Source organism: Carica papaya, chromosome 4 (genome assembly GCF_054855325.1).
Source record: "Carica papaya isolate Zhongbai chromosome 4, ASM5485532v1, whole genome shotgun sequence".
Taxonomy (NCBI): domain Eukaryota; kingdom Viridiplantae; phylum Streptophyta; class Magnoliopsida; order Brassicales; family Caricaceae; genus Carica; species Carica papaya.
Genome location: NC_142312.1, coordinates 3,740,543 through 3,795,049, shown reverse-complemented (window position 1 = coordinate 3,795,049; position 54,507 = coordinate 3,740,543). Strand labels below are relative to the sequence as shown.

The window sequence follows — 54,507 nt, the reverse complement described above, 5'->3', positions numbered from 1 at the left end:
TTGGGGCAATGTCGGTCCATTCAAATTGAGCTCAATCTGATGTTGAAATTTATATTTGGTTAACATATAAAGTAACAACAAGATTCTCATTTAATTCTCTTTAAATTAGTTATTTATCTTATGATTATGTCATAAATTTTTTATTTATAATTTAGTTTTAAATTTATACAATTTTGTCAATTGGCAATTAACTATAAAAATTTTCAAATTAAATGATGCAATTTTCATTATTTTGTTCGTACTCAATTTGCATGCGTAAATACGTATTTGTTCGTGTAAAATAAAAAAAAAATATCAACATACAAATCAATTCTTTTTTTTACCAAAAAAAATGTTATGTGGAGTTTTTTAATTTATTTATGACTGCTACAATTAAAAAAATATATAATTTATATAAAATATTTATTTTATTTAAAAATATAATAAATTCATTAAAATTTAATTCAATTTAATAACCGCAACTCAAATAATATATTAGTGATATAAGTCATCAATTATATTAAATCAATTATGTTAATAACATGTTCATTTGAATTTTTTTTTTGTTTGCAAATTGAACTGTAAGTAAATATTTGCGAGGTATAAACTATTTAAATTTGGTTATGATTTGAAGATGTTGGAAATGTCAAAAATTCTAAAACTTGCATAAATATAATTTTAAGTATTATTTCTATGGATTGACACATAGATATAGCAAATACAAAAGAGAAAGTTCTTAGTATATCCATTTTAATTTTTTGAAATTTAACTAAAATTTCAAATATAGCATATTAATATATATAGCAATTATGTTATTAGGGTCATACACTCATAACATATTTACATATATTAGTTTAATTGTAAGGGTTTATAATTAGGAAAATAAAAATATCAAATTATATTAACCATAAACGAAAGTAATTTAAAATTTAGGGTTTACATTTATTATACAGTAAATCAAGATATCTAATGTGGTTACGATAATGTATTTTTATAGAAGTTCAAAATAATAGAATAAATAATTAAAATAAAGCGAAATAAAATCTTAGAGGGTTAACTTGTAGCGCCCGGGGAAATTGAAGAAGAAGAAAAAAAAAAAAAGAGGTCACGTCAGCAGCCACGTCAGCAGCCACGTCAGCAGACCCAGTCAGCAGTCCCGGCCAATCGGGACCTGCCACGTGGCAAGACCACGTCGATCTGGGACGGGTCACGTTGGCAATCCGCGTATGCGCGATCGGACGGTCCAGATTAAATCAAAATGGACGGCTGAGATCAAAAGGCAAAAGGGTATAAATAAGACCCCCACACCAGACCACAAAACCCTAACCGCCTGCCCTTGCCAGAGAAGACGAACCAGAAGCCGGCTGCCGCCACCCGCTGCCGCACCGGAGAGATTTCCGACCGCCGATCGAGGTAAATTTCATACCCCCAACTCGTTTTTCCACGTTGATTTTTCCTGTGGCCAAATCGGAACCAAAATTCCGGCCAAACTGCCGGAAAACACGGCCGAAACCCAGCGCCGCCGTCGCGCCCCTCCTCGATTTTTGCCTCCGATGAGGCCCTTCCCGACCTCCATTTAATACAATTTTTATATCACTGTAATTACCATTCTTTTCTCTACAAGTTGATCGGAGCCGAATCACCAAAACACGAACTTCACCGGAGAGCCGCCGCACCCGAGAGCACCGTCGCCAGTAAGCTTCGGTTTTCCGTAATTTTTTGGCCCCCCGAGGGCCCTAGAGTTGTTTAATCGCAAGGATCGATGCAAGTGTGGCCGAATTCGACCGGAAACGGTCGAAAACGGCCAAACCAAGGCGAATCGCCGCCGAAGCACGGCGGAGCCGCCGTGCCAGAATTGCAATATTGGCCAAAAAGGGGCCCTGAGCCTAATTTGGGATTTTTTGGAACACGTGCAGGTACCAGTAGTGCGTTTCAGTTCCCCGGAAAAAATTCAGGAAAAATTAGGGACAGCCTGTAGGCGCACTGTGAAGCCGTGTTCGGACCCCGAAACGAGTAAGGACCCCTCACCCTATTTCCTATCACGGTATTAAAGTTTAACAAATGATAAAACGGTATTTCATGAATCAACGAATGTGTGAAATTGCTTAAGGTCGCTAATAGAGTCCGAGTCTAGTGTGTTATCGGTTAACTGTTATTAGGCCTGTTTTACAGTTTTAAATGCAGTATGAGGTTTGATGTTTTCATTTTATAGTTTCGTGTGCATATTTTACTGTTTTACTGATTATGGATTGAATAATTGGGATATTGATGCTGTATGTTGTCTGTTTGGCATAAATTACCATTTTGCTTATTTATATGTGGATTGATGATGCTGACTGAGGGAAAAGAGAATGAAAGATTATGTAAATGGGTAATTGTATAATGTGATCAGCCTGACTAGATATCCTAAGAGATGGTGGACGGACCGGGTCCGTAGGGAACCCTACCGGGATTGTGGTCTCCCATACCGGACGGGGTATGGAGATCTTATGTGTTTTGGCACTCATACCGGACGGGGTATGGGGACGGCCCGTTTCACCCTCATACCGGACGGGGTAATGAGGTTTATAGTTTTGGCCCCCATACCGGACGGGGTATGGGGACGGCCCTGGAATCTGATTTCAAGTGTTAAGGGTTAACGGATAGCGAGACCCCTATGGATCCCCATGGATACTAGTGGGCTGGTAAATGAGGAAAATATGTTGTGTAACGATTGAATTACAAAAGGCTTGATAAGTACTATATTATACAGTTCATATATGATTTCATGATGATGATATTGTTATTGCTTTCGTATACTGTTTTATGAATTTCACCGAGCTAAGTGGATGGTGAAGGATTTATTATTGATAAAAGAATTTGTTGTAAATTATGCTCCATTGGTCTTTTTGTGTTTTCTACCCACCTTTACGTCCGTGACGGTGAGATATCGTGATGTCTTTACTGGGCTAGTGTAGCTCATTCCTTATTTAATCATTTCATATCAGGAAGACATCGTTCCCGAACCGGTTCCGCAGGAGGACGACGAAGAGGACGCCTAAAGACTCCATAGTCATATTCGTAGCTTTTACTTTCAAGTTTCTCCTTTAGGTAGTTTGATCTTTTATATTTTGTGAGCACGTTTTTTGTTTTAGTGTAAGGGATGTTAATCCAATTTTTGACTTCGCTTCCGCATTTGATATTTTTAATTTTTAAATTTCCGGGGCCGTTACATAACTTTTGTTGGACAACTCTGATGGGGTTTGGGAAGTAACTTTTATTCGCAACCCTCATGTTGTTCAGAATCTGGATTTGGTCATTCTGATCTGAAATAGTTAAATAAAAAAAATAAACTACATTACCCCAGTAAGAATATCACACTTAACATCGATATGAAAAACTAAATGTTGGTAAAAAATCACTAAACAACCAAATAAACCTTTGTTTATTTTTCAATACGTTCATTTAATTTAAAAAAATATTATTTCATATTTATTTTTATGAGTTTCCAAAATCGTTATATGAAGACAATAATTCGAATAGTATGTTGATTACATATTCAAATGACTAATAACAACAAACTTACCTATCTACCAGTACATTTGTGAGTCTATAGAGATATCTCCCTATGTGTGAACCTAATATATAATTTATTGATTAACTGGTTGTCTTGATACTCTATCCGGTAATGGGCGTCAAACATACTATTGTCTCAATACTCCATCTGATATGATGGTGAATTATATCTCCTGACCCCTTCCGATATAGGACTTCTCAGCCCTGTTCAACTGAGGTAATGTCCACGGTAGAGTTTTTTCTATGTACCGAATTTGTACAATCTTTCTCAGGGAATTCGATAAGTCTTTCATACATAGATTCACATCATTAACTAATCACAAATCACATATTCACATCTCATTTTTTTACCAATCAACAGTAAGATATATAAATAAACAACCTATAAATCAAGAAAATACGATTAGGATATTTATTTCAATCAATAGAAAAATAAGAGAAACAATTAGGCAATTAATACAAAGAGGGTAATAAATCTATAAATAAAAGTGCACACGGCAAACCAACAAATATATCCTACCAATAGATAAACAATATCGACAAAATAGGTAACTTTATACTGATCAGTTATCGGCTCTTCTGGTGATCTGTAATTGATTTAAGAGTTTTCTAATTTTCACAAAACACAACATTATTGATTATTAAACTTCAGTTTACCATAATGGAAAGAAATGGCGAGGGATTCTTACTCCAGATCGATGTCTGAAATACCGTACTTTTCATTACGCCTCCTGATGATTCTCGAGTTTTCTGGATTTTTCCTGCAGAAATTAAAAATATGCATCACGTATCAAAAAATACCATAAAAAGGACAAAATAAGCATTTTTAAACTTTTTCGACTAATTTAGGGTTTCGTCACGACGACGACACCGTGCTTTGACGATGGTAGTTTCTCTTAGTTTGGCTGTTTTCGGTCGATTTTGGCCGATTTTGTATCAAAAGGTGCAAAAAAGAAAGTTAGGGGGTATTTGTTGGCCAGAAAAAAGAAAATTTGAAACCTTACCGACGGAAAGGTCTCCGAGTGCGGCGGCTTCGTCGTTCCTCCTTTGTGGTCGGGATGTTTATTCAACTAACTTGTACCCAAAGAAAACAAGGATCACGATGGTCAGAAAATCGAGGGAAACAGGAAACGAAAAACGTGAAGGGGCTTATTTGAGGAGATTTTAGGTTTCAACCGTGGTCGCTTGACCGAGCTTCGCTCGTATTTTTTGACTCACCTGTCGGCATTTCGGCTCCGATATGGGCATAGGGAGGTTCGAGATTAAATTTCGAGCGAAGAAATTGAAAATCTTACCTTTTTGGCATTGTGGGTGGCTCTAGTGCGGCAGCGACGGTGGCTTGTCTTTTTTTCCAGCGTCTGGTTCACTTTCCAGCTGCCCTTCTTTTTCTTTTCCAATCACCCTTCTATCGACAAAGGTTTTGGTTCCCTGCGAATAGGAATTTAAATATTTTTTTTCATTAAATTTGGGTTGTCCGTTCGAGGCGATGTGACTCATCCGCAGTCGTTGGATCTCTCTTATTTGATAAATTAATTTGAATCGCACGATCTAATCAAATTCAGTTGTTCGATCGTGTCTGAAGAGGAAACACATCTAGGTCGTCTGTGTGCGCGGGATGCGATCTGGATCGTTAGATTCGCTAACACGTGAATCGCTTGCGTGGCCTCTTGTGTGAAACCAGTGTTAGCGTGTCCGCCACGCAGCGCATTCTGACTAGTTGTTGCTCTTGATGTGCTCGTCCCACGTGTTCGTATTTCATCCTTTTACGATTTGACCTTCTATTTTTAAATTTTTCTTTCAAACACACTCCCCTTTATTTACAGTTTCATCTTATTTTTTTAAAATTGATTTCAAACTCATCCCAAAATCCATCTTTTTCAAAATTTACATAAAAATAGCAATAAAATTATTTTTAATATTTTTTTTATTAACATTAAATTATTTCGAACTCGAGTGTTACATTAATAGATAATATGATAAAAGAATTAGTTTTAAGAAAATAAAACTTGAATTGCATGAACTGAAAAATTAATATTGGCCAAAAAAACAAAAATTAATTTTACAATTAAACCGGCCAAAAACAAATAACATATGACCAAAATAAATAACAAACTATTAATTATTAGTTAATTAAATAATTAATACTTCAATTTATCATTATTGATTGTATTCTTATTAATATGTTATTATCACGTAGTTAATAAAATATATATTTAAAAAAATAAATAAATAAACCGGACTCGTTATTTATGGACTTTAAAATTTGTGTAATGACACAATTATCGTACTAAATGGACCAAGCTTACCATGTACTTGTCAAATGTATATTCTCGGTAAATACAAGTTAAATAAACGAGTGGTGGGATAAAATTATGGCCGAGGTAAAAAAAATAAAAATTTAAAAATACAGGTTTAATAGATATTAATAAAAAAAATAATAATGTAATTTACAAAATAAAATAATTAAAAGAAATAAACTGGATTGCCACAAAATCCGATTTTTTTTAATATGCTAACTCATACCTAATAAATTCATTATTTTATTTAAAAACAAAAAATTAAGATAGAATTTTAACATGTTATACTTATCACAATTAAAAAATATAATTGTATCAAAGTATTTATAAAAAAAAACATAATAAATTTGTTGAAATTAAATTTAACTTAATAATATTAGTTATATTAATACATCAATGAATTAAATTATTAATTTACTTAATTTAAATATTATAAGTTGTTCGTTATTAATTCGTAATATATTATCATTAAAATAGTAAATTCTACGCTCTTAATGATATTTTAAATCATTATTTTTAAATAGAATACAATAATATATTAAATAATTTAATTAATGCATAGTTAAATTAATTTTTTTTTGAGTGAAAATTCATACATATTAACTATTTGATGCATAAATAGTAATCACAATATAATATAATATAATAACAAAAACATATAAATATAGTTTAACTCAGATTCATTAAAGTTTATGTTAAAATAAATTTATTATAAAAATACATAACTTCAATTTTGATGATGAATGCAATTGAATTTAGTATGCTAATTTTATTTAGTTTTTTTAAAATATATTTTTAATAGAATTATAATTTAAGTAAAACTCTTTACTAAATTTATAAGAAATTGTGATTTCAAATCAAGTTGTATTATAATCTCTCATTATCTGTGTATATGCATAATAAAATTCATGAATATATAAATTTATACTCCAAAAAAATTAATTAATTGATGGAAGATGTACAATAAGCCAAAATTGATGTATATAATAATAAAAAAAAATAATGCTATTCTATAAATTAATAAATTTGATTAATTTACTTTTTTTCCACTACTTATATAATCTACAAACTAATGGAGAAATGTTAATGCCATAACGCTTACTCAGAAAGCTATGCATACATATTATACATATAAAGAAGTACATATATAGATATGTACATACATATATGTATATATATAAGCGTGCATATATGAGAAGTGGAGGTAGAAATTAAGGAGAAAAATCGTTGTCAAGGCAGTAACAGAAGAGAAGAGGTGATGGATGACGAACAACTATCGGATCAAGAAATGGAGGACGGTCTAACCACCGCTTGTCAACTTCAACTAACAAAATTTCAGTGAAGTGGACGCGAAGAAACTCATCTTATCCCCATGATTTTGTTTTATTACACCTATTAACGAAGCTCCGCCAAATTACTCACTAACGAACCTCATCGATATATTTTTCCCTTATACTTGCAATATATACATATATATATATATAAATGCGTGCATACCGTCATAGTTTGCAGAGAGCTTTGAATTAAAAGCTGGAGATCCGCATTTCATCGTGTTTCGATCGTCGTTTCTGGTAGAAATTAGAAAGTTTAAGTGCGAGGAATTTACAGTAGGTGAAATGATGAAGAGAGAAGATGATGAAGGTGGGGTGCGAAAGGTGGGACGGGCGGAGATCGACACGAGAGCACCGTTCCGGTCGGTTAAAGAAGCTGTGGCGTTGTTCGGGGAGAAAGTTTTGGTCGGAGAGATTTATGCTCCGTGCAAGCTCAAAGCGGTTGTTTCTCATCTAACTTCATACATATATGTATACATATATATATATATATATATATCCATATATAATCCTTTCTGGTACTTTTTCTGTGTGTGCTTTCTTCGCTCGTTATCTCCCACTAATATTTGAACCAGAAACTTTAAAATTATGAGGTTTTATTTTAAGAAAAATCTGAATTTATAGTGCTCGGAAGACTGTTTTCCAGTCATTTTTCTCCTTCATTGTCATTTGATTAGTAAAATACGACAAATGTTACTTTCAGTTAATTGTCAGCATTAACTTTTTAGCTATATATATATACACGTGTGTGTTAAAAATTATTTTAATTTATAAATAAAATTCATACATTTAATATAAATATTAATAATAACATAATATTTTTACAATAATAAACATAAATAAATATTCAAACTCATAATATATAAAAATAGTATTTTTATTGCATATGGGTGATTAATTTTACTTGATGGTTAATTAGATTGGAGGTGGAGCGAATGAGAAGCAACATGTTCAAACTAAAATAGGAGCATTAACGGCGGAGCTTCAAGAAACAAAGCAAAGTCTTGAAAAAGCGAGAGAAGAAAGCAGCTTATTATCATTTTGCATCAAGACCCTCAACGAAGAACTCGAGCAAACAAAGAAAGAGCTCCGGCAATTGAAAGGAAAAAATGGTAATGACCACGATCAATTTTATAAACAACCATTTATCCGTGAAGAACTTAAATTTGTCGAGAATACGACGAAACTGGAGATGATAGAAGAAGATGAAGACACAGAGAGTAATGAATTTCAAAAAAAAAGGTACGTGACATTTGCTAGTCCTCCTTCGCTTACTCGAATTATGGTTGGCAAATCAGAGGAATTAAAATCTTTCCATCATGTTAAGAAACCAAAGAAGGTGAGACCATTGGTGCCATTAATAGGTTGGCTTTTCTCCAGAAACAAGGGAAAACAAGAAGCTAATTAATTACTCTACCAAGTTGGCTAAGTGTTTTAGCACTCTACGTGCATGTATCTTATGATCAAGGTAACAACACTTTGTTGAATAATCAGATTTTATTGTTTTAAACTTTTTTTTTTTATATATATATTTTCTATTTTATTTGTCTCAATTTTGTAATTTGAATTTGAAAAATGAATGTGACTCTATAATTTGAATTTTTTGTACCAAACTATTTGATGTACATGTTAAAATTCAACGAAAAAATAAAAATAAAAATAAATTTAAAATAGATAAGAAAAAAATTTATATTAATGTATAAATAGATTATAATAAAAACTATATATACAAATTCTTACTGATATTTAATCGTCATCTTAACTAATAAATATAATTTTATATACATTTTATTAATTTTATAAATAATAAATAATTTAAATTAAATAATAATTTTAATAAAAAGATAAATATATATCAGTGTACGCGTGTTGGACACTCATTGGATAGGAGGATCAACACAAAAACCGACATTAACAAAAGACAACAAAAGTTTGCAAACCGACAGTGAATCAAGTTCAAAGCATGGTGAAGGGATTGACTACCATGAACTGTTGTAAACAAGCTTCGTGATCTCTGTCACGTACCATCCCTTTAATATTTTTAATTTTTAAAATTATTTTCGATAAAAAAGAACAAAATAAAATTATATACCACATAAAAATATAGAATTCCTTTTCAAGTGCATTAAAAATAATATTTTATTTAATTTTTATATTAAGAAGAGTCGGCTGAATTGATTAATATTGTCATTGTGAAACATGGAGTTGAAAAGCATTAAAAACATGACCAAGCACATGTAACCATGTGAAAACCTTACCAGTGAAGACAAAATACTAGACATGCATGCTTCGCTCGCTCATCTTCCCTTCTGCCTGGTCAGAATCAGCCATTGATATAAATCCACACACATTCATACATACATACATACATACATACACACATATACATATAAATATACGTGTGCATAAACATATACACACAACCATGCAAGTATTTCAGTTATTTGTCTTTCTCCGTATGTATATGTACATACACATATTATACGTATAAATATTAACCCAATAAACCTCTTGTTTAAAGAAAAATAATCTAGTGTGTGTATACATATATTGTGATTAGTGTTGACTTAAAAACTACTGATTCTTTCTCCAGCACTTCCAGCAAATTCTCTGACACGCCGTGATTATTAAACTAGCCAATTCCTTGGCTGCCCATGAAAACTACATATAAATATATATATATTAATATATTAATTATACGTATTTATACGTCTACATATAAAAATATATATGTGAGTATATAAAAGTTGTCTCCTACTATAGCCTATATAGATTCGCGTATATATGGAGAACAAGAGACACAAGAACCAAACCTAAACGCAGAAGAGAAGAAGAGATCACGGCACCCAGAAGACCAAGATTATGAAGACCAGCATACTATGTATGCCTCGGCTTAGAGCAGCCGCCGCCACCACCAGAGCCGCCAACAAAAGCAGTCGCGGCGGCGTCTCACCCATCAGCGCCCTCCTGGAACGTTTCCGCGAAGCCGTTTTCAGGTTAATCATGTTGTCGGCTCTGTCCAAGGCCACGCAAGGAGCCGGATCGCCCGTAAATGTCGCACCATCGCGTTCGTATAGTCATCCGGCTGACCCGCACCATAGCGAGGCAGTGGCTGACTGCATCGAGTTCATCAAGAAAAAGGCGGTGACCGATCGGGAGTACTACTCCGGCCGCGGTGACTGTTCTTGTAGCAATTCCAGTAGTCTTGACGACAACGAGCTGGCCGTAATACCAGTTCCAGTAATGTGACAATTTATACATATATATTAATTATCTGCTATATATATATATATATATATATATATACATATATCGTTGTGTGCGCTAGGTGGAATATGTATGGATCCGGATCCGGACCCGGACCCGAATCTGTTAATGCCTTACTTCAGCAAATTATATGAATGTTTTTTTTTGTGTGAGTAATTAAGGGTGTTTAAGAAGTGAAATTGAGTTTGTAAAATGCATAAATATCATTTATTTAAATTTTTATTGTAAAATGTATGTACAAAATTATATAATTATGTATATATATATAGTTTGAGGAAGTCACAGAATTATATCAGGGGCCTTGTTTTCGTGCAGAGACTAAGCGAAGAAGCTGGGTTTACTCCTAATTGATTATTATTATAATTATTTTATAATTAACTAAAAGATTAATTTAAAACCTATTTAAGGAAAATAATATAAAGAAAAAGGATGAAAATAAATGACGATAATCTTTTTTTAGATAAAGTTATTAAAAAATAAAATAATTAATTTGCCATCTTTAAAAAATGGCCAATAAAACTGAACCCAAAAATAATCACTCATGAAGCCCAGCCCGAAACCTCTCCACGTAACCTTCCCGCCGTTGGAAGCCGTTAGGGTTGATCGAGATTACCACCGATCGGAGAAATTTTCAGTGTCCAGATCTGCAATTAGAGTGCAACAAGATGGTTGGTATGTATCACTGGGTTTCGATATTGACCGTTGATTCATGTTTGGAGTGGTCTAGTTGTCTATTTACGTCGGATTTTCTCTTGGGCGGTGTTTAGGAACGCAATCGGAGAAAGAAGAGAAAGTTTCATTGGAGCTCACTGAAGAAATCCTTCAAAGCATGGAAGTCGGCATGGTTTTTAGAGATTATGTAATTTCTGCTTTCTTCAATAATTTTTATTGAAAAATGCTTGAAACATGTTTGCTTTCTTCTCAATTAGTCAAAGTTTAGGTGGATTTTATTTTTCATTATCTAAATTTTTTATTACAATTACTTTTTTTTTCATGTTGCGATTTTGGTTTTACAGAATTGTAGGATCAGTTCGATGGATTTCCATAGAACGTCAAGTTATCTGGTCACTGCTAGTGATGATGACTCCATTCGTCTATATGATGTTTCCAGCGCGACGTACGTTTCCTGTTTTATTAGTTGAATATGATTCTGTTCTAGTTTTCCACTGCTAGAAACTTGGTGCTCAACTTGCTCTTTTTTTTGGGCATTGCTTTATCGGGAAATATTCCTATGTTTAGCTAGCCGATTTCTGTATTTTGTTTGCCTTTCAATTCTATTACAAATTCATTGCCCACTGGCTGGTCTCAAAACATTTATTCAGGGAAATTGGATGCTCATAACTTAAGATAGGCTTGGCTCAAATGTGAATAAGAAAAACAATAGGTTGGGACATCTTTTTGCGAATTTGGAGTATTTCTGGCAATGGTATAGAAGCGGCTGACTGAAATTCTCAAGAGACAAAATCACCGGGTGTTAGTCTTGGTAGTTTTATCCCAGGTTTAACTTTGTGGGCTATTAGTCCTGCTTTCCTTAACCCAAAAAATTGTGAAAGGGACAATTTCCTTTATAGATTGGGCTGTTGGCTCATGTTCTGAGATTTGTTGAATCTGTATTCTCCATGACTAGCCCTTTAGATGTAACTGTTTCATAATCTTTTATATTTCCTTATTTCCAGGTGTTTGAAGACAATAAATAGCAAAAAGTATGGGGTTGAGCTTGTTTGCTTTACCTCCCACCCTACAACAGTTATATACTCGTCAAAAAATGGTTGGGATGGTATGTTCTCTTTCTAAAACTTGTGTTGCACTGATTAGTGAAAACCATTTATTACAAATTGTTTCTTTTTCTTCCAGAGTCTCTTCGGCTTCTCTCTTTGCATGATAACAAATACTTGCGATATTTTAGGGGTCATCATGACAGGTTTGGAAGATGATGCTAGATTGAGTTTTCTGTGCGTTTATCTAGAAGTTACTGCTTTTGCCAAACTGATTGTAGCATGTAAATATTTCCGTTACCCTTTTTGTTTGTTCTAGAGTGGTTTCGCTTAGCTTGTGTTCTCGCAAAGAATGCTTTATCTCTGGTTCTCTTGATAGAACTGTTCTGCTTTGGGATCAAAGGGCAGAAAAATGTCAGGTGATTCCTTGTCAATATAGGCTAATTTCATGCATGTTTTCTTTTAAACCACATTTCTTGATACTGTGGTATTAGGGTCTTTTACATGTCCAAGGAAGACCTGCTACAGCATATGATGATCAAGGACTAGTCTTTGCAATTGCATTTGGTGGATGCATAAGAATGTTTGATGCTCGCATGTATGAAAAGGTTTGTGAAAGATGTTGGAAATGTTAAGAGCTTTAGCTGTTTGTATTTTTCTTTTATGTTTGTTCATATTGAATTTTACCGCTGACTTGGAAGCTTGGACCATTTTAGGGCCCTTTTGAAATTTTTTCTGTGGGAAATGATTTTTCTGGTGCGAATGTCGTGAAGTTCAGTAGTGATGGAAGACTTATGCTTCTAACAACTACAAATGGGCGCATTCATGTACTTGATTCATTTCGTGGAACACTGGTTAGTTACTGCCTTCTCCTCCTTTTCGTTTCTTTATCTTCCCCCTTCACTTCCAGTCCAGCTTCACATAAATTGCAAAGTGTCAATGCTCAGGATCATTCTTTTTGATGTCTTTCCATGGTCCTTGTGGTTACAGTTGTCCACATACAATGTGAAGCCGGTTTCTAGCAATTCTACGTTAGATGCTTCTTTCAGCCCTGAGGGCATGTTTGTTATATCAGGTACTGTAATTTCCTTTTCACGCAAATAACTTCCTCTCTGATTATGTATGATTAGAACGTTGGGAAGAATACCTATTTTACATCTCTGATTAGAACATTAAGGAAATATTTGTGTGTCTCTAAAGAATGCCATTTAGATTCTTTGTTTTTAATCTTTTTGCAGGCACAGGTGACGGTAGTGTCTATGCATGGAACGTTCGGAGTGGAAAAGAAGTATGACAAGCATCACTTATTGATTATCATGCATTGTGCTATCTCACACACGTGTAGACATACACACATATATATCATGATTCCTTTCTAATATTTATGTTGGTCATTATATTATTGTTCAGAGTTCCATGTCTACAACCGTGAGAGCAATTGGTAATCTTCTTTTTATTGTTTCGTCCAGGTTGCAACTTGGATGGGCCCCAAAACAGAGCCTCCTGTCATAAGATGGGCTCCCGGAAGTCTAATGTTTGTAACTGGCTCTTCTGAACTGTCTTTTTTCGTTCCGGACTTGTCTAAATTGGCAGCATATGCTGGAAGGAAATAGGATTTCCATAGCTAGCAACTCTGAAGCACGAAAGTTTAGAAGGTGCTCCTTTTGTGTGGTATAGGAAGACTTAGTCCGCATATTAAGTTGTTTAAGTTATTCCATTCGCTTTTGAGAGAGCTTGCAGATGTTCGGGTTGCGAACCTTCCTACCATATAACATCAAAATCCCTCTACCATGTAACATCGGAATGACTTGGTAGAGAATGACCGGTAGCTCGGATAAAAAATACTAAGTTTCCACAACCTGATCTTTGGGTCAGTTCTTGCAGGCTATAAGTTTTGCCTGCCTTGTCCTTGGAAAAAAATTAGGGTAACTGACTATCAAGTTCATTGTACTTGTACAGTCAGGAGGTTAATTACTGTAGTTTAGTCTCTGTGATACAAAGAATAATGTATATTCCATGTATATATCACATCATCCAAAAAGACTTTCTTTAATTGTCATTTTATTTCAATTATATACTCTTATTTATATCCTGTAATTATTTATTTATATTCTATAAAATTAAAATTAGAAACAAACTGAGTATTGAAAATTAAAAGGCAAGAATTAAATAACAATGTGATATGAATTGAATCAAATGCAACATTACTAAGATGATTTTATTAAAGAAAGTAAAATGTGTTTTGAGGCCTACACTTGTTTAGTTAGACAGCATTAAATACATTTAAAAAATATTTATTAATAAGAGAGTGCAATTCATTCACATTTCTTATATTCGTAAAAACTTAATTTAACAAAATTTAGTGATAATTTGAGCAATCTGTAATTAATTTATATTGTAAATTTTAAAAATATTATTAAAATAATAATTGACTAAATATATATATATATATATGCGATGAGTGTAGAATGGGCAGAAACGAAGTGAAAATAAAAAAGGAAAAGAAACCAACTAGGAAAAAGAAGCCTTTGCTTACATTTTCACAAAAGAAGGAGCAAGCGTGATGATGCCCACATTTTGCTGCTATAGGACATAACGTACTTGAACCCTCAAAAAGCTTTCAAGATCTTCTTCGATCTACAACACCCATCTAGATATATATATATATATATATAATATGATACGTTTATTACTTTTTTCTAGAGTATTTACTTCTATTTTGATCTTCAATAAAAAGGTGGAGAAGTTCAAAATAGGAAACACAAAATAAACTACTTTGACCAATTAACCCAAAATCTTAAACGAGTTTTATATTGTAATCTGTCCCTGATGCTTAAGTTTTACTATGTTAAAACGTGATTAATTAGTTTTAATATTATATTAGCTAATTGATTGAAGTGATTATTTTAAAATTTTAACATGAGAATGAGATAGATATACCTTATTCATTGATCCACTGCTCCCTCGCCCAGTTGCAGAAAACGACAATAGTGTTGATGCAGAGGCAGAAGGTGAGAAAATATGTCAAACCCAAATGAAGGAAGGTCGGGCATGATCCATTCAAGATCTTGGCGATGGGGACCCTTTTTAATTTTTGAATATTACGAAATTTATTACAGGCCACAGACTATATCTATATATGGCTTACCTTTCCATGCTCAAACTAACCAGCAAAATGTACCAATCAAAGTAAACAGAGTTCGGTTTGTTGAATGTCTCTGCTTGCCTCCATCATCACATGAAAGTACTACTGTACTGTGTTAGATTTTTAATATATGCATACTTACATACATACATACATACATATATATATTAGAAATTTTGAGATTTTTAATGATTTTTATGTGCCATCCGAGTTCCTTGTTTATCAAAGGAAAGTGCTGATTCTTTTTTCTAATCTCTAATGTTTTACATTTATTTCAAAAGTTCAATTTTTATTTATTTAATAATAGAAAAGTAAAATAATTAAAATATATTTTTAGAGATTTTAAAAAATAACTCATTTTAGATTTAAAGTAATTAAAAAATCAAATTAAAGGAAACAAATTTACTTTGTGTAAACATAAGCTAATTTTTTAAATTTTTTACTTATTTTAAAATTTAAAATAATATGATGTTTAAAATCTTCATATATAACTTTTAACTATTTTATTTTTTTCGTTGAAAAAAGTTGAAAACTAAACTTTTAAATCAGATATAAAAGATTAGAATTCAAACTGTGAAAGTAAATAAAATTAAAGATTAAACCGTAAAAAGTGTTAAATTTTAAAAAATAATTTAATAGTTTTTTTTTTTTTTTTAAAAAAAGAAAAGTGATAGAGAGAGAAAAGGCTGGTTAAGAATAATGAAAAATTGGGCCCAGCCCAGAAGTAACTTTTTGAAGGACAAGCTAATAATATGCGCTATTCACGATGGACAACTAACACTTACATATATGTATATATATATATGTTTATATACTTTGGTTCAAACTTCAAAACTTCTACTTCTTGTTTCTTTAATCATTTTTCCCTAAAAGTATATGCACTTTGGCTCTCATATGCGTGCATGTACTTATAACCTATACATACACACACGCACACGCACACGCACACGCACACGTGTCATACGAATATGTTTTATGCATATATACACACCCACATGATACGCATTAAATTACAGAAAATTCTCCGAATTTTATTAAGTCTAATAATAAATAGACTTATTAGTTCACAAAATTATATAATATTATCATATATAAGAATATATTATATATCTATACTTTCTTCTTCTTTACTTGAGCTTCCGTTGAATACGATACCATGAAAAAGGCCCAACTTAACCCATTATCAGGATCACCCCATGGTCCCACCTACAATCTCTGTCCACAAATTTAATTCGCTCACGCTCTATTCAAGCGCGTATGCTGCAGGCCACTCCAGTCTCCATCAATTTTTCAAACTAGTTTCAACATTAATGCCAAATAGAATATTACAGTAATTTTTTAAACATATTTATCATTAATTATTAATAATATAATTTCTAATAAATATAATCTATAACCCTAATTTACCCTCATAAAAAAATAAAGTATTTATAAATCTAATAAATAAATAGTGAAAGGATATAGTAAATTATATGAATTTTTACTCAAAAAATGAATATTAACCACTAAATATATCATTTTTAAGAGTATTCATTAAGAATTTATAAAAAAATTTATAAGTAATTAATTTAGTTAAAATTTAATTAAAATCAATTTGAAGTGTATATAAATACAGTTATAAATTCTATAATTTTTTAGTATGAAATAGTTTTTTATTTGATAATTAAAAGAAAATAATATACCCATGAAACTAAGCAATGGTTTTAGCTAGAGGCCAGATTATCTTTGAACTAACATGATAAAATGGAAATAAGACATAATTAGCGCATAAAATCCAGATTATAAAATTATAATCAACATACCATGATAAGTAAATAAAATGACATTAGTTGTAGTGCAGTTTAATTAACTAGCTACCTAGAGAGTAGTATGTGTACATGGTATATATATATATATATATATATATATATATATATATATATATAGTCAGAGAGGATCCGGTGATCGGCCTGTGTAGGTATTGAGGCTAAGCTCAAGAGAAGCATGAGAACCGCCATAATAATTGCCGTCATCGGGCCGATACCAGCCGCGGTAGTAGCCGCCGGTCGATGGGCTTGGCCTGCAAAATCCGCCATTGATGTGATCTTCGCCATGCATGGGGAAGAGAGGCAGCGTTTCCTTCTCCTGATAATAACTGCTACCACCTTCTTCTTCTTGCTCATCTTCTTCCTCTTCCTCTTCTTCTTCTTCAATAGTTTCAGTGAGGACTGATTTCCTCTTCTCGAAGAAGTTGTAAGACGTTGAGTAGTGATCTATGCTTACCCAATGGTGGTTTAGGGGTCCGCCGTTGCCAGAAGCTACACTGCTTCCTGTTGGTGATATTGAGCAATCCTGGTTTTACCGAAAAGAAAAAAAAAACAAACAAAAAGAAAAAAAGACAAAAAAGCAGATAAAGAAGAGAAAATTTTTGGATTAATCAGGGAAAATAAGGTGTTTTTGTAGAGAGAAAATGAAGGGTAATTTTTTTTTTCTTTCTTCCTTTAATAGGCCTTTCAAACGATTGAAGACGATTGTCTTGCTTGGTCTCCTTCTTTTTGTCTTATATACATATAAACAAATATAACAATCTTCATATACGTTTAACTTATACCCTACTCAATATAAGTGTAAAATCCACGTAAGAAATTGGCTCCCTCTGTTTAACAATCTTGAAAACGTGCTCCCCAACTTCTTGTAGAATTTTTTCCGAAAGAAAAAAGTTTCATTTTTTCTTCTTCCTTGTTTAAATCATTATTATTTTAATTGTCGCTTACCCTAAAACGGTTCTCCATGGTAACAGATCCATATGCATAGTTTCCCATTTGAGCACCAGGAGCAGTAAGTACACCAGCCGAAGCGGGAATTCCAGAAGAATAACCTGCAAAAAAAACCCACATAAAACGAAACAGAAAAAGGAAAAACCCTTTCAACCAAACCCATTGGAAATTATGAAAAGGAGGAAAACAGGTCTATATACATACCTATATATATGCACACACACACACACACGTATAGGAAGGAAAGAAAAGGAAAGGAAAAACATATGAACTGAACAAGGAGATCAAACATGAAATAAGGTGATCAAGGAAAAAGAGAGACGGAGAGAGGGAAGAAGAATTACTACTTGTGTTAGAGAACTTGTGGTGAAGGGAGTCCTGATCGTTGATGTTTGGTTTCCGGACGCCATTGTTGTGAGCTTGTGAGTGCGGCAGAGAAGGTCTTTGCATGGGGAGCAGTACATGTTCAGACGACATCGTAGTGTTTGAGGAGTTGGTGAACCTCTTCTTCTGTCTCTCGCGAGCCTTGTGGTTCTGAAACCAGTAAAAGACGTTCTTGCCCTCGATCTTCCCATACTGTCTGAGCCTGGCAGAGATCCTCTGAATCTGGTCTGCAGTCGGCGACCTGACTCCGCTGTTGTAGTAAAGGTCCTTCAAGATCCTAATCTGATCACTCGTGGGTGTCCACCGCGTACTGCTCTGCCTGCACAGAAAGTTCCCGCCTCCTCCTGTTTTGTTCCCTCCACTGTCCTCGTTCAGTTGCTGATGAGCTTCCATTGCTGGATTTCAAAGCTGATAATCTTATATATCCCAGAGATAGAGAGAAGGAGAGAGGGAAAAGTGGTTTGAAGAGGCAGAAAAAATAGAAGGGGGATTAGGGTTAATATAAGAGAAAAAAGAAGGGGGAAACTAAAGGGGCATGCACATGGAGGGATGAAAGTGAAAGGATATGATCTGATGAGAGAAATATCTGGTAGAGAAGGACTGAAGTTGACAGAGAAGGGTTCATAAAAAGGGAAGGGACAAAAGAGGGCATAGAAAGGGAGGGTATCAGTGGAATTACTTGAATGAAAAGGCATGATGACGAGGTATGATTAAGCAGCTTTGTGAGAGAGAGAGACACAATATATATAATATATACAAACATATATCATGAAATTATATATATAATCAGTTACATAGAACTCAATAGAAAGAAAGAAGGAAGGAGCGAGCTTGCTTTTTGAATGAATGAATGAATGAATGTATATATTTTCTGTGTGTATTTCTTGGAGCTTATAAGCCATGGGGGTCCTCCTTTCAATGAAGACCACACGGTTTCTCTTTTTCTACAGACTTAAAACACTAGACATGCAATCAAAAGTACAAGATGATATTGTTATTATATTTATAATAATATTCCACTGTACATACACTTCTCGTAAAGGGGTAAAAATGTAATTTAACTGGCTTTTGATGATGTTAGAGGTTTAGCCCTGTAGCTTCCCAGCTTTATACCTTCATCTCTTTTACCTTCTCTGGGTCCCAGTTAAAGGGAGGTATAATCATAATATCTTATCGTAGAATTGTAGATCATCTTGGACCCAATTATTTCAGATTTCTGTAATAAGTAGTTCTTTCAGCAATATATGCTATATTATATAATATACACACATATACATACACATACACATATATACTCACACATAAGTGACATGCTATATCAGTTACTGGCTACGGTATACCAGTATCTTGCATATCTTTACGTCGCAATCTTTTCTTTAGTGTTTCTGTTTTCTTTTTCAGAGCTTTAAGTGAAGATATAGTATGTATACTATGTCATTACCCACATACTATACATATATCTATACAAGGATCTGGTCCCCCTCTGAGTTATATGTGTATAGATAAATATATACATATACATAGAGACATAGGATATACAGAGTCTTAGAGTGGAAAGTAGTAGCTAGGTAGCTACTTATTTTGGGGATCATGGACATTATCAGCTTGTGTTCGTAACAGAGGATATCGCATCTCTATTTCCTTTAAAAAAAAAAAGTAGTCATTTCACGATCATCAACAAGCTGTTTCAAGTCTCTGTGTGTGTGTATATATATATATATTATATTGTATGAATATTCGGTGGTAGTGTTTTATTGAATATTCTCGATAGATATTCTTTTTTTATCGTTAGTGTTATATTTATAATTTTAGATTCATTTTGTTTATGTATGTAATAACATACACACACACACACACACTCTCCAGTGGAGCATATGTATAGGCATAAATAATATATAACTATCCAGCACTAATTTAGTTTGCTTTATAAACTATTATAAGTTCAAACTGAATTATGACTTAGTGTATGTTTACTTAACAATTGTGTTATATATATATATATATATATATCAACTTATTGATATAGTTGTTTTAATTTTCTAGTAATTAAATATTAAAATGGTTACGGATTCCAATTGTACTATGTTTTTAAGTGTTTTTGTTTAGAAATTGTATTATATTTTATTATAATTGATGTTCATATATTAACTAATTGATAAATATATAAATTTTAATTTTAAAAAAAATTATAATATTGTATAACATTATCAATTGAATCAATCACAATATAAAATAGAGAATTACATAACTATATTAAAAAGATCCAACTCATAAAATCGTATTTAGGTAACAAGTTTTTATCTAGATGGCAGGTACAAATCTCCTCGTATAATAACTTGTAGTTTCGAACCGAATTGAATATTTTTATGCATTCTCGATAAAAAATTGTGTTGTGATGGTTGTATATATATAATCTAAATAATAAAATATACATTTCTAGTTAAAAATATATATATATTGATTTGCTAGTATATAGAGTTTGAGTTGGTTGATATATTTTAAAATTTGAATGTTATTTATAATTGATTAATATGATCATATTTGCTTAAAAAATAAATGGTAAGTAATTATTTAAAATTTCTCTTATTTTATCATAAAAATATTATATATATATATATATATATATTATAAGTCCACAATAGATGTTGTAGTGGGATAGAACATAGAATCTCAAATATCTTTAAAAGACATTCATTTTTAAAAATTGTAAAAAAAAAATATTATATATTTTGGATGTTTAAAAAATACATTTTTAAATACTATATATATTGGATATATAGTTGGAAAATAACAAAATATTAAATGAAAAAAATTATCATTATAATTTGTAATATACATATATATATATTTATTAAAAAAATATAAAGATAATTAGAAAATTAGCCTAAAAATGACTTAATTCCATGACCTAAAAGAGGAAGGAAAGTCATGGAAGCATGGATAATAGTTGTACTAAGAAGATTATCTGAATAGAAATCATAATCCAATCCAAATCCATTCCACGACCATTTTAATCATCTCTCTCTTGACTGTAAATAGTACTAAATCTCACAATATATATATATATATATATATGAAGCCAAAGTAATTGGTAATTAGAATCAACGGTTAAGAAGGTGCAGTTCGGGTATGATAAAAAAACCATTGAATCTAATGATCCACAAAAATTATTTAAAAAAGAAAGAAAAAAGGGGATTGAAAGGAAATGAAAAAAAGTGGAAAAGCGCAAAAGGAATTTCACTGTCAATATAATAATTATGTTACTCTGCAGTCCCTTGAGCCGCTGAGCAAAGGTAGAAGCACACTACCCAAAGATAAATGAACAAATAAATAAATACACATATATCTATATATAATTTGATGAGTCGTGTAGCTTTTGATATTTGTACACCCTCCAAACCCCAAGCAATTAAGCCTTCAATGGAATCTTCCACAATCCATGCAATGTCTCCCTTGTTTTTAGCTTTACCATGATTATCCCTTACTATTGTTTTTTTGAAAATGGGTATTAATGATAAATATATGTATGTGTGTGTATGTATATATATATATATATATATAGAGAGAGAGAGAGAGAGAGAGAGGTGTTGATCTCCTTGAATTCAAGCTCGGTAACAGTCTGCTAATAATTCCTCCTTTTTCTTGTATAAATTTCTGGCAGATGCAGTGGCAAAGCAATTCAACTTTTTCAGAGAGATGATCCCTCTTATTTTTCTCTGATTTTGACACCACCATCATCATCACATTTTCCTTTCATTATCCTCCATTTATTATTATTTTTAGAAAATATATTTTTAAATTAATTAATTAATTAATTTTAATTTATATATATATATATATATATATATATATATATATAGAGAAAGCTGGGGAGGGGGGCTGAGGTAGAAGCCCCTTTCTTTCGGGTAATCATCTAATTTTCTTCACCCATATCTTTGCACTTAACATCACAATATATTTCTACCTATATATCTCCCTACCCTCCCTACCCTCACTGTCATTTTCTCTCTTATCAATTCATTTTATGACAATTTTCTTTAACTAAATTAAATTCGAATTTTTATTTCAATATACTTACTTTAAATTTTTTTTTTTATTAAAAATATCGAATTCCTATAGATTTTTTTTTTTTTTTTTTTTGAGGGGGTTAAAAAATACTCTTGGGTTATCCTCATTGAATGTCTAATTTTATTATCTTGCTATGTATATAACATAATTAATAGATGTATAAATTTACTATATACACACAGTCACATAAAATATTAAAAACAATGTGCCTGCTTCATATTTACAAAGTCTCATAACTAAAATACCATTCACGTTCAAGTCACCTGATCACCAGAATATAAAAAATAATAATAATAATAATAAAGCAAAGATAAAATTTTTTACAAAATCATGTTCACCCGGACAAGGACATACAACACCAAAATGCCAACGATTTTCATCTCCTAATTTCGATCAATATCAATAACCACAGCTATATGTATAGTTTACAAAGTTTAAACTGAACTAGGAGAAGATTTATGAAAACCCAAATCATATCCCCATATGGCTATTTTATAGGTTAAACTGCACAAAATCCAAATAAGATAGAATGTCCACACGATGAAAAGATTAGTTATCGACATCCATTCTGCCCCTTCCCCTATTTCCAGGTCCTCTTCTACTCCGGCTCGAGTAATGGAGTGCAGATTGAAAATCACCTCTCTCGGCCGATCCTCTATATTCAAACTTACCATCTCTTCTTGAATGCGGCCTTCTAACGTGGTGCAGGCGCTCAGAATTTGGAGATTTTAACCTCTGTTTCTTGTCCACTTCATAGGGCAATGGTTGAATCCCCTGCAAATCAGGTTCTGGAGTAAAGCCAAATGGCTGTTTGGATTCATCCATTTTTCTAAATGTGATCGATATCCTGTAAAAAATGGAAGACAAAAAGCAATATAGATGAGGATGAATCGTCAGTACACGCAGCTTATTGGAGAATAAAAGAGTAACTATCGAGTTTCAAATGGTACCTTTTTGCAGGAACCGCAGGCACGCAGTGCTTAGCCACGTCAGCCCCATTTCCTTGTAAAACAAGAACCGATCTGAAAACAGTAAATGCTGACTCTTAGGGTTTTTCAATCAATTGTGATATCGACCAATCAATGAACATTCTAGATCAGAACATGAAATGCAAGAAACAGCAAACATAAGATAAAAAAAGGCAAGAAAAGAAGTTCACATACCCCAGGGGCAGAGGTATTGCAATTGAACCAGCAAACTCACCAGGACCCAAAACCTTTAAATTCGATCCAAAAACTATATTGCATTCGCTAAGAAACGACACAGTACAGAACGGTCGGACAAAATCATGGTTGTCAATATGGGGAGGTATACAGTCACCTTCTTCGTAAATGTTAACAATACAACTGTCAGGCACACAAGTTGGAGGGAGCACATGCCATTTCACTAGCCTTCGAATTATCACCTTAAAAAGATGAGGTAAAGGATCTACTTCTTCATTTTTCAGAATGCCTGGTGGATTTCCATTTTTATCCTGTAATGATAACATAACTTTGTATAAGCACTTTACCCCGATAGTCAATTGGCGTACATTCGTTTTGGACAACGACATGACACGTGAAAGCTAAGACTATCTTATTTATATTGAAAAACAAAAAACCGAAAGAATAAGGACTTCTTACTGTTGCATAATTGTAACAGCAACCAAATTGGATAGTGACACGTCCTTTGCCTCTCATCCACTTATTTGGTGCAGAATATGTGCGTCCTGAAAATAGAAGAAATATATGTCTAAGATTACATATGGCATCACGCAAGCAGGACACGTCTGACTTAATGAAAATCGGATATTGCATGGTTATAACCCAAAAAGGAATATCTATTCACCAAAAGAAGTGAATATTAATGTAGTATTGTGGAATTTGGTAAATATGACTTGTCCAATCAAGCATCGATGCACATCCGAAGAATTAAAAATCCTTCAGTAACTGACATAAATATATTCAAGGTCACATGCAATAGGAAAAATTTTCAGATCAATTGTAGCCTAAATAGGATCAGATCATGCATGATTCGCAAATTTAACCATAATAGTCAGAAGATATTGACGTACGTATAAGCAAGTACTGCTAAATATTAACAGGGCAACCCCATACCAGAATATTACTCAAGCTCAAAGGATATAGAAACACGAACAAATAATTAGTTCATGATCATCGAAACATAAGGCCATCTATCACCTACACTAGCAGGTAATATAGACTGAAACACGAACAAATAATTAGTTCATAATGACTGAAACAAAAGGTTGTCTACTAGCATAACTAACCTTTGAGTTCTCCTTTTCTTCCCCTCTCCTGAAGTGAATAAACAAAATCAACTATTCTCTTCTGCTCAGCAGCACTAAAGACCCCTGTGTGCAGCTCAAGTCCCTCAAGAATGTTAACAAGTTTCCCTTTAACCCTCTCCAAACATATGAAATCTTTCTTCCTGTTCACATTCATGAAACGAATGTGCTCTCTCTGTTCAAATGACAACTTAGGCTTCTCAACAGAATTCGATATCCTCAACTCCCCAGTTGAAGAATTGATATCAACCACCCGTTTGTTAAATTCATGCCTCTCATCTCCTTCCTCAAGCTCGTCTTCTTGTGCCATGTCAGCCCAAGACATTCTGGGACTTGGGGTTTCAGTCAGAGGTGATTCTGAATTTGGCTCCAACAACCGGCTTGCCCCCTCTTTCCAACTCTCTAAGGAAAAGGTGTCAGCATCTGCCTCATGTTTACAACTTCCCGGAGAGCTGCTACCATCACAATTCTCGACTCTTTCTTTACATTCCACAATGTTTGAGGTTGAAGAAGAAGCTCCCTTCCCATCTGCATTAGCAAGTTTTGCATCATCATCAAGTTCTACAATCCCATACATATTATATGACACCATCAATATTCAAATAAGAAAATCTACATAACCAAACGAAAATTTGATAACCCCAGGATTCAGTATGACAAGCACAAGTAAAAAAAATTGAATGGAACATATGAATTATCATAAAGACGGCCCGGAATTGTTCTATCCATGTACAAAAAGACGGAATTTACAAGTACATGCAAAAAAAATAATAATAACCAATTATGAAGAGAGCGACTATCTCCAGCAAACCGAAACCCTAGAGTTCCCAAGTTCGTTTAAAAATCAAGGCACATACACTCATCAAACAAATAACCATTACAAGGTCATATAAATTCAGATACCTAAGAGACAAAATAAAACACTGACCTTGAATATACAAATTATCTAGTTAATTTCCTAGAAAAAAAAATATAACCAGAGACAAAATAATAGTAGTTCCCTTCCCTCTAGACCTAAGATCTTTTCTTTTTTCCTATAAAAAAAACAGAAGGCGGTACCTTGGCCAAGAGAGCGGATGCGATCAGAGAGAATTCGAGTGCAATCTTGGCAGAGGTCTCTCGAGAGGAAAGGGAGCCACACCGTCAGAAACTCCGATGCGATCCTGAGTTCGGAGGGCTGGTACTGGAGAAGAAACGGGTCGTCCGATTTGAGTCGAGCAAGATCGTCCATGGTGAGTGAACTCGAAGCGAGCGAATCTCTCAACGAGGAACAGAAGCGACAGAGATTAACAGCTACGATGCGTAAAAATCGCACGGTGACGAGTAACGACTAACGAAAGCAGAGAAGGGTAGAAGAGATATATATATTAAGCGTCCCGTTGATGTGGCTGAGCAAGCAGCAGCTCCGAATCCGTGATGGTTAAGTTTGGCCACCGCTTAGGAAACTAAATAGGGGTACTTTTGTCTTTTCATAAAATACCCCTAATTAATTATTTTTTAAAAACTTTTTCTTCCTTATTTTCGTAATTTAATTATTTAATTAACCCAATGGCAATTCTTTTTAACTACCCCATCTTATCTAATTAATCCACTCACAGTGAAATACTTTTTTTCACCCACACAAAAAAAAAAAAAAAGCCCAATAAATTTATTGAAATTTAGCATAATTATTTTAATAGTACGTTCATGAAATAAATTTTTAATTTTATTAAATTTATTTTCAATATTTTTTTTATAAAATATCTTTAATGAATAATTAGGAATAGATTTGCAATTAGTTGGATGCAAATCCCAAAATGCATAAATCAGAAGTCACAAAATTAAAATTTTATATCAGATCGGGTTTGGCAAGAGTACCAATTTTGCCGAACTAGCATAAATGCAACTAAAAACGAAAATCAAACTAGAAAATGTTTAATTGGCAACTGAGAAAGTTGAACTAAATGTTTCTTTTACTTATTTTTATTATTTTTATTTATTAAATATGACGTGGAAGTAAATGTTTGGACATCCACATGAGTAGATCTATGGACGCCCGTACATCATATAATTTCCCTACCCAAGATAATACGATAATAAAAGCTTATCCACCTTAGAGTGTTGCTTCACTCTGCCGCAAGCAATGTCGTCAAACATCCTCCGCTCACTACTTCCCTACTCACCCCAATCCAACACCTCCATCCTCCTAAAACCTTCAACAGCCGCCAAAACACTGACCCAGATTCCCTTACCCTGCCGCCATCGACAGCCATTCAAGATCAATTCAACTAACAGTGATACCAACAGAAACGACTTGCCGCCGCCGAAGGTAACACCGCCAGAGACTGTGGAAATTAAGTTCAGAAGAGGTGCGAGGAGGCGGCGGTTGAGGGAGGATGGTGCTGGCGACGGGCAACCATTCTCAAAGAAGGCTCAAGCTCCTGACCCTGCACCAAAGAAATGGGAAGATATGAGCCTGGCGGAGAAGACCATGGAGCTCTACGTGGGGGAAAAGGGCGTGCTTTTCTGGCTCAACAAGTTTGCTTATGCTTCGATCTTTATTGTGATAGGAGGTTGGATTCTGTTCCGATTTGTAGGGCCTTCGCTCAATCTTTACCAATTGGATACTCCTCCTGTGTCTCCTTCTACCATGTTCAAAGGTTCATGATATTCTGGCTTCTTGAACCCTGTTGGTTTAGTGTGCGGTTGTGGATTTTCTGACAGATTTTCGGAAATTGTTTTGATAATAGAAAATAAATCTATTAGTTTATAATGAATCCGACCAAGAAATACATGCATTTGCATATCAAATCTTGGCAATAGCGTTAGTAAAGAAACTATGCAAATCAAACCATGCAATCATTATTCACTCACTATAAGAATTCGATAGATGACTGAAATTCAAGCTATGGCCCAAAGGGATCAAAATACAATTGCAGCTAATGTCTTGAATGGCTAATTAGCTATCATGTAAACCACAAGATGCCTGCCGATAAAAGACTCTCAATTTTCCTTTTGGCAACATAATACATAAAGAAAAACCAACAAAGAATCTCAGCTAGTAGCATGAAGACTCCATGTGGGCTGCAACTACGCTGCGCTTACAGGCTGAGGTGCTGCATCTCTTTGAGTCTTACACCTGAAGAAGAAACACTTACATCATTCATTCTAACTTTATGCAATAGTGTGGAATTCAATGTTTCCACAAATATTCCACACAAAAAAAAGGTTTCAGCAAATATTCTAAAAGTTTCAGAAAGGAAGCAGAAGCCAACAAGAATCAACTCCTTAAGCAGATGATAATGGTTGCTGTATATAATTAGTTTGTCAACTATAATTTGAAGCTCAGTATTTATCTCCTGCAATAAGTTCAAAATTTTGCTCCAAAGGAGGAAGAAATTATCTTGTGTTCAGAAAAGCCACCATCAATGAAGATTTTTACCAAACCACCAACCTTCATTTGCAGTCCGCATGCAACATTCAACTATAACTTCACTGAATCTTTTGTTACAGTAAGAAATATTTCACATAAATTCTACAAAATTTTATCAGTGTTCTGTAGAAAGCTGAAGAAATTCTACCTATTGCATTGCGATCGAGATGCATAATTATGATTATTGCAATTTGCACACATCCAATCTCCACTACGCCATTGCTTTGCCCTGTTGATTAGAAAAGGGAATCCTCAGAAAGTTCAAAAAAATAAATGAAGCAATATTCAAATCCAATCCTGGAGAACATAGTATACCTTCAACAAAAGCCAGATGCCAGAATAAAAAGTCCTAGGTACATAAATATATAAGTGAATGAAACAACTCAATCCAAATTTACCCTTTTCCAAGGAGTGTTGGTGTAGTTGCTGGAGGTGGAAATAGAATAGGTGCCTGCCAAGTTGGACCAACACTTGCATTGAGATTGGGATAAGGAGCACAAAATCCCTGCTTTGGGTCACTATTGGCTGTACCAATTTGGTCAAACCCTGGATATGATTGCTGTAGCTCATTTGTCTTGAATCCAACGGGAGAAGTAAAAGAAAAAATAAAATAATGAGAACACAGTGAAAAATATCCCTAGGCCATTAATTAAAATGCCACCGAGAAAATAATCCCATACATATCCTGAGTTTAGTCTTTTATTATCCCAATCATGAGCAAACTCTTCTGATGCTAATCTCTTCATTCCAAGAGCTGGAGAAAATGTAAGAAATCAATCTCAGCTAATGAACTCATTCCAGAATATAACACATACCAGATGTTAACTAAAAAATATTAGTTTCATGATAATGAAATCAGAAGAAAGTTATAACAGAAACTTTATGAGAACAAATACAGAAACATGTAGGCTTTACAAAGGATAAGCATACCCAGAGGTCGAGTATATGGTAGGAAAAAGAAAAACAGCATTGCTTTGAAGAGGATAGTACCTGGTGGTATAGAGGCATTGCAATTTTTACACTGCAAGGGAAAAAAACAGTAATCAATGAGTACTGGGATATGTAACATTTTCAACCATCCAAAAAGAAAATGTTTGAATCTCTATGTTACCTGTGAGCGTGATGAGTAATTATGGAAGCCACAATTGCATATCCAGTCACCATTTCGCCAGCCCTTGGGAACAGAGAGAGGCTGACTGGCATGATTAGAATATGGAAGTCCAGAATTCTGGTTTCCACCTAACGACCAAGTAGAAGCTGTCTGAAATCCATATTTATCAGCCCCTCCCACGGACCAGTTGGAGCTCAAAGGAAGTGGCTGTTGTAGAGCACCATTGCCTACAAATCCGCTATTCATCTTTTGTTCCAATAATCCAGAGGCCCTGGCAAAATAATGTGAATAAGTTGGAAGAGAAGCTCCAGGCATTGCAATTGCTGGCATTGCTGCTACCTCCTTCGGTTGCCCGCACTTTTTGCACTTTTCTCTTGATGCATAATTGTTGTTAGTGCAACCTATTGATCCATTGCCACACACACCCAACCCACAATGCAGCCAGGAAGATGAAAAGGACGCCACGCATACGCACACCAACCAGCCCATCCCAAACAAATACACATACAAAAAACACAAACACTCAACCTAATTGATAGCAAATTCCACCAGAAGTGATTATAACTTTTATCAAGGAAAAACTAGATGTGCGGAAAGTTGATAGCAGGAAAAAAATAGATGGTAAATGCCATACTGAAGTTCCCATTCTCGACAAACTATAATACTTATTTGTAAAAATCAAATGAGAAACATAAAGCGGTCTTGAAACCTGATATTACCAAATCAAATTGGCTGTTTTTGCTAATAAATTCTCCAAAAAGGTCAAAAGCTAGCATATTAATATATTTAACTTAATAACACTTCCAACGTACACCAACCAGCCCATCCCAAACAAATACACATACAAAAAACACAAACTACTCAACCTAATTGATAGCAAATTCCACCAGAAGTGATGATAACTTTTATCAAGGAAACACTAGATGTGAGGAAAGTTGATACCAGGAGAAAAATAGATGGTAAACGCCATACTGAAATTCCCATTCTCGACAAACAACAATACTTATTCGTACGAATCAAATGAGAAACATAAAGCGGTCTTGAAATCTGATATTACCAAATCAAATTGGCTGTTTTTGTTAATAAATTCTCCGAAAAGGTCAAAACTAGCTCATTGATAGATTTAACTTAATAACAATTTCAACGTACACTAACCGGTCCATCCCAAACAAATACACATACAAAAAACACAAACCACTCAACCTAATTGATAGCAAATTCCACCAGAAGAGATGATAACTTTAATCAAGGAAACACTAGATGTGAGGAAAAGTTGATACCAGGAGAAAAATAGATGGTAAACGCCATACTGAAATTCCCATTCTCGACAAACAACAATACTTATTCGTACGAATCAAATGAGAAACATAAAGCGGTCTTGAAATCTGATATTACCAAATCAAATTGGCTGTTTTTGTTAATAAATTCTCCGAAAAGGTCAAAACTAGCTCATTGATGGATTTAACTTAATAACAATTTCAACGTACACTAACCGGTCCATCCCAAACAAATACACATACAAAAAACACAAACCACTCAACCTAATTGATAGCAAATTCCACCAGAAGAGATGATAACTTTAATCAAGGAAAAACTAGATGCGTGGAAAGTTGATACCAGGAAAAAATAGATGGTAAATGCCATACTGAAATTCCCATTCTCGACAAACTACAATACTTATTCGTACGAATCAAATGGAAAACATAAAGCGGTCTTGAAATCTGATATTACCAAATTAAATTGGCTGTTTTTTGTTAATAAATTCTCCAAAAAGGACAAAACTAGCTCATTGATAGATTTAACTTAATAACAATTTCAACGTACACTAACTGGTCCATCCCAAACAAATACACATACAAAAAACACAAACCACTCAACCTAATTGATAGCAAATTCCACCAGAAGAGATGATAACTTTAATCAAGGAAAAACAAGATGCGTGGACAGTTGATACCAGGAAAAAATAGATGGTAAATGCCATACTGAAATTCCCATTCTCGACAAACTACAATACTTATTCGTAAGAATCAAATGGAAAACATAAAGCGGTCTTGAAATCTGATATTACCAAATTAAATTGGCTGTTTTTTGTTAATAAATTCTCCAAAAAGGACAAAACTAGCTCATTGATAGATTTTACCAATAATTTCAACGTACTCTCTAAGCTGATCCTAGCACCGCACAGTTCATGCACAAAACAACCTCTAATTTGTGTGAAAGTAAAACCCCTTGTTTTGAAATCTAATTAGGACTAAAACCCTAAACCCACGCCATTAATATCCCAAGAAAAATCAGCCAAACGGGTACCCCATATTTCTCTTTTTATTACAGAAAAATATGTATCTAATAAAACAAAATTTACAAATCTCTTATAGAAAACCAAGAAACCAGAACCCTAGAGTTCCTGGCAACTCGCAAAATGACCAATTATATTGAAAAAAAAAATCTCAGACTAAGTCCACATACCTCAAAAACCACAAACTCCAAAAACCACGGAAAACAATCTCAAAAACATATGGACATATATTCACATACACAAACCAATTGACAGAATATATAGAGAGTGGAGATTGAGCGCTAACCGGTGCAGATCCAATCGCCAATACGCGGGAGCCATTTAGAGTCCGCGGGAGTTTTGGTATCAACAAGAAGACGGGGCTGCTTGCACCTGTTGCAGAACGATCGAAAAGCATAGTTCCTGTTGTTACATCCACTGCACTCCCAGTCTCCTTCTCTCCCTTCCCCCATTCTCGATCCTCTCCCCCTCTCTCCTAGTCTTTCCCTCCTGTTTCAGATATGCTGTAGCAATTAAACAACTCGGATACGGGTATCGCGGGAGCGCTAAGAGATGAGAACAAGGTTTTGGCTTCGAGTTTAGGAGACAAATCTCTCCAAATTCAGTTTCAGAAGGAGAGAGAGGAATTCGAAATGGAGATGTTCTGGCGCAGACATGACATAAATTGGGTGGCCTCGCTGCCGCACGTGATTTTTTTATTTTTCTCTTTTCTTTTATTTTTTTAATTTTCTCTTATTTTAGTTTACTTGTAATTTAAAATTTAAAAATAACTTTTTTTATTTTCTTTATTATATTTATAAATATTATATATATTTTTACCAAATAAGTTCAAATTAACATATTTTTATAGAATCATACAAAATTAAATTAAAAGATAAAATACAAAAATTAAGTTGTTATCGATTTATATTTTGCCATTGATTTTAATTCAAATTAGATTTATAATATGTTACACACACAAATTCTATAATTAAATTTCATTAATACTTAACATATATGAATAAACAAATTAAGAATAAAATTCAATTATATGAGATATTCATCATAAAATAAAAAGACTAAAAACTATATTTTATTTTTATAATAGATTATGAAAGAACTTTATTATAATTTGAAGTTTTTTAAAAAAAAATATCTGGAACAAATATAATATTTTGCTATAATAAAATAAACCAATAAAAACAAACAAAAAATAAACGAAAATTTTAAAATAGTACAAATAAAATATGAGTCCAATTATTAAAGAACAATCTTTATAGAAATTAAATATAATATATTTATAATATTTAATTCATTGATATCAATAATATAATTTATTAATTTATTGGTGAAATTACAGTAATTATATTAAACTAAATTTTAGTAAATATGTTATATTTTAAAATAAATAAATATTATATAACAATTAAATTCGTTTAATTTTAAATAATTATAATAAATTATAATTTTAACATAATTTGTTTATTAATAAAATCAAATATGATCTATTTAAACATGAAAATAATATAAAATTTGATAAGTCTATTTCAAAAATTGAATTTAGGGTTAAGCTTAGAACTTTATTGATATAAGCTCAACTTGCATTGATAATATAAAATAAACATTTATTTGTTTCTTAATACAACTATTAATAATTTTAATTTTTTTCTATTCATCCATAGATATATATATATATAATTTAAAATATTATTATTTGTTTAAATAACATAATTTTGTGTTATACTATATTCTTCTATATCACTATTTAAGTGTTTTAAATATTTAATTAATATATAAATTTTTATTTAAAAAAAATATCTAACCTAATCATGTATTCAATGTTGACTCCAAAGTCTTTCCTTTCTATACATTAAATTATTTGCATGTAAAAATAGTGAGAAAATGGTGAAGTGGTATTATGGGATTATTATTATTATTTTATTTTTAAATTTGAATTGGTAATAAAATATTGTATTTTATTTTCTTAAATTCAAACTTATCATCAATTGCATTAGACTTGCTATTGACTAGACAACTATCTTTTCACTCCTTCTTATTTTGTACATAATTTATAATCAAATTTTACATTTTTTTTATATTATTTTAATATTTTATTTTATAATTTAAATTTAATAATTATTTGACTCCTATCGAATCATATCTTATTACTTTATTATTTATAAGATTACATGATTACATTCATGTATATAATTTACGGACTATGATTTCTTTGTATTCAGCTGATATTTATTATGATAATTTAAGGAATAGAATATCGACGATGATAAGTACTTTATTTAAATGACAAAGTGATATTTGCGTGATAAAATAAGTTTATTGACTTGATTGATATTGAATTTTGATGATAATGTAGTGTTTATTGCTTAAACATATTTGGATGAGATTTTTGTGTTCTTAATTTGTTGGTTGAATGTTTTTATTGACGGTTGATTTAAAAAATTGAATGGTGTGAATGTGATGATTTCAGCAAAATCTTTGTTTTGGAATGAAGCAATAAAAATCATAAAAATGATATATTTTTAATTAAGGTGCTTTGGTTATTTCAGTAAATAACTTAATTAAGAAAGTTACTTGTTCATTTTTAATTACAGTCATAAAATCTTTCAGTTCATTTTGATTTCTTCAATTAATAATTTGTTTAAACTAAAATCTACTAATAAATTTAAGTATTTTAATTTTTTAAATTTAAGTTAGGAGAACTTATAAATTTTAATTTTTATTATAAATATTAAACCCATAAAAATCAGTACAATCAATTATTCACTTATTGAAAAAATTGTTTAAAAAACTCGTTACTGTGGTGACAAATACAAAAATTAGGTTCGTTAACCAGAGAGCTTTACCTCAAAAAGGTACTTTAATGGAATCTCTCCCTCAAAAAATGACAATTTTAGTGTAAATCAAACGTGGCATATTGGTTTAACTTTTTCTTGTTTGGGTATAAACAGATTTATAAAATCATAAAGTTTATAAATTTTTTTTTTTAAAAAATAAATATAAAAATAATATGAATATTAAAAGAATTAAAAATACTAACAAATATTTTTATAATTTTATTTGGAATATATTTTGACGCATGTATCAATATTTATTTATTTATTTTTTAAGGATTGCTTTCCAAGAAAAGCGATTAAAATAAATTTCCTGTCACTTTCTTACAGCGTGTCAAGAGTAGACCCATGGGGACTCCCCGTTCAACCATCACCTTCCTCGAAACTTCCATTACTTGCTATAAATCAGTAATCGAAGCGATCTATAAGAAAGATTTTGTCTGCAACAAAAAATCCACCAAAGAAAAAGTTAATGGGTTCATCGTTATCGGTGGTTGCTTCTCTGGCTATTATCCGTAGCACAATCAATGAAATCATTCCGCCGGAACTGCGCAAGTACTTGTGGATTCTCTGTCGGCGGTTCTCCTCCGAAGTAACGCTGGTTATTGAAGAATCCCACGATGAATCCAGAAACCATCTCTACAATGCCGTTGTCACTTATCTCGGCGGTCATGTCTTGTTCAGCTCGTCTGGATCGAGCTTCGTTTATTCTTCTCAGCGATTCACGGTGGGCAAGAGCGAGAAGACGAAGAACATCACGTTTGGTCTCGGCAGAAACTCCGAGATCATTGACGACTTTCGTGACGTCCGAATGAAGTGGAAATTCAGCTCCGATGAGAATAATTCCACGCAGCAGAAAGATACGAGCTGGTACGAGCTCTGTTTTGGGAAAGAGCATTTGGAGATGGTGAAGAACAAATATCTTCCTCATATTCTTGAGGTAGCGAAGAGAATTCATACCCAGAATCGGATTGTGAAGTTCCACACGATCCGGCACGACAGATGGGGCGGGCACGGTATCAACTTGGAGCACCCAATGACTTTTGACACTTTAGCCATGGATGGGGAGCTGAAGAAAGAACTGATAGAAGATCTCGACAGCTTCATTAACGCCAAACAGTATTACAAGAAGATTGGTAAAATTTGGAAACGTGGGTATTTATTGTACGGACCACCGGGAACTGGAAAATCGAGCTTGGTTGCAGCCATGGCGAATTACCTCAACTACGATATTTACAATTTGAATTTGTCCGCTGTTAATTCTGATAGCGCTTTGGAGTTTTTACTCCTCCATGTCTCCAATCGTTCAATCCTCGTTGTGGAAGATATTGACTGCTTTCTCCATCTGCATAATCGAGAAGAAAGTGAGAAAGCAAGAAGAAAACAGAATGCAAAAGAAGAAAACCCAGATCGTTATCCAAGAAGAAAACAAAATATAAAAGAAGAAAACCCAGATCGTTATCCCCGACTCCAGGTTTTCTATACTTCCTCTGCTCTTACTCGGTAGATTTTGCTTCTACTCGTTCACCATGGATTTGCAATCTGCCGAGCTCGAAAATGTTTCTAACTTCGTCATGTTAACTCTGCAGGTGACACTTTCTGGACTACTCAACGCCATTGATGGGCTCTTGTCGTGCTGTGGAGACGAAAGGATCATCGTCTTCACTACTAACTACAAAGACCGGATTGACTCTGCTTTGTTGAGGGCAGGTCGCATGGACCGGCACATATGCATGTCTTATTGCACGTTCTCTATTTTCAAGCAGCTTGCTGCCAACTACTTGAACATCTACGATCACCATCTCTTTCCTCGCATCGAAAAGCTCATTGCAGAGGTTGAAGTCTCCCCCGCTGAAGTTGCTGGGGAGTTGATGAGGATCAAGGATACCAGGAGCTCGCTAGAGGACCTAATTCAGCTTTTAGATAATAAGGTGAGCCATAAGTGTTTGACAAAAGTCCTCTGATCTATATACAATAGTATTTAGTATGTGGGTTTTGCTTACCGGCTTCTTTCAATAGATTGAGAAGCCGATATCAAAGGTTGGAGAGGAAGAAGAAGTTCAAGAAGAAAAATCGCCTGGAATTTGTAATTCTGCTACAATGGAGGTTGGAGAATACAGAGTCATGGCAGAAATGGGAGCTACTCTCATTGCTCTTCTCTCGAAACACGGAGACATAGCTGCAAATTGCTCTCTGCAATCCTTATCGTGTCGGTCCTTCTTCTGGGAAATCGCTTGCCGCATCTTCCAAAAACTAGAAGAAGCTGAGTTGAAGAACCTGGATGAAACCGATCTGAAAACCATAATTGCCGACATTGACGATCTTGAGTCGGTAAATATGGAGGTGGGTTGGCTTAGGAAGAGACTAAATGAAATTACAGAGCGACCGAAAGTTGGCGAGTTTTGTTTTAAAGTAGAAGGAGTAAGAAGAAGAAGATCTAATGGTGCTGCGAAAATGGAGATAGAAACGGAAGAGGGAAACACAGATTGATTTCTGAACCTATCTCCAGACTCCAGCAGGGAGGATCGATTGTGTGCTTCGATTCTAGCTCGGCACTCATTTATTGTACGCGTGGAAAACACTTATTGGATCCAAACCGTTCTGTTGGAAAATAAGAAATATCTAATAATTTCTCCATCTACGAGTCAGACAACATGGTCTAATCATCCACTTTCCTCGGCCACATCACCACCATCCACGTCTATCTTGCTCGACAAAACCGACGGCTGCCCGTGCCCATATCCCATCTGCAAGTACTTTACTCGCGGTTGGCAACTTGGCATTTACGGTGTCGTTTTGTAACTTTTTAATCATTAACAAACAAATAACTTTATGTTGAATTATGAACAAATTTATTCAAATAAATGAATCTTCTTCTCCGGAAGTAGACAACTTTCACCATGATTTTACCTTTAGCGAATATTCTTCTTTTTCTCTTTGCTTTAAAAGGAACTGAGCCAGTGCTGTAAGTAACACAGCATGCATTGACGAGATCCTGAATGGGAGACACTAACAAGAAGATCAGTAACGATAGAGAATCAAAAAGCTGGTTATGGTGGCTGCTGGTTTTTGTCATTGGAGCTCTGGTCATAGCTGCTGGTATCCTCACAATTCTGAGGAATTATTTTCGAGATCATCACTCTCAGCAATCTTCAATTTCGAATCATCCCAATGCCGTCGTCAAGAAATATGCCGACGCACTTGAAGTTGCTCTGCAATTCTTCGACGTACAAAAATGTATATCTCTAGCCTGCAAATAAACTTTTACTGTGTTTTTCTCCTTCGTTTTGGCGCCATCATTTTCTGGGTTTTCTTACGCAGCTGGTAAGATAGTGAATAACAGTGTTACTTGGAGAGAAGACTCGGGTTTACGAGATGGGAGTGAAGAGAAACTGGATTTGTCGAAAGGGATGTACGACGCTGGGGATCACATGAAGTTTGGGTTCCCCATGGCTTTCACTGCCACGGTGTTGGCGTGGGGAATTCTTGAATATGGTGATCAGATGAACGCGGTGAATCAACTGGAGCACGCACAGGAGTCGCTGAAGTGGATTACTGATTATCTTATCAATGCTCATTCCTCTGCAAATGTGCTTTACATACAGGTTGTTTCTCGATCTTTCTCGTTTATCTGTTTGTGGTGGTGGGTGTTGTTATTTGTAGTTCTCAGATAATGTTTCTTTAATTTCCTCAATGGCATCGAAAAGATTGATATTACATATTTTCAGTATATTCTTTTTTTATTGGGTTCTTGCGTCCACCTTCAAAGGCATTTTTACTAGTGGCAGATTCTCACTGCTGCAATTCGTTCAACATAATCCAAGATGTTAACTTAAATGAACCCAATATTCATATTGTGAGCCTTCTACATACACATATATGTATATATATGTGTATATTGAGAACGTGAGCCTTCTATATTTGCATCATCTTTACAATACAAATTGAGAGAAGAGTTGGAAGTTGGAACATGATTTTATGTCCTGTTTTTCCGAGTTTGAAGGTGGAAGATCCAGAAATTGACCATAACTGTTGGAGAGGTCTGAATTCCTGTTGTTGTTTTCAGGGCTTATTTTGTATAATTTCTTCAATGGCATTGAGGAGATTGATATGATATATATATAAGCTTTGGAGTTTATATAAAGCATGTGGGTCTCTTCATTTTTCATATTTTCTTCCTTATGGGTTCTTGAATCTCATCTTTAAAGACAAATGATAGTTATGGCAGATTTTGATAGCTGGAATTACATGCTTCAAATATATATATGTAATCCAATATGTTACCCAGTTGAACCAATATTCATATTAGGAATTGATCCAAGAATCTGATATTCTGTCTTTGTGTTTCTTTTTGGTGTTTGAAGATCGGAGATCCAGAAATTGATCATAACTGTTGGGAGAGGCCTGAAAACATGAAAGATTTTTCATATTTTCTTCTTTATGGGTTCTCGAATCTCATCTTTAAAGACAAATGATAGTTATGGCAGATTTTGATAGCTGGAATTACATGCTTCAAATATATATATGTAATCCAGTATGTTTGAACCAATATTCATATTAGGAATTGATCGTAGAATCTGATATTCTGTCTTTGTGTTTCTTTTTGGTGTTTGAAGATCGGAGATCCAGAAATTGATCATAACTGTTGGGAGAGGCCTGAAAACATGAAAGAGAGAAGGCCTGCAACACAGGTCAATGCATCTTACCCTGGAACAGAAGTTGCAGCAGAAACTGCAGCAGCTATGGCATCAGCATCTTTGGTCTTCAAGAAAATTAACCCCACATATTGTAATTTACTCCTTAACCATGCTCAGCAGCTATTTACCTTTGCCGATAATTTTAGAGGTTCTTACAGTGCAAGTATTCCCCAAGTACAGAGTTACTATAACTCTAGTGGATATGTAGATGAATTGCTTTGGGCGGCTAGCTGGCTTTACCATGCAACAGGAGATCTGTCATACTTGAATTATGTTACTGTGATGAATGGCCAAGTGTTCACTAACTGGGGAAGTCCAACTTGGTTCAGCTGGGATGACAAGCTTTTTGGAACTCAGGTAATAAAATTATAATGCAGTGTTTCACATGTAAATTCTTTCTCTGCTCAACCGCTGCTTCTTTGGAGTTATATATGTTTGTATAGGTAAGATTTTGTAATACTCTGATTCTACGTCAAAAAATAAGTGATTATTAAGTTTTATATAAAATTTTAAGTTTAATTTCTTAAGTTTTATTTAAAGTTTTAAGTTTCATACTATAAATATTTCGAATTTAAATTTTTGAAGGTCAATGGGTTTGAGTCTAAAAAGATTGTTGGATTATTGATGCTTGGGCGTAGTGTGTTAACAGATCAAAATTGAAGAAATAATGTTGTTGCTTTGTGTGCTTGGGGAAGGGAATTTGTAATTTTGTCAATGGAATCCTCTATTTTTTCTGTATTAGGATATTAGAACAGGGGAGATGGCTCATTAACCTAAAACAAATTAATCTGATTACAGAAACAAAATCAATCAAGTTAATCTTGAATAAGAACAACCAAGCAAATATATGAAAGTATTGAATCTTGAACAGGTTCTGCTGTCTAGAATCAATATGTTTGGTGCAAGGGGGATATCGAATGTTGAGAATCTTGATCTTCAAATGTATAGGAAAACTGCAGAGGCCATGATTTGTAGGCTTTTACCAGATTCACCAACAGCCACATCAAGCAGAACAGTCGGTAATCCTTCTTGATCATAATTATCTTACATTTATTGACATCCTCTAATTTTTTTCAGTAAAATTTTTCTGTTCCGTACCGAGAACATTTTCATTTTTTTTTGCATCTTGATGATTTCTGAACCCTTAAACATATTATTTTAATCCAGGTGGACTCATATGGATCGGCGAGTGGAACTGTCTGCAATATGCAGTGGCTTCTGCATTTCTAGCTGTTCTTTTCAGTGATTACCTGCTTACATCCAGCACCAATACTCTATACTGCAATGGGAAATCCTATGGGCCAGATGATCTTCGCAAGTTTGCAATTTCACAGGTTTGTGATTCAATTTAACAATAACACAAATGAAGTAACAATTTCCATGGTTACGACCGATCAAATGTTGGGATTGATGATGACTCGAATACGAAAACAACTTTGATCAGGTGGATTATGTATTGGGAAAGAATCCAATGAACATGAGCTACCTGGTTGGATATGGGAGTTACTACCCTCAATATGTACACCATAGAGGAGCTTCGATTCCAGTTGATGCAGACACAGACTGCAAAGAAGGATTCAAGGTTTGGTTTGATTCTCCCAAGCCAAATCCAAATGTAGCTGTTGGAGCACTCGTTGGTGGTCCTTTCCTAAATGAAACCTATAATGATGCCAGAAACAACATTGTCCAAGCAGAACCAACCACTTATAACAGTGCTCTGATTGTCGGCCTCTTATCAGGCTTGGTCGCTAGTTCTTCAGTCCCGGGATCCTTTCTGTAGGAAACTTTGCTTCGAACAAATTCATAATTTTTGTAGAATTTATTTATAAATTCACATATTGTATAACTAAGAGAAAATATAATTTTTATGATAAGATAATAGACATTAATTTAATAGAGCATTGTACGTAGGGAATATAGTTTTAATTTTATCAAATTTTGATTTGTTCTAAGCTAAATCGGAACAAAAATTTATATTTTATTTAAATTTGAACTTTGGTTCTAAACTAAATCAGAATAAAAATTTATATTTGATTTAAATTTGAACTTTAAAACAAGAGTTCTTAAGATGATAAAAATTATAAAATTTTATTACAAAAAAATCTAATTAGATTCGATATATATTTTTATAGTATGAATTTAACATTTCATAATAAAAAAATTTAAATGAAAATAATATTTTACTTCAAAATTTTATGTTATATTGTATAATACATTAATTCCTTATACAAATTTATTCAAATGAGAAAAGAGAGTTCATTTACCTATAACTTTTTAAAGGAAATATGTTTAATTAAAAAAGAATAAATGAATAATAAAAATAAATAGAAGGAAGGGAGAAAACAAAAACCGTATATTACCAGCACAGTAAGCTTCCCACTCTGTCTTTCTATCTGTTTATGCTTTGCCTTTCCTAACGCGTGTGACGGAGGAGCAGCCCTCCATTTCTCCTTTGCAGTCAACCTCACCCGATTCCTTTCCTTTCCTCCAATCACGAAGGTTCTCTATCTTCTCTCTCTCTCTCTCTCTCTCTCTCTCTCTCTGTGCATGCGATCACGGATAAATAAAAAACGCACCGATTTGTCTTCTAATTGTTCCTTTTCTTGTTTTGTTCTCATTTGGGTCTTATTTGTCTGAGGTTTAGTGTTTATTTCCAGCTTAAGCAGCCTCGAGTATGGATAGGCGCTTGATTTTGATTGTAATTATTGCTCTGATTTCATAGTAGGGTTTTTTGTTAGCTCAGATCGGTTAATTCACTTCTTCAGATTTCCTATTTGCTTTCTTTGTGTACTCTTATAATGGCCGTTAGTTGTTGCTTGTTTGCCTAGAAAATTTTTGAAGTTTCTGCTCTTTAGTAGCTTTTTACCCTATTAGGGTTGTGAGCATTTGCTGATAATTCCATGATAATGCAAGGTAATTTTCTTTTCAATTAGCATCAGGATCTGGGTTGGTACGCTTTCTATTTGGTTAGTGTTGCATTTCGTTATTTTAGTGGTTAATTTGAATAGATAGCTGGAATTCTATTTACAGTTACCATTGAGGGGAATGACGAGGAAACCAAGTTGGTATGTTTGAACGGTAGAATGTGAGCAGGATGTTTTAAGTTTTAACTTGAATTAGTTGGAAGAGAACTTGTGTTTTGTGTTTTTCTTTCTTTTCTAAAGTTCAATTTGGGAGGAAGAAAATGAAAGTGGAAAGGAGGAAAGGGAACTAGATTGATTGACGCTGCAGAAAAATGTTTGTTGAGGGAAGAGAATTTATTGAATGAATTTTCTGGAAAGAATGGAGAAAACTAAATTTGATGATATTGGCCTTCTAGATACCAGTTTTATGTCCCTCAAGTGTTTAGCTTTCTACCCAGAAACCATAAGGGCCTGATTATTATTCTTGCATCGTATAAGCTCAATTTGGTTTCTTGGCAATATTTTATATCCTTTAATCTTATACGTGATTTTCTCTTAGTAAAGAGTAGTATACGAGGAACCTTAAAGAAATGTCCTTAAAGCAAATAGATGTGTAAATAAGTAGTTACATGTTTTGATAAAATGTTTATTCCAAAAAAAAAAAGCATTAGGGTGCTTTAAGTTCCTTAAAACAAATATTTTTACTTAAAATATGAGTTGTTACATATGTGGATAAAGTATTCATTCCAAAAAACAAACACTAGGGTGCCTATTTTTTCAGTTTTATGAATCCAAAGCACTCTTTACCAAACAGTGAGATTGAAGCAAAATGCTCGAAATTGCTTGTAAGCATAAATTAGACATTTCAGACATTCTCTAATTGAGTTGCTTCATGTCATTGTGGCATCTTGTTTCTAATATTTATGGTTTTTTTATCTTAATATTTTGTTGTTTTGCATTGGCTCAATACTCGGGGCTCTGATATGTGTTTCCATGTGACTTAGGAAAGGGTATGGCAGCTGAACAAGATGTTGACTTCTCAACTTTGAAGTCTCAGCTGAGTGAAACTCATGAGATGTGGAAGCAGGAGATGGAAAGACGTGAGTCCGAAGTGGACGTATTACAGGCCAAACTTATGGAAGTTAAGGTTTGTATTCAGGGGTCTGAAGAAGATGCAAAGAAGGAGCTGGAGGTTCTTTGGCGTAGAGTCAAAACAACTGCTACCTTGTTGACCTACTTGAAATCAAAAGCAAGGATCATGGCCATCCCTGATTTGGCCCATTTATCGTGTGGTGTCAAACAACTAGATGGAGTGGGGCTTGTTGATCGAAATGGTACCCCACTGTCTGCATGGTCTAAGAGTGTTGATCTTTCATCATTTGATAGTCAAGATGAAGATGCATGGATTGGAATTGATAAACAGCGAGGCCCACTGGATGAACATGATGGAGCTTATCTTGGTGAAATTCTTAGGTCTGTACAGATGGTCACAGATGTGATGGAAGTTCTTGTTAAGCGTGTCATAATGGCTGAGTCAGAAACTGCAATTGAGAAGGATAAGGTATCTTTAGGCCAGGAAGAAATTAAAAGGAAAGCAATCCAAATTGAGAATATGTCTCTAAAGTTAGAGGAGATGGAACGATTTGCTTCAGGAACAAACAGTATTCTCAATGAAATGAGGCAGAGAGTTGAGGATTTGGTGGAAGAAACATCTAGACTGAGACAAAGAGCTGCAGAAAATGAACAGGAGCTTTGTCGTGTGAAGAGAGATTTTGAGTCTCTGAAATCCTATGTTAGTGGTCTCATTAGTGTAAGAGAAACACTTCTTTCATCAGAGAAGCAATTCCAAACAATTGAGAGGCTCTTTGAACGGTCAGTTTGATAATATCTTTTAAATTCTTGTTTTGTTGTTATTGTAGTGCTTATCTCAATTCATCAAGTATCTGGGAAAAACTGAGCTAATGATATAACAATCTTCTTTGATATTATGATGCTCCCTTCAGTTGGTTGATTGAGTCTTGAGTTTTTTCAATTGAAGTATATTTTAGTTTCCTAGCTCATCAAACTACAATAACTGGTCAATTTTTTGTACACAATGGTACCTCTGCATATTTTTTTCTGAGCCATCCTGGTAGTGGGGATGGCTCTCGAAAGGATATATGTTCGGAACGTGAAAATTTTCAAGTTTTTTCGACGGACAGATTTTAAGTGCCAAAAACTAAAAACCAACTGGGGGGTAATTATGAGGATAATTGGGATTGTGAACTCTTAGAGAGTTTTCCTACCTCATTTCTGTTGCCATTGGACACAGCATTATTTTGCACAGTTACGTGGAAAGAGCTTACTGTTCCTAGTCTTTCTTGATGATGGCCTAATTAATTATTACTTCTACTCCTAGCTGGTTGTTCAAAAGGTTGTAAATTTGATTATTATCATGTTTCACCCAGATGGCACGTGATTGATGAATGACTTTGTCATTTGCATTTGGCCTTTTCTGGTTTGAGGGTGTGTTTTTTTTTTTGAAATAAAAAGTGTAAGATGTATACTAACAGGGTACCAAAAAAGAGGGGGTACCACTCATGTATAAAGATTTACAATATAGTTAAGAGTATCTATGACATTCCCAAAATACTCATCACAAGTAATGTTATGACCTAGCAAACTAGTCCCAAACTTGTGTATCCACCTATCTTTTAGACTATACAAACCTATTCTTTACCCTCAAACGCCCCAACATTCATTTTTTTCCAAAGAACTCAAAAAATGATCAATGGAATTAGTTTTGTAACATTTCTTTTAACACATAAACCCTCCCAAGCCCATAATTCCCCATGGACAGTCTCAGAGATGATCCAATTTATTCCAATGAAGTATAAATCATACTCCACAAACCGTAAGCCGTAGGACGCCAAAAGAGTCGATGGTTGCATGATTCATTTGTCTTCATACAAAGATAGCATCTGTTGACTATGAACTATCCCCTGGCTCTTAATTTATCAATTGTGAGGATACTTTCTCTGCAGGCCTCCCAAGTGAAAAAGGCGGTTCTTGGAGATGCCTTAACATTCCAGATTTGACTCGCGGGGAAATTCTGTAAACCACCTTCATTATCCCCCACTCAGATGACTGTAGTAGGATCCCACAGATAACTTCCCTTTGTTATCCATTTTCCAAGTGATCTGATCCGAATTATGGTTGCATGATTCCCTTTGTTATTTTTGTTCTGTAGTTAAGGTGAGGATCTCTGAGAGCATTTTTTCATAAGTCAGTTTTATCTTCACTTTGGTTTCCCCAATGTGACTGTGCTTCATGAACCTACAGCTCTCCAGACTGTTAAACTAGAGACATTTATTGAAGCCTACTTTGAGCTAGCACTGGTCTCAGTTTGTGGTCGTCTTGGAATTTCTCTTTGTTCTGTCTATCTGCATGTACATCCATGAACAAATATCTATGTCTACATGTATGTTCAAGTTTACACGAATAATCTACTAGTTTCTAGTTCTCTTTCTTATTTGCGAGCTGCTTTTTTCATTCTTCGAGAAATCCTTTACATGTCTATCATCTAGTCTGGTTTCTAGCAGGTTAGTTGCAAAGACAACACAATTGGAGGGTGAGAAAATGCAGAAAGAGGCAGAAGTCCAGAAACTCATGGAAGAGAACGTAAGGTTGACGACCCTTCTTGACAAGAAAGAAGCGCAACTTCTGGCCATGAATGAACAATGCAAAGTAATGGCCTTGAGTGCTTCGAACATCTGAGTTGCTGGTCTTCTCTTTTTTTTTTTTTTTCAACCACCTCTTCCTTACTTGCCAGATTCTTGCATTCTTCTATCCCCACTTGCTGAAATGCAAGAGGAAAGTTGGGAGAACCTGCACGGTGCTGGATTAGAAAGTTTGTTTCATATTCCCCGTTTGAAAATGTAACAATGTGATGAGCTCTGTGAATGGACTCTTATTAGATTCTTCTTGCTTGAGATATTAGGAACAATACAAGAAAGTCGTCACTGTAAATTATTGAGATCTAGATTTCTGGAGTGATTTACCTTCAAAAATTGGTTGGTCTCCGTCTGGGCTGCGATTCTAGTCCATGAACTACAGGAAAACGGTCCCTTTTTCTCAGGCTCAGGTCCAAGAGGGATTTTAACATCTGGGTAAAATGAATTCTTTGAGAATTTACCATTTAGATACTTGGGGTATCAAGGAGTTATTTACATATTGTAAGTAGTCATTAAACTTACTAATTAAAATTAAATTATAATTAAAAATGAATTTAATTTAACTAGTCAAAACTAATAAAAAGAAATATTATTAAAAAAATCTGTCCTTACTATGTGATGATTTCAGATTATGACGTCTATAAAATTTCCTGATAAATAAAATTATTCAAATAAATATATTATATTTATTTTAAGATATTATTTATACTGCTTCTTCTTTTTATAAAAAAAAAAAAAGAAAAAAAGTGAAAACGAGTTAAAAGTAACTGTAAACCTGAACGAGAATTAAGAAATTCTTATTTTCAGAAGACGGAATCCTCCATTTCCGTATTCCTCAAAATTGACACTGAGAATCCCTAAATATTACTTTTCGTGTTCTTTCTTATTTTATCAAATATTCTGTGTCTTCAAAGAGGAGTAAATCAGTGATTTACTAAGCGCATTTTTTATCTGCAAAAATGTTAGGTGAAAATCAACAGGAAGATGCCGGCTCTGCTCCAAGGCCGCACCGAATCATCAAACTTGGCAAAGCCACCGATGACAATGAAAAGAAGGTTCTCTCGAGTTCCTAATCTCTAACAGCAAGCTCCATGCATGTTAACCTCGCAAAATTTTCTCCAGTTTTTGGTGCATCCCGTATTCTTAGTGTAGGGTTTTACAGGAACTTTTTGCGTTAGGGAATGAGCGGCAAGGGCATGGAAAATCGAAATTCAGTTGTTTTTCACTTTTTGTTTTGTTGCCGTTAATCGTGGCCTGCAATTTTGTGGCTTCTGGACCAAGTTTCGGTGACAGTTTTGCATGGGAAATGTTTCCTCGAATGTAAAGGATCACGATTTCTTTCTGCAGAGCAGACATTTGCTCTTTTAGTATTTTTCTTTGAGTACGGGCTTTTTGGTCATGAATTTTTTCCAGTTCAGTTATTCTAAATGGCATGACATTGTTTTTTTTTTTTTTGAGCTATCATGGTGTATGTTTATTTACTTGGTTGTTTACTGGTTTATCTTCTCTCTTTTGTCCTAGATTTCAAACAAAAGAGTTAAAGATGTTGAAGTTTGCGTTCCAATAGTATGTGGAACAATTGCCTTTTATCTTGGTCGAAAGGCGAGCGAGTAAGTATTGACCTTATTTCATTGTTGCTTTTCATTCATTTGGTATTTCCATTTTTAAACGTCCGCGATATTTTTGAATTATCTTGACTTATTTTATTGTAACATTTAGTTCACAGTCACATAAGTGGACTGTCTATGTACGGGGAGCTTCAAACGAAGATCTTGGGGCGGTTATCAAGCGAGTTGTTTTCAAATTGCATCCAAGTTTCAATAACCCCACCAGAGTGGTCGAATCTCCTCCTTTTGAGCTGTCGGAATGTGGTTGGGGTGAATTTGAAATTGCCATCACCCTTTTCTTCCATAGCGACACCTGTGACAGGCAGTTGGATTTGTGAGTTTTTCTTTAGGTTGCTACGTTGCTTTACTTTCTGGAGAAGTTTATCTGCTAAGGATATTAAAAATTTGCAGGTTTCATCAATTAAAATTGTACCCTGAAGAGGAATCTGGCCCTCAATCAACCAAGAAACCTGTTGTTGTGGAATCTTATAATGAGATTGTTTTTCCTGATCCATCTGAGAATTTTCTTGCTCGTGTTCTGAATCATCGAGCTGTAGTTGTTTCTAAGCTTCCTGATGGCCTGAACCTACCTGCTCCAAGTAAATACTTTTGCTGTGGCTTTCATAAACTTTGAGTTTTTGTTATTTCTAGAATGATTAATTTTTTGGCTGGACTTCTGCAGTATCAATTGAAAATTCAAATGAAAAGGGAAAAGGTGATACCAAAGATCACCCACTCAGTCAATGGTTTATGAGTTTTTCGGAAGCAGATGAGCTTTTGAAACTTGTTGCAGCTCGACAGCAGGTTAGAGCTTACTTCTTGGTATTTTGCTTAGCTACATATCTTGGTAGGCACATCTATTTATAACTTGGGTTGTGTTAGTAGTTGTGATTTTCATACGGTACTGCTCTTTGAGTTTGACATTATAGGATTGTTATAATTTGTTCACTTGTTGCTATGCTCATCTTTTGGTGCTGAATTTTGTTAATTTACGCAATGATTTTCTTTAGATTGTGTCTTGTCTGCTGTGATTCATATCAAAATCTTGAAATGGTTTTCATTTACTAAATTATGTGATTTCCGTGATGACATGTTTCTCTGATGTTTTAATGTTTCCTGTATTATTGGTGGAGCTTTTGTTGGGTAGTTGATCTGTTAAGTTAGTAGGTGATTTCATTCAATTTCATGATTGTCTTGTAACATCTTGGACATGAATCGTTCAGTTTTATTTTGTTGCCTATTGAGGCTATTCTCCAGGACAAAAGCATGGATGTGATTCTTATCACTGTTGTTATCACATTTTTCACCCTTTTCTGCCTTTTTGGGCTCCATGTTGCACCATTTATTTATTGTTTGATGGATGAGGTTGTTTTGATTTTAGAAACTTGCGGAAGAATACCCATTTTGATAGTCTTTGATAATTATAGGTACAAGCTCATATTACCAAGCTGAAAAGGCAGTTGAGCATGATAGACGGGCTCCCGCAAGCATTGAAGCCAGCCTCCGGTTATGATTCATGAATGTGCATGATTGCAGAAGATCCTTGGACTATTTTTGCAGATTCAAATTGTGAAATATGATTTGTGCATCACAATCAAATGTGGGATCTGGAATTGCCCGTTCTTTGGACTCTTACTTCCTTATTTTATGTACCATATTAATTTATATTTCTGTAAGTGCTTAGTGACTGAAGCAAAGTAATTTAACAGCAATAGATGTTTGTACAGCATTTTATTAATCAAAAAAGAGGAAGAGCATATATTCCTTTGCTCTCTGGTTTGTTTGCATATAAGAATCTGTAATCATCTGAGAGTACTTGGTATATCTGTGTCAAAAATTGTTATTTCAAAAAAAAAAATAATAATAAAATATATATATATATATCTGTGTCAAAAATTGACAACTGTGTTGCAGGTGTGTCTATCTTTGTTGCCTGCTATTGTATTGTTGACAGAATCTTGTTTAAAGGTAAAAATTGAAAGATTATAATTTGATATGGAAATCATTCTGTAGCGAGCAGAATGAGTTTCTGTTGACTTGTGTTAGTTATTCATAGTCATGCTGTGAATGCCAGGATACTTCTCGGAAAGTTTGTTTGCTTTATTCGTAGTTTCCTTTTAGGCTTCATCCAATGGAAGAGCTAGAAGTCGTAGAACAAATATGGATGGGGCAGGTTTTTTAGGCAAGACTAAGTCTCTGATTACCTGATTCCGCACTCTCTTATTTCGAACCTTTGTTTGGTGCTAACTAGCGTTCAGAAATTGCAGTCCGACATGATATCATGCATTTGTTGGAGTGGATGTAGAAGGCATGATTATTATTGTTGTCACTTCTGCCATGGATTGGGATTGGATGTACTGACCAATGTAGAGTGTGACGGCTGCAACTTATCAGAATATCTTTAATTAACAATCCTCTGATAATCGTTGCTTACAGAATTGTTGTTTATTATTCATTCTTTAGTCTTTATCCTAAAAGGAGTACTATTTATAAGGGGAGGAAAGAATTGTATCTTCCTGGTTTTCTTTTTGGGTAAAAATACGGTTTCATCATTAGCACAATATCAGATATATATATATATGTGTGTGTATGTGAATGTTATTTTTTTTTTTCTTCCTTTTTTCATAGATTGGTGCTGAAAGGATAGTAATACCCAGAATTCAAAATGGTTTTTATGGATAAAGCAAAAGAGAGAGACTGTAAGTAAAATGGTTGTGAATAATTTGAGAGGATTAGATTGGTAAGTCGAGGTTTTGATGTGAGCGTGATATTATATCTGACCTTACTATTTTGTCTGTTCATGGTGTTTTAACGACAAAAGTAACATGACCTTCACATGCTGATCATTGGACAAGGGCAGGGTCAGCATCCACAAAAGAGAAAGAAAGAAAAAAAAAATGATCAGCTGATTATGGTCGTGGCTGGCGAGGAAGGAAAATATTTAGCACAAGTTGACTTTAGCTATACTTGGTGATGTTGCCTCTACGACAAGGGTGGCCTAACCTGTATGTATATTCTCTTATCTCTATCCTTGAAGTCATGTCACTGTATGTCTAATTTATTGCTTTCTTTCATTGAACATGAGGAGCCGCCTCTATAGATATTGCCTCATTTGGGATATAATTCCTGTTCATTTGGTCTCATTCTTTCTACCTTCGGGTTTGGGCTCTTGATCGATTGAGTTAGTAGAAACCAGCCCAGATGATTAAGATTGGTCAAGTACCTAACCGAGATTCTGGAAATGGGTATTCATGTGCCAATCTCTTTCCTCTTTGAGCCGGCTAGGCTATACCACTCATATAATTGACATGATTCACATGAAAAAGAAAATATGCATATATGTAATATGTATAAAAAAAAAATGGGTATGCACTAACCAATCTCCTCTCTTTAGCAAGAGGAGGGAGTTCGAGCCAGCTAGGTGACTCGCATAATAGACATAAAAAGAAAATGGTTATGCATCGGGGAGCCGTACATATGTTTGGAATTTGGAAGAGGACAAAAGGAGTAAGTTAAGAAGGAGGACAAGATAGACCAAATTGCTTGTAAAGAATTGCTTGGTGTATGGACCTTAGAACATGGCAAAGAACTGTATCATCAGAATGAGGCTAGAGAAACTAGTGGTGCTGTATTTTAGGGGAGGGGGGGGGGGGGGGGAGGGGAAATATGTTTCTTGGGTGTTGATTTCTCTGGTATTTTGGGCTTTGGCAGGATCACATGGGAAACTTTGAGATGTTTGAGACATTTATCATAGACAGACTGGAGTATGTAGTTTGCTAATATGTATAATATATCTATATAGCAGCTGCCATTCCTACACCAAGAACATGTTGATAAACACAATTTGAAAATAAATTTTGTTTCAGTCATCAATATTTGTCTTTATATAATTAGTAGAATGCGTACTGGAAGTTCAAGTTTTTAATATTAGTTTCGAGTACTAATTTCTCAATTGTTATATGTTATCGATTAAAAAAATTTAATTTCTAAAAACTTCAATACTCGTACAGTTAATGCTGTCATTAGATAATAATGAAATACGATTATATCTAATAAAAACTAATAACTTAAATGACAAGAGATACTAGATACCATAGAATTCACCTTATTTTCTTCTCGATATCTTTTACTTTGTTTCATCATGTGGGAGATGGGATTAATTCTCGTTTATTTACTTCTTTCCATGTGGGATTTATCTGTTTGTTTACTTCTTTCCATGTGAGGTTGATCTACTATGGGTCTCTCTATTTAGTATTGGGTAGACCTCACACAATAATTGTCATCATTCTTGCGGAGTAGGGTTTGGTAGCTTTGATGGGGAAAAAGAAAAGGTTGGCATTACGAAAACGTACGACATATTGGAAGCAGAGGAAACATGAAAGAAGATGATGATGGTGAGTTCGGACTGAATGATTTGGTGGGAGCAAAGGCAATGTTTTTGGTGATTGACCTCTTCATCACCACAAAGAGAACTCAACAATGGAGCGCCAATTAAGCCCAGCCAAGTTATATGTCATTTTTTGTAGTCCATATAATACAACCCAACATATCTCCATCCCCGATTCTATTTGCAACCCAAAAAAAAAAAAAAAGGAAGCACCAGAAAATTTGATATCTAATTTCTACAGCAAACTACTCCTAGTACTAAATTGTAATAGTAATTTAGAATCATTCTGTTCAAAATAAGCATAAGGGCTAGTTTGTGGTGCTAGTTATGAGTTAAAGTGGTCCTATAATGATTTCAATATATTAAAAATCGATAGATACAATGTTCAGGTGAATGATCTATATTTATACCCAACATTTCTAGCGAGCTATGGGTTTTGCCAAAGCCTCCTGTCCTACCAGTCTCTGCAAAACAAGTCATTTCCAGAAGAAAGATAACACAATTAGATCCAAACAAGAGATAAGGGATGAAAAACACACATACCATCTATTTACTTTACTAATAATTATTTTTCCCCAAATAAATTTAAAGAATGTGACCATCTCCTTCTTTCCATTCTTATCTTACATTTTCCTTAATGCAAATATGATGTTTGCCTAATCCCCATAATTTTCTTTATATGGTTAAAGAAAGTTCGAGTTTTAGTTTAAATTAAACACTTTATTAGGGGATTACTATTCTCGTATAATTTATGATCGTTTATATACTTGATGAAAAATTTTATCTATCAATGTCTAATTTTGATTAACACTATGTCAAGTTTTATTCTTATCTCGTGGTTTCATTCTGCTTAATTATTTACTCATACATTAATATGACACCCTTAATTAATTGTAAATACTTTAATTAATGAGATTTAACTGTCACGAAATATATTTTTTTTAAAAAAAACGTAATAAACTCATTGAAACTTAATCAAACTTGATCGTTATAGTCTCACCAACCGATTAATAAACTAAATTTTCGACCTCACTAAATCAAGTATAATATACTGATTATTATCAGTTTGTAATATTAGCACAACTAAGAGAAGTTAATTGTAACAAAATGTTCCTTTTATGTATAAATATAATAAACTCATAGAGACTTAGTTTGACTTGATAATTGTAGCTTCACCAACATGCTAATGAGTTAAACTCTCGGTTTTACTGAATCAAATATAATATCTGCTCATTATCAGAACACAATACATCTATAAAGTGAAAAAACTTTACATCCCTAATAAAATTTAGACTCATAACTTTCGAATAGATATGAAAATATTAATCACTAAACTATAACTTTATTGATGATAAATTAACTGGAAACACAAATTATTCTTTTTAGTGCTTGGAATAATAGCTAGTTTATGATTATAGGCAATAGCAGAACTATTGCAAGGTGGAGGAAATTATTTCCTCAAGAGAGGGAAAAAAAAGAAAAAAAAAAGAGGTGATGTCTTGAAAAAAACGTGGTGGGATCTAAAAATCTTATCATTAGCTCAGATAATCTTGAAAATAAAACTGTTTAAACAACATGATTTCATCATCATCATCATCATCAGCAGCAGCTTTTAAAGTAGCTGTCTAACGCAATAACAACTCTCACTTTGTTCTCTACATGCCATTCATTTTGGTTGATGAAGTTTTAATTTGATTCTGACAATCTACTTCTCTATGTACTTTGTAAAACTTAGTATTATGATTGGTCCGTATATGTTAATTAATTTAATAAAATGTATGTATTTTCATTGTAATTACACCAAAATACAAGCAGAAAATAGTATTTTCATGTTTTCTGAACCTAATTAGTTCGTAACGTTACTAGATTTTTTCTTTTCTTCTTAAGAAAAGCAGGAACAGCGATTATCATTAACCAGAAGCTGATGGAATGTGTGGAGTCCAGCTCTTTGTACGTCTCTTTGCACAGGGAAAGAGACCTATATGAGAAAAGGACACGAACATATCAATATAATATACTACGGAACGGAATATATATACATATATGTGTGTGTGCATGTATATAATATTATGGTACTGTAATGAACTGTAATTTGCCAACCTTAGAAGACGATGGGTTTATATATTAAGCACAGACAAAATTTTTTGGAAAAATTAGAGTGATAACTCCGGACCCCATTTGTCATTTGGAAGACATGTTTGTAGGGTAGTGTCCCATTTGTGTAGGTACCCCCTTGTTACCCTGTACCCTTTTTATATACAGTCAACACCATATTGGTTTAGTTCATCTTCGTCCCCACTCTCACATGGCTTTGCTTTCTCCATTCGCCAAAACACCAGTTTTTTTTCTCCCTCTTTTTCTCTTTTAATTTTTTTAATAAATAAATTACTTATATCTATTTTGATTATTTTAAATTAAAAAAATTTAACTGTTAGCAAAAATTTTTTTAGTAAATTTTAAGTTGTTGAGACAGTTCAATTTAGTTATCATAATATATATTAATTTATTATTTATACTGAATTAAATATTATAGTTTAGATAATCTTTAATTCATAATATACTGATAAAATAATAAGTTTTAGGTGGTTAGTGAGGTTTGAATTCGAGATTTAAGTAGTGAGGAGATATAAATTCTTTCTTCTCTTCTTACCCTCTCTATAAATACCCCATGACCCCTCCAATACGTACATAGACATATATATCGTCCTCTATATGTACACCTTTCATCTCTCCCCTTTGCCCATCACCTGATTGATTCTCCTCTTA

The 54,507-nt window shown here is 33.8% G+C and overlaps 11 protein-coding genes across 20 annotated transcripts in view; 8 read left to right on the top strand and 3 right to left on the bottom strand.

The window, feature by feature from the left end:
• The first annotated feature begins 7,251 nt into the window (after positions 1-7,251).
• On the top strand, positions 7,252-8,685 carry LOC110822382 (WEB family protein (DUF827)). Its single transcript, XM_022052487.2, has 2 exons — positions 7,252-7,603; positions 8,082-8,685. The coding sequence occupies exons 1-2, from the start codon at positions 7,448-7,450 to the stop codon at positions 8,568-8,570; spliced, it is 645 nt and encodes a 214-aa protein (XP_021908179.1). The 5' UTR covers positions 7,252-7,447; the 3' UTR covers positions 8,571-8,685.
• A 2,257-nt stretch (positions 8,686-10,942) lies between these two features.
• On the top strand, positions 10,943-14,197 carry LOC110822543 (Transducin/WD40 repeat-like superfamily protein). Its single transcript, XM_022052688.2, has 11 exons — positions 10,943-11,101; positions 11,197-11,288; positions 11,446-11,546; positions 12,106-12,206; positions 12,284-12,350; positions 12,464-12,563; positions 12,639-12,752; positions 12,861-12,998; positions 13,135-13,219; positions 13,383-13,432; positions 13,614-14,197. The coding sequence occupies exons 1-11, from the start codon at positions 11,095-11,097 to the stop codon at positions 13,755-13,757; spliced, it is 999 nt and encodes a 332-aa protein (XP_021908380.1). The 5' UTR covers positions 10,943-11,094; the 3' UTR covers positions 13,758-14,197.
• Positions 14,198-17,053: 2,856 nt separating this feature from the next.
• WUS (Homeodomain-like superfamily protein) lies at positions 17,054-19,010 on the bottom strand. Of its 2 annotated transcripts, none has more exons than XM_088217420.1 (3): positions 18,390-19,010; positions 18,043-18,146; positions 17,054-17,620 (listed from the first exon to the last, which is right to left on the bottom strand). In XM_088217420.1, the coding sequence occupies exons 1-3, from the start codon at positions 18,820-18,822 to the stop codon at positions 17,216-17,218; spliced, it is 942 nt and encodes a 313-aa protein (XP_088073546.1). In that variant the 5' UTR covers positions 18,823-19,010; the 3' UTR covers positions 17,054-17,215. The 2 variants fall into 2 exon arrangements, with proteins under 2 accessions (XP_088073546.1, XP_021908316.2); XM_022052624.2 differs by having other exon boundaries at positions 17,059-17,620; positions 18,393-19,005.
• Positions 19,011-22,775: 3,765 nt separating this feature from the next.
• LOC110822360 (2-oxoglutarate (2OG) and Fe(II)-dependent oxygenase superfamily protein) lies at positions 22,776-26,180 on the bottom strand. Its single transcript, XM_022052461.2, has 6 exons — positions 25,844-26,180; positions 24,767-25,312; positions 24,120-24,205; positions 23,661-23,971; positions 23,448-23,519; positions 22,776-23,344 (listed from the first exon to the last, which is right to left on the bottom strand). Exons 1-6 carry the CDS (start codon positions 26,013-26,015, stop codon positions 23,047-23,049), a joined length of 1,485 nt encoding a protein of 494 aa, XP_021908153.1. The 5' UTR covers positions 26,016-26,180; the 3' UTR covers positions 22,776-23,046.
• A 697-nt stretch (positions 26,181-26,877) lies between these two features.
• On the top strand, positions 26,878-27,540 carry LOC110822293 (uncharacterized). The gene has a single exon (XM_022052370.2). It carries the CDS (start codon positions 26,907-26,909, stop codon positions 27,429-27,431), a length of 525 nt encoding a protein of 174 aa, XP_021908062.1. The 5' UTR covers positions 26,878-26,906; the 3' UTR covers positions 27,432-27,540.
• Positions 27,541-27,601: 61 nt separating this feature from the next.
• LOC110822292 (zinc finger (Ran-binding) family protein) lies at positions 27,602-32,249 on the bottom strand. Of its 3 annotated transcripts, none has more exons than XM_088217417.1 (7): positions 31,890-32,249; positions 29,308-29,680; positions 29,187-29,217; positions 28,877-28,950; positions 28,595-28,770; positions 28,345-28,425; positions 27,602-27,902 (listed from the first exon to the last, which is right to left on the bottom strand). In XM_088217417.1, exons 1-7 carry the CDS (start codon positions 31,922-31,924, stop codon positions 27,854-27,856), a joined length of 819 nt encoding a protein of 272 aa, XP_088073543.1. In that variant the 5' UTR covers positions 31,925-32,249; the 3' UTR covers positions 27,602-27,853. The 3 variants fall into 3 exon arrangements, with proteins under 3 accessions (XP_088073543.1, XP_088073544.1, XP_088073542.1); XM_088217418.1 differs by having other exon boundaries at positions 29,308-29,578; XM_088217416.1 differs by having other exon boundaries at positions 29,308-29,708; positions 31,890-32,248.
• A 2,556-nt stretch (positions 32,250-34,805) lies between these two features.
• Positions 34,806-37,335, top strand: LOC110822492 (AAA-ATPase At3g50940-like). The gene is made up of 3 exons (XM_088217414.1): positions 34,806-35,908; positions 36,024-36,365; positions 36,454-37,335. The coding sequence occupies exons 1-3, from the start codon at positions 34,907-34,909 to the stop codon at positions 36,922-36,924; spliced, it is 1,815 nt and encodes a 604-aa protein (XP_088073540.1). The 5' UTR covers positions 34,806-34,906; the 3' UTR covers positions 36,925-37,335.
• LOC110822284 (endoglucanase 24-like) lies at positions 37,061-41,025 on the top strand. The gene is made up of 7 exons (XM_022052357.2): positions 37,061-37,201; positions 37,384-37,671; positions 37,756-38,039; positions 39,051-39,488; positions 40,003-40,150; positions 40,299-40,465; positions 40,576-41,025. Exons 2-7 carry the CDS (start codon positions 37,434-37,436, stop codon positions 40,909-40,911), a joined length of 1,611 nt encoding a protein of 536 aa, XP_021908049.1. The 5' UTR covers positions 37,061-37,201; positions 37,384-37,433; the 3' UTR covers positions 40,912-41,025.
• A 446-nt stretch (positions 41,026-41,471) lies between these two features.
• On the top strand, positions 41,472-46,083 carry LOC110822227 (polyamine-modulated factor 1-binding protein). 7 transcript variants are annotated; one of them, XR_015818287.1, is made up of 4 exons: positions 41,839-42,044; positions 43,039-43,906; positions 45,058-45,268; positions 45,356-45,661. XR_015818287.1 is itself a non-coding variant. In XM_022052279.2 (3 exons), the coding sequence occupies exons 2-3, from the start codon at positions 43,047-43,049 to the stop codon at positions 45,788-45,790; spliced, it is 1,035 nt and encodes a 344-aa protein (XP_021907971.1). In that variant the 5' UTR covers positions 41,472-41,630; positions 43,039-43,046; the 3' UTR covers positions 45,791-46,083. The 7 variants fall into 7 exon arrangements, 6 of the variants coding, with proteins under 6 accessions (XP_021907971.1, XP_021907968.1, XP_021907970.1 ...); XM_022052279.2 differs by lacking the exons at positions 41,839-42,044; positions 45,058-45,268 and adding an exon at positions 41,472-41,630 and having other exon boundaries at positions 45,616-46,083; XM_022052276.2 differs by lacking the exons at positions 41,839-42,044; positions 45,058-45,268 and adding an exon at positions 41,472-41,630 and having other exon boundaries at positions 45,613-46,083.
• A 423-nt stretch (positions 46,084-46,506) lies between these two features.
• Positions 46,507-49,128, top strand: TAF14 (TBP-associated factor 14). The gene is made up of 6 exons (XM_088217419.1): positions 46,507-46,802; positions 47,269-47,357; positions 47,467-47,688; positions 47,766-47,953; positions 48,037-48,158; positions 48,782-49,128. The coding sequence occupies exons 1-6, from the start codon at positions 46,707-46,709 to the stop codon at positions 48,872-48,874; spliced, it is 810 nt and encodes a 269-aa protein (XP_088073545.1). The 5' UTR covers positions 46,507-46,706; the 3' UTR covers positions 48,875-49,128.
• A 5,281-nt stretch (positions 49,129-54,409) lies between these two features.
• LOC110822295 (SAUR-like auxin-responsive protein family) overlaps positions 54,410-54,507 on the top strand; it is a 1,004-nt gene continuing 906 nt past the window's right edge. Inside the window, exon 1 of the mRNA XM_022052372.2 lies at positions 54,410-54,507. This exon is cut by the window's right edge and continues 906 nt beyond it. The gene's annotated coding sequence lies outside the window, so the exon portion shown is untranslated.

Bases quoted from the DNA above. Each gene is read 5' to 3' on its own strand.
- LOC110822492 (XM_088217414.1), top strand. From the start codon at position 34,907: ATGGGTTCATCGTTATCGGTGGTTGCTTCTCTGGCTATTATCCGTAGC. The intron at 35,909-36,023 runs GTTTTCTATACT...TTAACTCTGCAG, and splicing joins ATCGTTATCCCCGACTCCAG to GTGACACTTTCTGGACTACT. The intron at 36,366-36,453 runs GTGAGCCATAAG...TTCTTTCAATAG, and splicing joins TTCAGCTTTTAGATAATAAG to ATTGAGAAGCCGATATCAAA.
- LOC110822293 (XM_022052370.2), top strand. From the start codon at position 26,907: ATGTCGTCAAACATCCTCCGCTCACTACTTCCCTACTCACCCCAATCC.
- TAF14 (XM_088217419.1), top strand. From the start codon at position 46,707: ATGTTAGGTGAAAATCAACAGGAAGATGCCGGCTCTGCTCCAAGGCCG. The intron at 47,689-47,765 runs GTGAGTTTTTCT...AAAAATTTGCAG, and splicing joins TGTGACAGGCAGTTGGATTT to GTTTCATCAATTAAAATTGT. The intron at 47,954-48,036 runs GTAAATACTTTT...GGACTTCTGCAG, and splicing joins CCTGAACCTACCTGCTCCAA to TATCAATTGAAAATTCAAAT.
- LOC110822360 (XM_022052461.2), bottom strand. From the start codon at position 26,015: ATGGACGATCTTGCTCGACTCAAATCGGACGACCCGTTTCTTCTCCAG. The intron at 23,520-23,660 runs GTATGTGAACTT...TACTGTTTTCAG, and splicing joins GCAATACCTCTGCCCCTGGG to ATCGGTTCTTGTTTTACAAG. The intron at 23,345-23,447 runs GTACCATTTGAA...CATTTTTTACAG, and splicing joins CCTGCGGTTCCTGCAAAAAG to GATATCGATCACATTTAGAA.
- LOC110822284 (XM_022052357.2), top strand. From the start codon at position 37,434: ATGGGAGACACTAACAAGAAGATCAGTAACGATAGAGAATCAAAAAGC. The intron at 38,040-39,050 runs GTTGTTTCTCGA...TGGTGTTTGAAG, and splicing joins CAAATGTGCTTTACATACAG to ATCGGAGATCCAGAAATTGA. The intron at 39,489-40,002 runs GTAATAAAATTA...AATCTTGAACAG, and splicing joins ACAAGCTTTTTGGAACTCAG to GTTCTGCTGTCTAGAATCAA.
- WUS (XM_088217420.1), bottom strand. From the start codon at position 18,822: ATGGAAGCTCATCAGCAACTGAACGAGGACAGTGGAGGGAACAAAACA. The intron at 18,147-18,389 runs GTAATTCTTCTT...TTTTTTTTGCAG, and splicing joins CAAGTTCTCTAACACAAGTA to GTTATTCTTCTGGAATTCCC. The intron at 17,621-18,042 runs GTAAGCGACAAT...CGGTAAAACCAG, and splicing joins CCATGGAGAACCGTTTTAGG to GATTGCTCAATATCACCAAC.
- LOC110822382 (XM_022052487.2), top strand. From the start codon at position 7,448: ATGATGAAGAGAGAAGATGATGAAGGTGGGGTGCGAAAGGTGGGACGG. The intron at 7,604-8,081 runs GTTGTTTCTCAT...ATGGTTAATTAG, and splicing joins CTCCGTGCAAGCTCAAAGCG to ATTGGAGGTGGAGCGAATGA.
- LOC110822292 (XM_088217416.1), bottom strand. From the start codon at position 32,055: ATGGGGGAAGGGAGAGAAGGAGACTGGGAGTGCAGTGGATGTAACAAC. The intron at 29,218-29,307 runs GTAACATAGAGA...TTTCCCTTGCAG, and splicing joins ATTACTCATCACGCTCACAG to TGTAAAAATTGCAATGCCTC. The intron at 28,771-28,876 runs GTATGGGATTAT...GTTGGATTCAAG, and splicing joins AAAGACTAAACTCAGGATAT to ACAAATGAGCTACAGCAATC.
- LOC110822227 (XM_022052274.2), top strand. The intron at 43,907-45,612 runs GTCAGTTTGATA...TCTGGTTTCTAG, and splicing joins ATTGAGAGGCTCTTTGAACG to CAGGTTAGTTGCAAAGACAA.
- LOC110822543 (XM_022052688.2), top strand. The intron at 12,207-12,283 runs GTATGTTCTCTT...TTTTTCTTCCAG, and splicing joins GTCAAAAAATGGTTGGGATG to AGTCTCTTCGGCTTCTCTCT. The intron at 12,999-13,134 runs GTTAGTTACTGC...TTGTGGTTACAG, and splicing joins ATTCATTTCGTGGAACACTG to TTGTCCACATACAATGTGAA.